Here is a 72,089-nt window from a genome sequence, read left to right on the forward strand (position 1 = left end):
ACTGTCGAATAGATCAGATAGACATTTTGGATGGTGGAGAATTTAATTATTAAGGTGCCAAAGTATATCAAGGCAATTGTTAAATATTTCATTTATAGATAAGCTAATAGGAGCGTGGCCCAATCACAAAACATTACCCATATGAGACAAGCTTAGTTTAGGAAGAAGGTGCTTGCCAGCTTCAAATAGAAAATAATCAATCCTTGTATACACTTTATGTGGATGAGAAAAAAGGGTAAAGTCCCGCTCAGTAGGATGCTGAACTCACCACTAGAGATGAGCGAACGTACTCGTCCGAGCTTGATACTCGTTCGAGTATTAGCGTGTTCGAGATGCTCGTTACTCGTGACGAGTACCACGCGATGTTCGAGTTACTTTCACTTTCATCTCTGAGACGTTAGCGCGCTTTTCTGGCCAATAGAAAGACAGGGAAAGCATTACAACTTCCCCCTGTGACGTTCAAGCCCTATACCACCCCCCTGCAGTGAGTGGCTGGGGAGATCAGGTGTCACCCGAGTATAAAAATCGGCCCCTCCCGCGGCTCGCCACAGATGCATTCTGACAGAGATCAGGGACAGTGCTGCTGGTGCCGGAGCTGCTATAGGGAGAGTGTTAGGAGTATTTTAGGCTTCAAGAACCCCAACTGTCCTTCTTAGGGCCACATCTAACCGTGTGCAGTAGTGTGGAGGCTGCTTTTTGCAGTGTTGCACATTTTTTTTTTTTGTATATCGGCCGTGCAGAGCATTGCGCCCTGCAGTAATTATACATACTCCAGGGCCAGTAGTGGTGGTGAGGCAGGGACAGAAGACATATTTATTGAATATAGGCAGTGGGCCTTTCCAAAAACATTTGGGAAAAAAAATCTATTTGGGCTGCCTGTGACTGTCCTCAGTGTACTGGGTCTGTGCTCGGTGTAGTTGTCCTCCTAATTCATACGCAGCCAGCTAAGTGTTACAGCAGGCTTGCGCAAAATTATTTCCTGGCTCTGTGTTGGCTGTTACATCACCGCTGTATTCCTGTCCACAGTGCAACAGTCTGCAGTTATTTTACATACTCCAGGGCCAGTAGCGGTGAGGCAGGGACAGAAGACATATTTATTGAATATAGGCAGTGGGCCTTTCCAAAAACATTTGGGAAAAAAAATCTATTTGGGCTGCCTGTGACTGTCCTCAGTGTACTGGGTCTGTGCTGGGTGTAGTTGTCCTCCTAATTCATATGCAGCCAGCTAAGTGTTACAGCAGGCTTGCGCAAAATTATTTCCTGGCTCTGTGTTGGCTGTTATATCACCGCTGTATTCCTGTCCACAGTGCAACAGTCTGCAGTTATTTTACATACTCCAGGGCCAGTAGCGGTGAGGCAGGGACAGAAGACATATATTTATTGAATATAGGCAGTGGGCCTTTCCAAAAACATTTGGGAAAAAAAAATCTATTTGGGCTGCCTGTGACTGTCCTCAGTGTACTGGGTCTGTGCTGGATGTAGTTGTCCTCCTAATAAATACGCAGCCAGCTAAGTGTTACAGCAGGCTTGCGAAAAATTATTTCCTGGCGTTCCGTAAGCGAAGTCAGCCTCCAACCACAGGCCAATAAGCGGCACATTTAATTACAGCGTTCTGTTTCTGCACTACTGGTAATACACCATGCTAAGGGGTAGGAGTAGGCCTACAGGACGTGGACGCGGGCGAGGACGCGGAGGCCCAAGTCAGGGTGTGGGCACAGGCCGAGCTCCTGATCCAGGTGTATCGCAGCCGACTGCTGCGGGATTAGGAGAGAGGCACGTTTCTGGCGTCCCCACATTCATCTCACAATTAATGGGTCCACGCGGTAGACCTTTATTAGAAAATGAGCAGTGTGAGCAGGTCCTGTCGTGGATGGCAGAAATTGCATCCAGCAATCTATCGAACACCCAGAGTTCTGCGCCGTCCACTGCTGCAACTCTGAATCCTCTGGCTGCTGCTCCTCCTTCCTCCCAGCCTCCTCACTCCATTACAATGACACATTCTGAGGAGCAGGCAGACTCCCAGGAACTGTTCCCGGGCCCCTGCCCAGAATGGCCAGCAATGGTTCCTCTCCCACCAGAGGAGTTTATCGTGACTGATGCCCAACCATTGCAAAGTTCCCGGGGTCCGGGGGATGAGGCTGGGGACTTCCGGCAACTGTCTCAAGACCTTTCAGTGGGTGAGGAGGCCGATGACGATGAGACACAGTTGTCTATCAGTGAGGTAGTAGTAAGGGCATTAAGTCCGAGGGAGGAGCGCACCGAGGATTCTGAGGAAGAGCAGCAGGACAATGAGGTGACTGACCCCACCTGGTTTGCTACGCCTACTGAGGACAGGTCTTTAGAGGGGGAGGCAAGGGCAGCAGCAGGGCAGGTTGCAAGAGGCAGTGTGGTGGCCAGGGGTAGAGGCAGGGCCAGACCGAATAATCCACCAACTGTTTCCCAAAGCGCCCCCTCACGCCATGCCACCCTGCAGAGGCCGAGGTGCTCAAAGGTCTGGCAGTTTTTCACTGAGAGTGCAGACGACCGACGAACAGTGGTGTGCAACCTTTGTCGCGCCAAGATCAGCCGGGGAGCCACCACCACCAGCCTCACCACCACCAGCATGCGCAGACATATGATGGCCAAGCACCCCACAAGGTGGGACGAAGGCCATTCACCGTCTCCGGTTTGCACCGCTGCCTCTCCCCCTGTGCCCCAACCTGCCACTGAGATTTAACCCCCCCCCCCCTCTCAGGACACAGGCACTACCGTCTCCTGGCCTGCACCCACACCCTCACCTCCGCTGTCCTCGGCCCCATCCACCAATGTCTGTCAGCGCACCGTCCAGCCGTTGCTAGCGCAAGTGTTGGAGTGCAAGCGCAAGTACGCCACCACGCACCCGCACGCTCAAGCGTTAAACGTGCACATAGCCAAATTTATCAGCCTGGAGATGCTGCCGTATAGGCTTGTGGAAACGGAGGCTTTCAAAAGTATGATTGCGTCGGCGGCCCCGCGCTACTCAGTTCTCAGTCGCCACTACTTTTCCCGATGTGCCGTCCCAGCCCTGCACGACCACGTCTCCCGCAACATTGTACGAGCCCTCACCAACGCGGTTACTGCCAAGGTCCACTTAACAACAGACACGTGGACAAGCACAGGCGGGCAGGGCCACTATATCTCCCTGACAGCACATTGGGTGAATTTAGTGGAGGCTGGGACAGAGTCAGAGCCTGGGACCGCTCACGTCCTACCCACCCCCAGAATTGCGGGCCCCAGCTCGGTGCTGGTATCTGCGGCGGTGTATGCTTCCACCACTAAACCACCCTCCTCCTCTGCAACCTCTGTCTCGCAATCAAGATGTGTCAGCAGCAGCATGTCGGCAGCAGTCGATGTCGCGCGGCGTGGCAGCACAGCGGTGGGCAAGCGTCAGCAGGCCGTGCTGAAACTGCTCAGCTTAGGAGATAAGAGGCACACGGCCCACGAACTGCTGCAGGGTCTGACAGAGCAGACCGACCGCTGGCTTGCGCCGCTGAGCCTCCAACCGGTCATGGTCATGTGTGACAATGGCCGTAACCTGGTGGCGGCTCGGCAGCCTCACGCACGTGCCATGCCTGGCCCACGTTTTTAATTTGGTGGTTCAGCGCTTTCTGAAAAGCTACCCACGCTTGTCAGACCTGCTCGGAAAGGTGCGCCGGCTCTGCGCACATTTCCGCAAGTCCCACACGGACGCTTCCACCCTGCGCACCCTGCAACATCGGTTTCATCTGCCAGTGCACCGACTGCTGTGCGACGTGCCCACACGGTGGAACTCTACGCTCCACATGTTGGCCAGGCTCTATGAGCAGCGTAGAGCTATAGTGGAATACCAACTCCAACATGGGCGGCGCAGTGGGAGTCAGTCTCCTCAATTCTTTACAGAAGAGTGGGCCTGGTTGGCAGACATCTGCCAGGTCCTTGGAAACTTTGAGGAGTCTACCCAGATGGTGAGCGGCGATGCTGCAATCATTAGCGTCACCATTCCTCTGCTATGCCTCTTGAGAAGTTCCCTGCAAAGCATAAAGGCAGACGCTTTGCGCTTGGAAACAGAGGCGGGGGAAGACAGTATGTCGCTGGATAGTCAGAGCACCCTCCTGTCTATATCTCAGCGCGTTGAGGAGGAGAAGAAGGAGCATGAGGAGGATGAGGAGGAGGGGGAAGAGACAGCTTGGCCCACTGCTGAGGGTACCCATGCTGCTTGCCTGTCATCCTTTCAGCGTATATGGCCTGAGGAGGAGGAGGAGGAGGATCCTGAAAGTGATCTTCCTAGTGAGGACAGCCATGTGTTGCGTACAGGTACCCTGGCACACATGGCTGACCTTGTTAGGATGCCTTTCTCGTGACCCTCGCGTTACACGCATTCTGGCCACTACGGATTACTGGGTGTACGCACTGCTCGACCCACGGTATAAGGAGAACCTTTCCACTCTCATACCCGAAGAGGAAAGGGGTTCGAGAGTGATGCTATACCACAGGACCCTGGCGGACAAACTGATGGTAAAATTCCCATCTGACAGCGCTAGTGGCCGAAGGCGCAGTTCCGAGGGCCAGGTAGCAGGGGAGGCGCAGAGATCAGGCAGCATGTACAGCACAGGCAGGGGAACACTCTCTAAGGCCTTTAACAGCTTTCTGGCTCCCCAGCAAGACTGTGTCACGGCTCCCCAGTCAAGGCTGAGTCGGCGGGAGCACTGTAAAAGGATGGTGAGGGAGTACGTAGCCGGTCACACAACCGTCCTCCGTGACGCCTTTGCCCCCTACAACTACTGGGTGTCGAAGCTGGACACGTGGCCTGAACTCGCGCTGTATGCCCTGGAGGTGTTTGCTTGTCCTGCGGCTAGCGTCTTGTCAGAGAGGGTGTTTAGTGCGGCTGGGGGAATCATCACAGATAAGCGTATCCGCCTGTCAACCGACAGTGCCGACAGGCTTACACTCATCAAGATGAACAAAGCCTGGATTTCCCCAGACTTCTCTTCTCCACCAGCGGACAGCAGCGATACCTAAACAATACGTAGGCTGCACCCGTGGATGGAAGCATTGTTCTCTATCACCATCAAAAACGTGGACCTTTTAGCTTCATCAATCTGTGTATAATATTCCTCCTCCTCCTCCTCCTGAAACCTGACGTAATCACGCCGAACTGGCAATTTTTCTTAGGCCCACAAGGCTCAGTCATATAATTTTTGTAAACAATTTTTATACGTTTCAATGCTCATTAAAGCGTTGAAACTTTCACCTGAACCAATTTTTATTTTAACTGGGCTGCCTCCAGGCCTAGTTACAAATTAAGCCACATTAACCAAAGCGATTAATGGGTTTCACCTGCCCTCTTGGTTGGGCATGGGCAATTTTTCTGACGTACATTAGTACTGTTGGTACACCAATTTTTTGGGGCCCTCGCCTACAGTGTAATCCAATTAATTTTTTGCCCACCTGCATAAAAGCTGACGTTACATCAGCTGTGTTGGGCACTGCAATGGGATATATTTATGTACCGCCGGTGGGTTCCAGGGAGCCACCCATGCCATGGGTCCACACGGAATTCCCATTGCGAAGTTGTACCTGCCTGTGACTATTTATAAAAAACGCGGTCTGACTGGGGCATGCAGACACCTTGACAGAATGAATAGTGTGTGGCACATAGGTTCCTCATTGCTATGCCCACGTGTGCAGCTCCTGATGGCGGTGGCACAGGATTATATTTCTCATTGCTTCTGTACAGCATTGTGGGCTATCGCCCCGCCCCTTTTAAAGAGGGTCGCTGCCTAGCCGTGCCAACCCTCTGCAGTGTGTGCCTGCGGTTCCTCCTCATGGCAGATGCACTTATAAATAGACATGAGTGTGGCGTGGCATGAGGGCAGCTGAAGGCTTGGCAGGGACAATTTGGTGTGCGCTGTGGACACTGGGTCGTGGGGGGGGGGGGTTGTGCAGCATGTAACCCAGGAGAAGTGGCAGCGGAGTGTCATGCAGGCAGTGATTGTGCTTTGTTGGAGGTAGTGTGGTGCTTAGCTAAGGTATCCATTGCTAATGAGGGCTTTTCAGAAGTAAAAGTTGTTGGGGGGGGCCCACTCTTGCCGCTATTGTGGCTTAATAGTGGGACCTGTGAACTTGAGATGCAGCCCAACATGTAGCCCCTCGCCTGCCCTATCCGTTGCTGTGTCGTTCCCATCACTTTCTTGAATTGCCCCGATTTTCACAAATGGAAACCTTAGCGAGCATCGGCGATATACAAAAATGCTCGGGTCGCCCATTGACTTCAATGGGGTTCGTTACTCGAAACGAACCCTCGAGCATCGCGATAATTTCGTCCCGAGTAACGAGCACCCGAGCATTTTGGTGCTCACTCATCTCTACTCACCACACATCATACAGTCCGTGCTTGTGCAAAATCAAAAAAGAAGTATCTTCTTTAAAAGTTGGAGAAGCTAAGTCTGCAGAATGCCATAACGCTGGATTGAAGTTGAACACTGTTATAAGCAAGTCGGATTTAACTTGATTAAACACTGATAATAGATTCCTGAGGAATTTAAGTTGCTTAGTGTTAGGGTGATATAAAGAAACTAATGCATAAGGCAAATGGTTAACCAAGCACACCATACAGTCCTTTGTCATTGATTATCTCCTTATTCAAGCAGAAAGCACTAGTAGACATAATCGCACTTGATACTCTACTTTTTTTTTAGCAAGTGAGGAGAATATATGGGATACAATTTTGCAATGTAGCCTGCAGAGATCCCCTATATTAAAGTGTATCTCTTGGGCACATATTATATCTCCTTATTGCAGAACTTCGGAGAGATTGGGAGAAGAAAGGTAATGCCCCTTTTTATTCAGATTTACTCATCAGACTGGATGTTTCAGTATATACACATAAAGATGAGGTAGATTCTCCTCAGTATATACACATAGAGGTTAGGTAGATTCTGCTCAGTATATACACATAGAGGTTAGGTAGATTCTCAGTATATACACACAGAGGTTAGTTATTATTTACTCAGTATATACACACAGAGGTTAGTTATATTCTCCTCAGTATATACACAAAGAGGAGAGGTAGATTCTCCTCAGTGTATGCACATAGAGGTGAGGTAGATTATCCTCAGTATGTACACATAGATGTGAGGTAGATTCTCCTCAGTATATACACATAGAGGTGAGGTAGATTTTCCTCAGTATATATACATAGAGGAGTGTTAGATTCTCCTCAGTATATACACACAAAGGTTAGTTATTATTTACTCAGTATATACACATAGAGGTGAGGTAGATTCTCCTCAGTATATACACATAGAGGTGAGGTAGATTCTCCTCTGTATATACACACAGAGGTCAGTTAGATTCTCCTCGGTATGTACACACAGAGATCAGTTATATTTTTTTCAGTATGTACATATAGAGGTCAATTCGATTTTACTCAGTATATGCACATAGAGGTGAGGTAGATTCTCCTCAGTATATACACATAGAGGTTAGGTTGATTCTCCCCAGTATATACACATAGAGGTGAGGTAGATTCTCCTCAGTATATACACACAGAGGGGAGGTAGATTCTCCTCAGTATATACACATAGAGGTGAGGTAGATTCTCCTCAGTATATGCACATAGAGGTGAGGTAGATTCTCCTCAGTATATACACATAGAGGTGAGGTAGATTCTCCTCAGTATATACACATAGAGGTGAGGTAGATTCTCCTCAGTATATACACATAGAGGTGAGGTAGATTCTCCTCAGTATATACACATAGAGGACTGTTAGATTCTCCTCAGTATATACACATGGAGGTGAGGTAGATTCTTCTCAGTATATACACATAGAGGTGAGGTAAATTCTCCTCAGTATATACACATGAAGGTTAGTTATATTCTCCTCAGTATATACACACAGAGGAGAGGTAGATTCTTCTCAGTATACACACATAGAGGTCAGTTAGATTCTCCTTAGTATATATACATAGAGGTCAGTTAGATTTTCCTCAGTATATACACATAGAGGATCAGTAGATTCTCCTCAGTATATACACACAGAGGTGAGGTAGATTCTCCTCAGTATATACACACAGAGGAGAGGTAGATTCTTCTCAGTATACACACATAGAGGTCAGTTAGATTCTCCTTAGTATATATACATAGAGGTCAGTTAGATTTTCCTCAGTATATACACATAGAGGATCAGTAGATTCTCCTCAGTATATACACACAGAGGTGAGGTAGATTCTCCTCAGTATAAACACATATAAGTGAGGTAGATTCTCCTCAGTATATACACACAGAGGTGAGGTAGATTCTCCTCAGTATAAACACATATAAGTGAGGTAGATTCTCCTCAGTATGTACACATAGAGGTGAGGTAGATTCTCCTCAGTATATACACACAGAGGTGAGGTAGATTCTCCTCAGTATGTACACACAGAGGTGAGGTAGATTCTCCTCAGTATATACACACAGAGGTGAGGTAGATTCTCCTCAGTATATACACACAGAGGTGAGGTAGATTCTCCTCAGTATATACACATAGAGGTGAGGTAGATTCTCCTCAATATATACACATAGAGGTGAGGTAGATTCTCCTCAGTTTATACACATAGAGGTGAGGTAGAATCTCCTCAGTATATACACACAGAGGTGAGGTAGATTCCCCTCAGTATATACACATAGAGGAGTGTTAGATTCTCCTCAGTATATATACACAGAGGTCAGGTAGATTCTCCCTAGTATATACACACAGAGGTGAGGTAGATTCTCCTCAGTATACACATAGAGGTGAGGTAGATTCTCCTCAGTATATACACACAGAGGTGAGGTAGATTCTCCTCAGTATATACACACACAGAGGTGAGGTAGATTCTCCCCAGTATATACACACACAGAGGTGAGGTAGATTCTCCCCAGTATATACACATAGAGGTGAGGTAGATTCTCCTCAGTATATACACATAGAGGTGAGGTAGATTCTCCTCAGTATATACACACAGAGGTGAGGTAGATTCTCCTCAGTATATACACACACAGAGGTGAGGTAGATTCTCCCCAGTATATACACATAGAGGTGAGGTAGATTCTCCTCAGTATATACACACAGAGGTGAGGTAGATTCTCCTCAGTATATACACATAGAGGAGTGTTAGATTCTCCTCAGTATATATACACAGAGGTCAGGTAGATTCTCCCTAGTATATACACACAGAGGTGAGGTAGATTCTCCTCAGTATACACATAGAGGTGAGGTAGATTCTCCTCAGTATATACACACAGAGGTGAGGTAGATTCTCCTCAGTATATACACACACAGAGGTGAGGTAGATTCTCCCCAGTATATACACATAGAGGTGAGGTAGATTCTCCTCAGTATATACACATAGAGGTGAGGTAGATTCTCTTCAGTATACAAATCATTTTCCTAGGCTTTATGCTTTCTGAGAAAAGAACTATTTCATGTATCGTGGATTTTCGTACAGTTCTTCACACTTAGAATTGAATATTGAAGTGGAACACCTTTACTTTTCTTATGAAGAACATAAATAATGGTCATGGCAAATTTCACATTTGTGCAATACAGATGTGTGTTATTATTTACATTACATAGGGGTTCACTTATTTTGGCGCTTAGAATTGAATAATCAAGTTGTAACCCCTTTACCTTTTTGTATTCACAACCTAAATAATGGTTGTGTCAAATTTCAAGTTTGTGCAGTACAGATCTGTGTTATTAGTTACATGACATAGGGGGTCACTTAATTTCATGCTAAGTATTGAATAATCAAGTTGCGACCCCTTTACTTTTCCTATTTAGGACCTAAAGAATAGTCGTGCCAAATGCCACATTTGTACAACCCTGGGAAGTTAGAGAATTAGATTAGATACGTAACATAGGGGGCCATTTACTTTTGTACTTAGAATTGAATAATTAAGTTGCAACTTGCCCTGAGCTAGTAACAGAGAGAGGGAAAACCCTGCCTGTAAGCAGAGCTGGCGTCCCGATAAGGGCGACCCTGTGGTTTTCCTCTAGGTGCTGACTGACCCTGACAGGAAAGAACACCTATGCAACCAAGAACAAACCTATACAGGGAGAAGTACAAAAACAGAAGGAGGAACAGGCTGACAAGGGCAAAACAGTGGAGCAGGTACACAGGAGCTACAGACAGCAGGATACAAGGATGGAAGAATAATAAAGCACAACACATGGAATGATCACAAGATAACTGCAGAATCAGGGGCTAAGCAAAAAGTTAGAGAGCTGATCTCACAACAATACTTCAGCACTGAAAGCAAATCCCAGGTCAGCTATATAGAGCGGTGATTAGAAAAACTCCTGCACCTACGCTGAAAGCCTTAAACCATTAACCCTAGAAGTTCCAGAAAAAGATAAGGGTGAGCTCAGGTTACAAAGAGAGCAGGACAACACCCACATCTGCCAGACACAGGGTAAGAGGAGTTAGTCTGAACAGTGGACCTAACAGAGGTCACTATTTCAGCCCCACTTACAGTAACAATAAGCTTAACTGGAAACTGACATTCATATTGAATACTATTTTCCCTTCAGAAGCTGAGTACTACCTGAGAATTTTCTTCTGTGTGCTAATGTAGCTGTTAATAAATCTGCAAATATGGAAATGTTTTTGAAACCCCCAGGTAAATCTTGAAATTTATTAATAGTCTCCATCTGTCTTTCCTTTACATGAACAAATGCACTCGGGCCTGAAGAGGGGAGTGATTTAGGTTTTGATAGGCGATGTGCAAAATCCATAATAAGCTCTTCCTGTAAAGTATCAGGACTAAGGATCCATTTAGACTTGCTGATTTCTCATTTGAACAAGCAAATGATATCAGAGTTTGCTCGTTCACTCGGACAGCTTGTTTAAACCGGCAGATACATCTTTGGCTTGTTCAAACAAGAAATCATTCAGTCATTCACATTCACTGTATAAGTGAATGAGAACAACTGAATGATCAGTATTTAAATGATCAGTGACCCAGCCAACGATGATTTTCATGCCTGCATAAAATGAGCCATGAATGAAAAGCAAACGATTTATTGTTCGTTGTTCAGTAATTGGATGCGTTCACACTCAACAATTATCGTTCATTTTCCCTCGTTTGAACGACTTTTTGAACGATAGACGTTCTGTGTAAAATGACCTTAAGGCACACAAATAAATCTACAAGAAATATGTTTAAAGTTTTGCTTTTGATAGATTTAAGGATTCCTGAAAAACATGTATTATTTCTATGGGATTTGTCCTCCATATCAGCAATCTTTAATTTTAAGCATGCAAGTTCTTCCTCCATAGCTGCAGTTATCTCTCCCTTTTTGCTCTCGACATAGGATGTTCTCTCCCCATGGGTTTCATTTCAGAGTGTATTTCCTGAAGTATCTGTTGCCGATCTTTTTGATGCCTTTAAGTATACTAACATCACTTTCATAGAAGCCTCTGATACAGGATAGGAGGCACTGCAGAGAGGATCTGCCGGAAAGCCTATGGCGTTAGTTCAGAGGCGTAACTTAAAGTTCCTGGGCCCCAATGCAAAATGTGTAGCAGAGCCTCTAATTATAATGTTTTATTAATAGTACCGGGCTCCCTATATGGAGTATAGAGGCCTTATGGGCCCCCTAAGGCTCCAGGGCCTGGGTGCAACCGCATCCCCTGCACCCACTATAGTTACGCCCCTCAGTTAGTCTCTTTAGAATGTAAATCAATAAAGGAGCTCTCAATAGTGGACATTATTTGAAAAGAAGAAAGTGAAGTACTCTGATAGAAGTTTCCCCATCTGCTTGTTGATGCACCAAGGAAGTTCTCCTGAAGGTGGCTGTCTTAGTTGGGTGAAAAGTCATTTAAAGCTGGGCTGCTTGCTGATGAAGGGAAAGAAGGGAGCAGTAAATTGCTTCCTGTCTCTGCTGCATTGCTGTTAGAAGAAGCTGTTCTTTTTACAGATTGCTCGGTGCCATTTTGCAAGACCTCTGTTATGAGGAAGAATATCATTAGTTTGAGTGGACTGGCCTTCTTCCCTCGCGCCATGTCAGCATCAAGTGCTGCTGTTGCTGAGACAGGTAAGACCATTCCAAAAGAGGGTTTCTTTGCCACTGGAGGTTCCTTTGCCAATCTCTGCCATGATCTCTGAAAGCCTTGATCCCTAATTCTGATACAATTATATTTTTGTCACAGGGCTTCTTAATGAACCGCTAATTGAGATTTTTTCTTGCAGTACATTTCAGCACAACACGGATTCCTTGTTTATTTTCTATATACCGCCACCAGGGGGTATATATGTCCCCGCTTTTATTTTGCACATATTGTTATTTTTCCTGAGGATTAAAGAAGATGACCTCTGACCTTATCACTTTTTCTAACTCCATCTCTCCCGCTCCACGCTGTTTTGTTTGCACCTCTAGGAAGATATTCATTTGGAGACCCCAAGTGTTCATCAAAGACATCTACTGCTGCCTTCACCTTCCTGTCTTAGGGTACGTTCACATGTCGCGGATTTACTACAGATTTTGCAGCATGTGTTGGTGTAGATCTACAGCAGATTCCACGTCAAGTGAATTCAACCTTAAATGGTAAAATCTGCTAAGGTTCTGCACCAAAATCTGCATCATATAAGTGGCGTGTGAATGTACCCTTAAATTTGTCAGTTTCCTTTGCCTGAAGGGAGCAAGGCATAGTATTAGAGCTATGTCAACCTACCAAAAAGGTTGAGCAGTAACCTTCAACTTGGAACAATAGTGAGTTGACACTCTGTCCTAAGCTTCTGCTTGCAGCATTTGCAGGAGATATTCATGGCAGCTCTCAGTCCTTGCTATGTATCTTATACTATGTAGTGTGCTGTATTCTAACACCAATAACAGTACATGTATAATGGGGTACTCAAAAGAAAGATGAATCTTATTTGGTGGGAGGCGCATTATTAGTATAGGCTTCTGTTGCTAGCTTAATGTCAGCGGAACCTTTCTGGGGTGTTGGGGAAGTTTGTGTTTGGTTCCAGTGATTTTTTTTTCAACGATCTGTTCAGTGTTTTTTGCCTATTTTGTGAGGGCGGTTTTATACGAACAATTGCAGCTGTGAAATTTTGTTTACTCTTCTACTGCTTCAAGCACTAGAAAAAAAGGCACATGGAGCAAGATCAGCTAAATGCATACGGTGAGGGAAGGGTGTCATGATGGTTTTTGTCAAAAATTGCTTAACATTCAGTGATAATTAAACTGCCCCCCAAGCAGGCAGAAATGGTATAGCCTCTAGCAAATGCTGTGCTGATGCATCATAGGTAGAATTTGAAAGTGAAAGTAAAAATGTTAAGATCGTGCCTCATAGGCATTAGATAGGAGCTGCTCTGCATGGAAGTGATTGCAATATACACAGGAGACCTCCAGAGTGTACCAAGTAATTAGGTGAGAGGGTTGGGAATGGAAAAATGTTTTTTTGCCAGGTTGGCCCTTTATTGTCAAAGTTATGAAAAAAAAACCCCATGGCTATGGGTAAACAGATGGCACCTGGTGGAAACTAACAGTTTGTTTATAAACACACTAACAGATTTGTTAGTCTGGGTTCCCAAACAGCGGAATCCCGGTGGAAATCTTGCGGTTTGGCCGCAGCGAAAAACCGCAAGATTTCCGTCGGGATAAGGGCTGCTTCAAACCCATAGAGGAGAGCACGGCCACAGTGGAGGAAGGAAAAGAATGAGCATGCTGCGGCCGGCTAATCCGCGCCGCAGTGCCGGCTTCTGCCGGCTTTGCCGCGGTGGATTTGCCGTCCCGTGTGGACGATATTTCTAAGAACTCTCATCCACATGGCTGGCTAAACCTGGAATTAGCGGCCGCAAGCAGATTTGCCACGGCGAAATTCCGGACGGAATTTCCGCGGCAAATCCGCTCCATGTGAACCCAGCCTTATGCTTTTTAAAAGTAAAAAACGTAAAAAAAACCTTTTTGTGGCAGATGCCTGTTAGTGTTTGTGCATACACGGTGGTAATGGAAGCAGTCAAAAAATTATCATGTTTTGCTCTGATAAAGTAAAAATGAAGCTGCAGCTTTTTACAAACTCCAAAAATGAAACCGTTTTGGGGAGTAGAAACACGATTGGCATCCTAAAAAGTGATGACGAAATGGCTTCTTAGACCTCTAATTCTGGCTGAAATGGCTGCATAGCCTTTTATTGTGGCTCTGACCTCACCCCTATATAGCCTCCTGAATGGCTGAGAGAGTTGTTTGCAAGGCATTGTGCACTATCCGGAAATTATGTGAACCTTTCTCCTTCTCCTTTCTACTATGTGGCAGAACCTTTTTTTATTGGTGAACTGCCCGAGGTTTAGATTTACGGCAATCCGAACTTTTAGCAAAGTTTGACCCAAAACAGGATTTGACTGCTTCGGTTGACTCAACAACTAATTTTGAAAAGCCAATTTTTTAGTACATCGGGTGCATATACAGCTGCTTAGCTCTAGCATACCTCTAAATAATCCAGTCATCATATAACAGTCAGATACAAGTCCTATAGAGTAATAGTGATTACAGTGATGTTACCTCTAATGGCAGTGATTACAGTGTAGTTACCAACAGTGATCACAGGTAATGTCTGTTTTGATTGGAGCTGTGCACTTCTTTCATGAAGACTTACTCCAGCTACAATTCAACTGTTTACTTTCCCCATTCTGCTGCTATCTGTAAAGCAATAAACAAAACTAACGTAGCTCACCTGTTGACGTAGCTTTTTTATCTCCCAGTGCAAGGATCCCATCCGACTTGATGTCATGCCATAAGAAAAAAGCAAAGCTTCTCACAGCGCTCAGGATAAAAAGCCATCCAATGTTTACTAGTCCAAAAATTAAAAACCGCTGACATCCAGAAAAATAGCAGTGCCAACACAATTCCGTTGAGCACAATCGTGCCTTGACTAAGGATGTGGGAGAATCTGAAACACACAAGTGTTATCATCTTTCTAGATGCTCGGTTGCTTGTAATTTTTGTACTAATAGGCATCGTCATTTATCCTCAGTGCTGGATCACATTCTGATTTTTCATGAAACCCCCAATTCCCCAACACAATAATATGGCACTACTTGTTTTGTGCCCAATACAGTACTAGTGCCTCACTAAGTAATAGTGCACTTACACAATAATGCCCCCATTGTGCCCATTACAAAATAGTGCTTCCGTTGTACTCCTTCACTGTAATAGTGCTTCCATTTGTGATTCCACAGTTATATTGCTTTCTTTTGTGCCCCCATAGTAATAGTGCCCCCTCTGTGCCCCATACATTAATAAATATGCATTACCTGCTCATGAGGACAATTTCATATTGTATCATGAAGAAAACCTGCAGAAAACTTTCCCAGCAGCAGAGAATATAGTCTGACTCTTCCCACACATGTGACTGATGACATGCTCATGAAATCATTAGAGATCCTTTAGTCCCTTTAGATGCTGCTGTGACGCTACTATACGTGTGTCTGGTCACATGCCCATGATACTTAAGAATCATCAGCCCACAAGGTAATACTGTCTTCCCCTGCCATCTCTTCAGTGTATTAAGTCAACTATTATGGTAGCCACAGGTCACATGGAATGTCTCTGTCAGCTGTTTTATTTAACTGTTAAAGTCTATGTGTGCCAAGGAGTTGCTACAGTAATCAGCTTATTGCCTCTTATGACTGTGCCCAGGGCTGGCCTTTGGGGTGCATGACCTCTGCGACAGCATATGGCACATCACTCCACCTAGATGAAGGCGGCATCACCAGGCGATCATACGGGGACTCAGACTGCAGCCAATGAGTGGGTGGGTTAAGGAATTTATCTCTTTCCAGCCGTTGGAGTTTTAGGATGATTGGCAGGCGGCTCTAAACATGCATGGGAGCACCCAGGATGTTCTGTTACTAAGTGGGACTATAGAGGGGTCATTATTACTATTTGGGGCTACAGAAGGGTGCCATTACTAAATGGAGGCACCCATGGGGATACTATTATTAAGTGGGCTATAGAGCGGGGCACAGAATGGCTCTTATTACTAAGAGGGGATACCAAGGTGGCTAATATTATTATTTGGGGCCACATAAGGGGTCCTAGTACTAAGTGGGGTTACCGAGGGGGTCTCTTTTTACTAAGGTCGACCACAGTGGGCACAATATTATTATGGAGCAAAATAACCAACACTAAACCTTCATGTATTTCAATGGGGCCTCTCACATTAGCATTTGACATCACACGCAGCATATCCTATTTTCGTTGTTTTAGCACATATTTCATGCACAAATCACCAATTGAAATCAATAGGGTGCACAAAAAAACACAGTAAATATGCAATTGCACATGTAATACTGTATTTCGCTGCAGTTTATACACAGGATGCTATGCCACCATGAGGTGGAAAAAAGTTGCGACATATTCAGCGTGATTGTCTGCATTTATAATGTGCAAAAATGTGCAGTAAAAGCTCAGGCACGCTGTACGCTGTAAAACTGCATGAAAAACGCTGCGCTTTTACATACGGTGGTGTGAGAGTGGTATAAGGGTTTATTCACATGTAATGGATTTGCTGTGGATTATCTACAGCAGAAAAATCTGCAGCGAATTTGTGTCAAAATCCACACCAGAATGCTAATCAAAGACTACACAAAATTTGTTCAAATTTCGGGTCAGATTTGTAGTGGATATTTTCCACTGCAGAAAATCCACAGCAAATCCACCACATGTGAACATACTCCAAGGGTGGGCCGCTACTCATGGGCCAGTAATTTGTGCTTGCCCCATGCTAAAATTTGACAGACATCCCATGTGCGGCATTGTGCTCGACTGGTAGAGCCGCAGCTCACCTGTTACGTCTGTGCGGTGCACTAAAGCCCAGCGCCTCAGCACGGATGCAAGATGGTGTCCTAGTAAATCCACAAACACACTTACAGTAATTGGAAGAACAAATTACATCACTCCAGGCAAAGATAGAAGATAACCTGTCCCTCACTAACCTGGGCAAGTGGGGGCACCCCTGCCTGAAAGCAGGGTAGGCGCACTACTAAGGACGGCCCCACCATCTTTATCTCAGACCTGGCTATCCCTGATTAGGAACCTGAAGAGATGCACTAAACACAGGACACCTAACTGTTCACAGAACAAGACGGTTCATACACCACATGTCTGGCCACCTGCATAGACCCAACAGAATATGTTGCTGTTCACACCAACACACCAGAGAATGCATACCACACAGAAGAGGACTCTTCATAGACCACATGTCTGGCCTCCTGCACAGACCCAATGCACACATCACTGTTGATACTAACACACCAGGTAATGCAAACCACACAGAACAGGAACTCCACTTAAAACTCACATGCATCCAGCTAGTAAACAGCAGCTAGTCCAAATGTCCTTCCACCAAGGGGAAAGAGAATCAGACATCAAGTTTATGTGTTTATATAGGTGCTTAAGAGGTCTGGGGGTGACAGCTAGGTGCAGTTGCATTTCTGAGTGCATCCTCCCTCCCTGGGCCCCATCTTTTTAACAGCACTTCAAGAAACTCCAACATCATAGTGAACTATAACTCCCAGAATGCCCTGTCAGCTGCAGACCTTCAGATTCAGGGTGTTACAGTTTTTTTCCCACAGATTGCATACTACAAGGAAAACCACACTGGCATGCAGTTTTACTGCAAATCAGAACAGCTTCCAAATGGACTATTCATAGACACATGGTTTTGTGGGTAAAACTGCTGTTCACCTTGAAAACGATTGAGCCATTAAAAATCAATTTAAAAACTGTTCCATTTTGCAATAAAATTGCGAGTTCATGCACGTTTTCACCATTTCAGGGCTGTTGTATGTGATATCTCCCTTTACAGAATATGCCATAAATGCCACTTCTGGGATTTACACCTATTGGGTAAACAGGAGTCCACCAATTTCCATCCAACATACTTTAATAGAGACAGGGTTGTGGATCAGATAATATTTGCATGTACTGTACCTGTACAGTGGCCCTCAGAAGGAATTTTACTGATGGGCCCTAGACACTGTATAAGAATATAAAAAAAGCTGCTACATCACAACAAACACCAAAGAAAGCCAAATGATTTATCGAAAAGGGAAAGTCAAATAACATATAAGGGATGGAAATCTTGCAGCAGATTAATGGTTTTTAGTAGTGCTCTTGCCAAGGGAAAATAGAAAAGGAATTTGATATTTACATGACAAATGTATCTGAAATGTTTCTTATAGAAAACGTTAGTCTTTTGTAAAAGATCTGGAATTAAGACAAGCTAGTCATATAACAACGTGTGTGCAGAATAAATATGAAATGTCAAAATTCCAATATTTGTGATGGTAAAATGAAGTTCATTTTAGATTTACTGTGAAGATTTATTTTAGATGATGATACGCGAGCCAGAATTATTGTGCTATAATTATCGTGGTGATATGGCATATTTCCTGCAGTACAAGCTTGCTGGAATTTAAAGTTATAGAGCACAAATATACTATTCTGTTAATTTTTGGAAAAAGGTGAATGGCACTGACAACTTACAGTAATTACGATATATTCTGTTAAAGGGGTTGTCCGGCCAGAAACATTGCATGTCATTACTTCTGTTTGCCCATTTCCATGCACTTTGTAATATACATTGTGCATGGAAAATGATGCAAACAGAAGTTATTGACTTACCTATAGGGGTGCCCCCCCTGTGTTGCTCCTCCATCACTCCTGGTTACGACAAGAAATCTGGTTTTCTTGTCGGGCCCGCAGCAGCTCTCATCGGCGCGGGAACGAGCCTCATCCCCTCCGCGCATGCGCAGTAGTTCATTCTTTCGCCGGGACTGTGCTCTTTCTGGAATCATTGCAGGGGACGCGCGCTGCCGGTCGGCGCATGCACAGTACACTCACTTCCTGGTTTCATATACCAGCGGAGTGAGTGTCTGCCTGCCGCTGCGGTGGGAGGAAGAGGCAAGGACACAGCACCGGGGCTTGAAAAGTATGTGAAGGGGAGTAGGGAAACGCCAAATGTCTTCATACACCCTGGGAGCGTGCCCCCCTTCCCTCCGCCCCTCATCCCTCCGCCCCAAACAGCATCCAGCATTGTAGCCAACCCGGTTTTATGTGCCCTAACCCCCTAAGAGCGCGCCACAATAGTCTCCTTTTGAGAGCTTGACACCCTTTTGGGAGCACCAACAATAGTCTGGCGAGTGCTCCTTATTGGAAACAATGTGCACGGAGTGGGAGAGTGCGAGAAGGAACAGTATACTGCCTGCTCCTCCTCCACTGACTTTGATGACGGAGGATATCGCCGGAGCTGACAGCTTCTGAAGAGGGAGAGTGCGGGCAGGAGAAGTATACTGCCTGCTCTTCCTCCACTCACTGTGATAAGGGAGGATACAGCTTCGGAACTGTTGCCGCCTACCATGATGACGTCAGTCACTAGATCATGTGACCGACGTCATCGGGAGCGCGCACGTCGGAGCATATACTGTGGTGCACCATGGGAGAAGTCCCGCGGCGCCATCTTTGAACAGAATTTTTACTAAGAAGAGAAAAAGCTTGTTCAGGTAAGCGGAAAGTGCTATTGAAATGGGGGTTTAGTGTGTCTTTTAATCGCTTTGATTTGCAGGTGGCATCTGCAGAAAAAAAAATTACTTAATCTGCAGGACAACCCCTTTAACATGCATTGTATCAAATACATTTAACCCATTCTAGCATAATTTTACTATTTTAATTGTTCAATTTCTGTTTGTTTTGTATATGATTTTTTTTTTTTTTTTAAAACAATAATGATCACATTTTAAAATTATGAGTATGCAGGATATCTGCTGCTGACCGATCTGGCTCAGCCAATTCATAAATCCCGCCTCCATGAAGCAATGACCTATGCAGGTCCAAAAGCTGGTATTAACATCATGTATTTTTGTTAGCCATTAATAGCTATCATATCTACAAGATTACTTGGTTTCTCTTGCTGGGAAAAATCACATTTTACTCTACTGGCTAACACGGCACCAAACTGTTTTCATTGAATGGACTAAGCAATGCCTACTCGAAGCGATGGCTGTGATTGGTTCATCGAGTGCTGCTCAGCCAATCAATGCAGGACTTGAAGAGCCAATCACAGTCATCGAGGAGATAGGATTTATGAATCTTGCAACCAGGGAGTGATTCTGTGTGGTAATATTTCAAGCCTCCCTGAAAAATCAGGCTAGGTCTTATTTTTCAGGGAAACATGGTGTATATATGTAAATACATAAATAAATATATAATAAGTTAATAAATAATATAATAATAACAATATAAATTATATATGTAAATGTATACCTCCCATATTTGGTCAGGCTTAGTGTCTGTAAGTCTGATGGTAGGGAATAGTATGGTATTAGGCTCAATTCTGTTCACGTCTCCTCTCCTTCAGGACTTAGCAACCATTGCTAGTTACATTTTAGTAAGGGTTGCTCACAGGCCTGATACACTGCAGTCATTTTTTCATTTCCTGAAGAACCTCTAAGAATAGAACAAGGTATAATAGTAATGTTTTTCCAATAATGTCTTCTAATATAGCTAGTGGTGATCATATCTAAAGATAATTTTGATCTGGTTGAGCTAACAGAGATATGGTTCCAGGATTATAATGATTGGGAATAGCCATACAAGGATACATGTTGTGCACGAAAGACGGAATGATGCAGCAGCATTTCTGTTAAGAATAGTCTTAAATTAGCAGTAATTCAAATACCCAGAAATCGCTAGAAATTCTCAGAATTTTCTTATAGTCTAGAGATGGAGCTATGATTAGAATTGCTTTTGTCTATACTGTAGGCTCTCGGGGCAAATTCAGGATTATGATAATCTGTCACTTGCTGAAATTACTAAAATAAAGGCTAAAAGTGACTTTAACAGTTTTGTTGTGAATGGCACTTGTTCTGAACAGAGACTAGTTACAAGTGATGACCACGAGGATCTGTTCTAGGTTGTATTCTTTTTAATATGTTTGTTGGTGACAAAAAGAAGGTTAACAAGTAAGACTTCTCTGTTTGCTGATGACACAGAGATGTGTAATAGGGTAGATATTCCAGATGGTGTCTGCAGCATGGAAAATTATTTAACCTCAGTGAATAAATGTAATACTAATAAAGAAGACCAAGATTGCCTGTAAGTATTATCCACTTGCATAAAATAGCTGTTGCAGTGGTTCTGGTGTCACTGCCGTGCTGATAGTCTGGTCAGGTTTTGTAGGTGTTTTTCCATCTTCTGACTCTGGTGAGAGTGGTATTAGGTGAGATGCTCTTAGTTTCACCTGTGGGTATTTGTCAGGGCTATTTAGCCTGACCTGATACTGGGCTGAACTGCTGTTTAATCTTCAGTCTTCCTCTGACTGTGAGTGCAGTCAGAGCTTGGTTCTGGATCTCCCACTTACCGGTTGCATCTCAAAGCTAAGTACTTTTCTGGTTTTAATTTTTATATTATTTCCTGTAATATTTCCCTGTCCCACATAGAGTTGACTAATGGTTAAGGTACGGGGCCAGGTTCATCCTTGTCAGGATGGGTTGCTGGCATTTAGGCAGGCCCCTTCCCTGTGTTAGTTTATATTGGGACAGTGTTCCCCGTATTTTGGTTATCTATATTGTTTTGACACTGTATTTGTGCAAAATCTGCTAGTGACAGATCCAGTGCATCCTGGTAGGATGGGACTTTACCGTAATATACTCCAATAAGAGAATAATGTTGGATAAAATTAAGCAAGTTATACAATTTTTATGAATGAATGAATAAAACCATAGGCAAAAAGGCAGATCAAACACATAAAAGTGTGGATGAAGCTCTCAAACACACATTTACACTACATAGTTCTGATGTGTTAGTTAAATTGTAGAAGTATTGGTGGATAAACAAGAGCATCCACTCATGATTGTAGGCGATTTAAGTGCTATGACAGATTCAACAATTGAACAACTGACAAAGTCAAGTAAGGAGAAAAGATATAATTCTGAGTTACAGCATTTTTTATTTCTAATGTGCTGAAAGACTGTGGATGGATACAGATGTGGCCTCTGTTACCTTCTTCCTTAACCTGATATATTCTTTTTTTTTTAACCTGATATATTCTGACATGTGGGGCACAATGTAAAAAAAAGCATACATCCGACGGATGCCTCCAATACATGCCATCCATTGGCCATCCATCATCCATAGGCTCTAATTTTAATAAAAAGTATATGTTTAGTGTGTGTAATTGTAACAAAGATACCATACTTGGAGCTATAAAAAAGTTGAAAGACAATAGATAATAAATAGAGATGAGCGAACGCGTTCGTCCGAGCTTGATATTCGTGCGAATATTAGGGTGTTCGGGATGTTCGTTATTCGTAACGAACACCATGCGGTGTTCGGGTTACTTTCACTTCCTTCCCTGAGACGTTAGCGCGCTTTTCTGGCCAATTGAAAGACAGGGAAGGCATTACAACTTCCCCCTGCAACGTTTAAGCCCTATACCACCCCCCTGCTGTGAGTGGCTGGCGAGATCAGGTGTTCGCCTAATATAAAAGTCGGCCCCTCCCACGGCTCGCCTCAGATGCCTGGTGAGTTAGATGAGGGACAGTGCTGTTTATACCGGAGCTGCTGTAGGGAAAGAATTGGTAGTTAGTGTAGGCTTCAAGACCCCCCAAAGGTCCTTATTAGGGCCACTGATAGCTGTGTGTTGGCTGCTGTTAGCAGTGGAATTTTTTTTTCTTCTCAAAATCGGCTCTGCAGAGCGTTGCACCTGGCATTAGGGACAGAAGTGCTGCATAGGCAGGGAGAGTGTTAGGAGTGCGTGTAGCCTTCAAGAACCTCAACGGTCCTTTCTAGGGCCATATTTATCCGTGTGCAGTACTGTCCAGGCTGCTGTTAGCTGTGCTGCATTTTTTTTGGGCTTCTCAAAATCGCCTCTGCAGAGCATTCCACCCTCCATTGATACTGCAGGGAAAGAATTGTATAGGCAGGGCCACAACACAGTTATTATTCATAGAATATACGCAGTGCTGCCTTTTGGTGGAAAAACAAGTGGAAACAAATCTATTTGTCCAGCCTCTGTCCGTCCTTACGGGCGGTGGACACGTGTGAGCTGCGTGAAAAACATTGCTAAATCATACGCACCCAGCTACGCTTTACTGCTGGCTTCGCCATTTGCTTTCCTTAATTGGGAAAAAAAATACCTGCTCTGCCAGAGTTATAATAACTCTGCTACCCTCACGTTCTGTGACACATAAGCAGGGACACAGCACAGTTATTACACTTCTCATGTTCATTGAATATACGCAGTGCTGCCTTTTGGTGGGAAAAAACTGAAAACAAATCTATTTGTCCAGCCTCTGTCCGTCCTAACGCCTGTGGACACGTGTGAGCTGCGTGAAAAACATTGCTAAATCATACGCAGCCAGCTACGCTTTACTGCTGGCTTCGCCATTTGCTTTCCTTAATTGGGAAAAAAAATACCTGCTCTGCCAGAGTTATAATAACTCTGCTACCCTCACGTTCTGTGACACATAAGCAGGGACACAGCACAGTTATTACACTTCTAATGTTCATTGAATATACGCAGTGCTGCCTTTTGGTGGGAAAAAACTGAAAACAAATCTATTTGTCCAGCCTCTGTCCGTCGTTACGCCTGTGGACACGTGTGAGCTGCGTGAAAAACATTGCTAAATCATACGCAGCCAGCTACGCTTTACTGCTGGCTTCGCCATTTGCTTTCCTTAATTGGGAAAAAAAATACCTGCTCTGCCAGAGTTATAATAACTCTGCTACCCTCACGTTCTGTGACACATAAGCAGGGACACAGCACAGTTATTAAACTTCTCATGTTCATTGAATATACGCAGTGCTGCCTTTTGGTGGGAAAAAACTGAAAACAAATCTATTTGTCCAGCCTCTGTCCGTCCTAACGCCTGTGGACACGTGTGAGCTGCGTGAAAAACATTGCTAAATCATACGCAGCCAGCTACGCTTTACTGCTGGCTTCGCCATTTGCTTTCCTTAATTGGGAAAAAAAATACCTGCTCTGCCAGAGTTATAATAACTCTGCTACCCTCACGTTCTGTGACACATAAGCAGGGACACAGCACAGTTATTAAACTTAGATTATTCATTCACTAGAGGCAGTGGGGCCTTTCGTTTTCCCAAAAGGGCAAAAATTATATTTGGCCTGCAGTCTTGCGCCAATTTATTTCCTGCCTGTGAAATCAAATCACTGGTAATACAGCATGCTGAGGGGTAGGGGTAGGCCTAGAGGACGTGGACGCGGCCGAGGACGCAGAGGGCCAAGTCAGGGTGTGGGCACAGGCCAAGCTCCTGATCCAGGTGTGTCGCAGCCGACTGCTGCGCGATTAGGAGAGAGGCACGTTTCTGGCGTCCCCACATTCATCGCCCAATTAATGGGTCCACGCGGGAGACGGTTATTAGAAAATGAGCAGTGTGAGCAGGTCCTGTCCTGGATGGCAGAAAGTGCTTCGAGCAACCTATCGTCAACACGCAGTTCTGCGCCGTCCACTGCTGCAAATCCGAATCCTCTGTCTGCTGCTCCTCCTTCCTCCCAGCCTCCTCACTCCACTACAATGACACCTGCTCAGGAGCGGGAACACTCCCAGGAACTGTTCTCGGGCCCCTGCTCAGATTGGGCAGCAGCGGTTCCTCTCCCACCAGAGGAGTTTATAGTCACTGATGCCCAACCATTCGAAAGTTCCCGGGGTCCGGGGGATGAGGCTGGGGACTTCCGCCGGGTGAGGAGGACGATGACGATCATACACAGTTGTCTTGCAGTGAGGTAGTAGTAAGGGCAGTAAGTCCGAGGGAGCAGCGCACAGAGGATTCGGAGGAAGAGCAGCAGGACGATGAGGTGACTGACCCCACCTGGTGTGCAACGCTTACTCAGGAGGACAGGTCTTCAGAGGGGGAGTCAAGGGCATCAGCAGGGCAGGTTGCAAGAGGCAGTGCGGTGGCCAGGGCCAGGGGTAGAGGCAGGGCCAGACCGAATAATCCACCAAGTGTTTCCCAAAGCGCCCCCTCGCGCCATGCCACCCTGCAGAGGCCGAGGTGCTCTAAGGTCTGGCAGTTTTTCACAGAGACGCCTGACGACCGACGAACAGTGGTGTGCAACCTTTGTTGCGCAAAGCTCAGCCGGGGAGCCAACACCAACAGCCTCACCACCACCACCATGCGCAGGCATATGATGGCCAAGCACCCCACAAGGTGGGACGAAGGCCGTTCACCGCCTCCGGTTTGCACCCCTGCCTCTCCCCCTGTGCCCCAACCTGCCACTGAGATGCAACCCCCCTCTCAGGACACAGGCACGACCGTCTCCTGGCCTGCACCCACACCCTCACCTCCGCTGTCCTCGGCCCCATCCACCAATGTCTCGCACCGCACAGTCCAGCCGTCGCTAGCGCAACTGTTGGAGCGCAAGCGCAAGTATGCCGCCACGCACCCGCACGCTCAAACGTTAACCGTCCGCATCGCAAAATTCATCAGCCTTGAGATGCTGCCGTATAGGGTTGTGGAAACGGAGTCCTTCAAAAGTATCATGGAGGCGGCGGCCCCGCGCTACTCAGTTCCCAGTCGCCACTACTTTTCCCGATGTGCCGTCCCAGCCCTGCACGACCACGTCTCCCGCAACATTGTACGCGCCCTCACCAACGCGGTTACTGCCACGGTCCACTTAACTACGGACACGTGGACAAGCACAGGCGGGCAGGGCCACTACATCTCCCTGACGGCACATTGGGTGAATTTAGTGGAGGCTGGGACAGAGTCAGAGCCTGGGACCGCTCACGTCCTACCCACCCCCAGAATTGCGGGCCCCAGCTCGGTGGTGGTATCTGCGGAGGTGTATGCTTCCTCCACTAAAGCACCCTCCTCCTCCTCCTCCTCCTCCTCTGTCTCGCAATCAAGATGTGTTAGCAGCAGCATGTCGCCAGCAGTCGGTGTCGCGCGGTGTGGCAGCACAGCGGTGGGCAAGCGTCAGCAGGCCGTGCTGAAACTACTCAGCTTAGGCGATAAGAGGCACACGGCCCACGAACTGCTGCAGGGTCTGACACAGCAGACCGACCGCTGGCTTGCGCCGCTGAGCCTCCAACCGGGCATGGTCGTGTGTGACAACGGCCGTAACCTGGTGGCGGCTCTGCAGCTTGGCAGCCTCACGCACGTGCCATGCCTGGCCCACGTCTTTAATTTGGTGGTTCAGCGGTTTCTGAAAAGCTACCCACGCTTGTCAGACCTGTTCGTAAAGGCGCGCCGGCTCTGCGCACATTTCCGCAAGTCCCACACGGACGCTGCCACCCTGCGCACCCTGCAACATCACTTTAAGCTGCCAGTGCACCGACTGCTGTGCGACGTGCCCACACGGTGGAACTCTACGCTCCACATGTTGGCCAGGCTCTATGAACAACGTAGAGCTATAGTCGAATACCAACTCCAACATGGGCGGCGCAGTGGGAGTCAGCCTCCTCAATTCCTTTCAGAAGAGTGGGCCTGGTTGGCAGACATCTGCCATGTCCTTGGTAATTTTGAGGAGTCTACCCAGGTGGTGAGCGGCGATGCTACAATCATTAGCGTCACCATTCCTCTGCTATGCATCTTGAGACATTCCCTGCAAACCATAAAGGCAGCTGCTTTGCGCTCGGAAACGGGGGCGGGGGAAGACAGTATGCCGCTGGATAGTCAGGGCACCCTCCTGTCTATTTCTCAGCGCGTACAGGAGGAGGAGGAGGAGCATGAGGAGGATGAGGAGGAGGGGGAAGAGACAGCTTGGCCCGCTGCTGACGGTGCCATCCTGCTGACGGCGTCATCCTTTCAGCGTGTATGGCCTGAGGAGGAGGAGGAGGAGGAGGATCCTGAAAGTGATCTTCCTAGTGAGGACAGCCATGTGTTGCGTACTGGTACCCTGGCACACATGGCTGACTTCATGTTAGGATGCCTTTCTCGTGACCCTCGCGTTGCACGCATTCTGGCCTCGACGGATTACTGGGTGTACACACTGCTCGATCCACGGTATAAGGAGAACCTGCCCACTCTGATTCCCGAAGAGGAAAGGGGTTCGAGAGTGTTGCTATACCACAGGACCCTTGCGGACAAGCTGATGGTAAAATTCCCAGCCGACAGCGCTAGTGGCAGAAGGCGCAGTTCCGAGGGCCATGTTGCAGGGGATGTGCGTAGATCGAGCAGCATGTACATCCCAGGCAGTGCAACAGTCTTTAAGGGCCTGGCCAGCGTTATGGCTCCCCACCAAGACTGTGTCACCGCTCCCCAGTCACGGCTGAGTCGGCGGGAGCACTGCAAAAGGATGGTGAGGGAGTACGTAGCGGATCGCACGACCATCCTTGGTGACGCCTCTGCCCCCTACAACTACTGGGTGTCGAAGCTGGACACGTGGCCTGAACTAGCCCTGTATGCCCTTGAGGTGCTTGCATGTCCTGCGGCTAGCGTCTTGTCGGAAAGGGTGTTTAGTGCGGCTGGGGGAATCATCACAGATAAGCGTAGCCGCTTGTCAACCGACAGTGCCGACAGGCTAACACTCATCAAGATGAACAAAGGCTGGATTTCCCCAGACTTCTGTTCTCCACCAGCGGACAGCAGCGATACCTAAGCAATACGTAGGCTGCACCCGCGGATGGAAGCTACGTTCTCTCTCACCATCCAAAACGGGGACATTTCTGCTTCATCAATCTGTGTCTAATATTCCTCCTCCTCCTCCTCCTGCTCCTCCTCCTGAAACCTCACGTAATCACGCTGAACGGGCAATTTTTCTTAGGGCCACAAGGCTCACTCAAATAATTTTTCAGAACAATTTTTATAAGTTTCAATTAGCTTAAAAGCGTTGGAACTTTAACTTGAACCAATTTTTCGTTACACTGGGCTGCCTCCAGGCCTAGTTACCACTTAAGCCACATTAACCAAAGCGATTCACCTGCCATCTTGGTTGGGCATGGCCAATTTTTACTGAGGTACATTAGTACTGTTGGTACACCAATTTTTTGGGGCCCTCACCTACAGTGTAATCATAGTAATTTCTATGTTCTTCGCCTGCACTCATGGTACAGAAAGGTGTGTGGGGTTGGCCTACACTTTAGCTACATAAATGTCACTTGTGCCTTGGCTATACTAAGGCTACTGAAATGGAACTAAGACTGCGCTCCCGCTATACTGCTGCTTCAGAATTGTTACTGGGGCCTGTCTTGAGTGCTACTATTGCTTACATGGAACGAAGACTGCGCTCCCGCTATACTGCTGCTTCAGAATTGTTACTGGGGCCTGTCTTGAGTGCTACTATTGCTTACATGGAACGAAGACTGCGCTCCCGCTATACTGCTGCTTCAGAATTGTTACTGGGGCCTGTCTTGAGTGCTACTATTGCTTACATGGAACGAAGACTGCGCTCCCGCTATACTGCTGCTTCAGAATTGTTACTGGGGCCTGTCTTGAGTGCTACTATTGCTTACATGGAACGAACACTGCGCTCCCGCTATACTGCTGCTTCAGAATTGTTACTGGGGCCTGTCTTGAGTGCTACTATTGCTTACATGGAACGAAGACTGCGCTCCCGCTATACTGCTGCTTCAGAATTGTTACTGGGGCCTGTCTTGAGTGCTACTATTGCTTACATGGAACGGACACGTGGAGAGGACACGTAGTGCCTCAAAAACATCCCCCTCCTCCTCCAACAGGGAAAACATTGTTGGCAAATGCCTTTGCATTGGTTCGTCTGGTGGCAGTCCAAGAATTTCACCTTTACCGACACTACAAGAGAGCCCCCCCACCATCCCCCCGCCACGGCCCACTTAATCCTGGCCACATTCCGAAAACCAACAAAATACAACCGTGGTACTAGGTCCGCAGTCACCACCACATTACCACCAACGCGGTTACTGTTAAGGTGCATATAACCAGTCTGACTGGGGCATGCAGACACCTTGACAGAATGAATAGTGTGTGGCACATAGGTTCCCCATTGCTATGCCCACGTGTGCAGCTCCTGATGGCGGTGGCACAGGATTGTATTTCTCATTGCTTCTGTACAGCATTGTGGGCTATCGCCCCGCCCCTATTAAAGAGGGTCGCTACCTAGCCGTGCCAACCCTGTGCAGTGTGTGCCTGCGGTCCCTCGTCGTGGCAGACGCACTTCTAAATAGACATGAGGGTGGTGTGGCATGAGGGCAGCTGAAGGCTGCGCAGGGACAGTTTGGTGTGCGCTGTGGGGGGGAGGGGGTGCGGTTGGGCAGCATGTAACTCAGGAGAAGTGGCAGTGGAGTGTCATGCAGGCGGTGATTGTGCTTTGTTGGAGGTAGTGTGGTGCTTAGCAAAGGTATGCCATGCTAATGAGGGCTTTTCAGAAGTAAAAGTTGTTGGGGGGGGGGGGGGGCCCACTCTTGCCGCTATTGTGGCTTAATAGTGGGACCTGGGAACTTGAGATGCAGCCCAACATGTAGCCCCTCGCCTGCCCTATCCGTCACTGTGTCATTCCCATCACTTTCCTGAATTGCCCAGATTTTCACACATGAAAACCTTAGCGAGCATCGGCGAAATACAAAAATGTTCTGGTCGCCCATTGACTTCAATGGGGTTCGTTGTTCGAAACGAACCCTCGAGCATCACGGGAAGTTCGTTCCGAATAACGAACACCCGAACATTTTGGTGTTCGCTCATCTCTAATAATAAACAATTACAGTTTGTTGATACATTTATAACATGATTGCTATTTCAAGTGACTTTTCAGAGTAAACTGTCATGTGTGTACATGAAGAATAACATTATTTGTGGATGTTATATAACTTATACACAACTTTAACCTTTTTCCACCCTTGGGAGGATTCATCTTTAATTTTATGTTATCCCTGAGTTAATGGGTGTAGATTAGCTGCTATGATGTCTTCTCTGCACATAAAAGATCAAAGTATTTTCTTTAATATCTCTCTGTAGCACACGCTTATAGTAAAAGGCATTATGGAAGACATTATACAGCAGTATTTAGCAGTGTAGATGTGATTTCAGTCATTGCCATACAGTAAACACCAGCTAGCTGCCTCTCTCCCTTCTCCATAGATGTCTATGGGCAGCATGAGGCAAGATTTCCCTCCACTTTCTGTTATCCATCTTGTTATTTATGTTACTTGAGATGGACTTCATTTGACAACAGGCAGTGGGAAGCAAACTAAAAGGAGAGGAAATTCCTAGTCAATAACACTTTAGCAGGATTATCCAGCACATAACGTCATTTTAGGTAAACAAAGTGATTTGCAATTTTGCTAGTTATCTTATTGGATCACATAAGAACAAATTGTTTGAAAAGTCAGTGAGCATTTAAGTTGTTTTATCAGGAATTGTATGAATATAGAATTGTACATAAATTGCAAGATTAAAAGCTTATTTAGAAAACACCCCCTTAAAAAGTTAACAAAAGAGGATTAACAGAGTTTAGAGAAACCAATTGATATGGCCGTGTTTGCACTAGCTTTTAAGTCCTTTAAAGACTAGAAGATGGCAGGTGGGCATGGAACCAGTTTTAATATATATATATATATATATATATATATATATATATATATGAAACATTAAAACAAGTACTACTCCCCACCTCAGTTGAAGTTTTTAATAAAGTGTATGAATCAGATACTATACTTACATACTGTCGATAAAGCAGAACCTTTGTTCCATTACTTGGAGTTCCTCTGCAATTGCTGATAAAATTAGACAAGATGTTAAAGATATAATATATACAATATAATACCTAGTGTTTTCTGACTCATTTTAAGTAGTAAGCAAACTAACGTTATGGTTAAATATGAGAGAAGTGAACTAATAATATGGGGATAATTCTAGAAGAACTTTGCGAGGAGGTAATTGGGGGTGGGGGAAGCTGATAATATTTTTAAAAGCCTCACACAAAGTTTTATATTTTTTTCTCATATACAGTTATATCATCCTCCAAGCTTTCTTTGTAGCATAGGAGTACAGGAAACAGCAATGCACCCATTTTATGGAGTGGATAATTCTGGACTGTTTAATCTGATCTGACATTTTCCTAAATTGTTTAGATATTGGACTAAAATGTGGAATTGGTAAATAAAGCCCACTGCCCCACAGTGAAAAAATGCAATAAACAGAGAATTAGGTTTTGAATAATCCATTTTCATTTCAAACAACATGCCTCTTGTGGCCCAATAAAATGGAGAACAGTAAGTAATGCACAGTAAGTAGTAGGGCTACCATGCTGGGCAATACAGCTGTTAACATGACGTGGCATCAATGCAATGCATGTGGATATATTGTCCTGGGGTAGTGTTGACCATGTATTATTAACCATCTATATATATAAAATTGAATGTATGCGTGTCTGTCTGTCTGTCTGCGTGTCTGTCTGTCTGTGTGCGTGTCTGTTTGTCCTTTATGCGCTACTACACCATTCATCCGATCGCCATGAAACTTTGGGAAGTTGTTGAGTACACTCCTGGGAGGATTATAGGCATAGTACAACTATCCTACGATAAATGGCGCGTGCGCGAGCGTCGTCGACAGTTACGACCCCCCCACGTAGATCGTTCGATTTCCATCATTGCCACTAATTCTCTCACTTCCCGATGTTGTAGAAACATGAAATTTGGCACGAGCATTGATTATGTCATAAATAGGAAAAGGTAATGGGTCCCAACTCGATTATTCAATTGTAAGCGCCAAAGAATTAGCGTCCAAATTTTACGTACGGAATGTAATTTTCTCACATGGAAACTTGAAATTTGGCACGGGCATTGAATATGTCATAAATAGAAAACGCTAATGGGTCCCAACTCGATTATTCAATTCTATGCGCCAAAGAATTAGCGTCCAAATTTTACGTACGGAATCTAATTTTCTCTCATAGAAACTTGAAATTTGGCACGGGCATTGAATATGTCATAAATAGGAAAAGCTAATGGGTCCCAACTCGATTATTCAATTCTATGCGCCAAAGAATTAGCGTCCAAATTTTACGTATGGAATGTAATTTTCTCACATACAAACTTGAAATTTGGCACGGGCATTGATTATGCCATAAATAGGAAAAGTTAATGGGTCCCAAGTCGATTATTCAATTCTAAGCACAAAACAATTAGCGTCCAAATTTTACGTACGGAATCTAATTCTCTCACTTCCTGATATATATAAATGAATGTCTGTCCTTTATGCATTGCTACACCATTCATCCAATTGCCATGAGACTTTGGGAAGTTGTTGAGTACACACCTGGGAAGATTACTGGCATAGTACATCTATCCTACGATAGGTGGCGCGCGTGCGAGCATCGTCGACAGTTATGCCCCCCAGACAAAGATCGTTTGATTTCCATCTCAAGCACAAAAGCAAAAGGCATTACGAGTAACGGGATGAGTGTTCAACCAGAAAATGATGCATCCGCCGGACGATTCGCAAGACAATTCCTGGATATTGAGAATGCTGAGGTAAAATGAAAGCTGTGCTGTGATTGGTTGCTATTTCTTATACTGCTGAGGTAACATGAAAGCTGTGCTGTGATGGGTGGCTACTTCTTATACTACTGAGGTTGCATGAAAGCTGTGCTGCGATTCGTTGTTATATATTATACCACTGAGGTAACATGAAAGCTGCCCTGTGATTGGTTGCTATATATAATACCGCAGAGGTAACATGAAAGCTGCGCTGTGATTGGTTCCTATTTTTTATATTGCTGAGGCAGAATAAAAGTTGCGCTGTGATTGGTTGTTATTTCTCTTACTGCTGAGGTAACATGAAAGCTGCGCTGTGATTGGTTGTTATTAGAGATGAGCGAGCATACTTGTCCGAGCTTGATACTCGATCGAGTATTAGGGTGTTCGAGATGCTCGTTACTCGTAACGAGCACCACGCGGTGTTCGGGTTACTTTCATTTTCTTCCCTGAAAAATTTGCGCGCTTTTCTGGCCAATAGAAAGACAGGGAAGGCATTACAACTTCCCCCTGCAACGTTCAAGCCCTATACCACCCCCCTGCAGTGAGTGGCTGGCGAGATTAGGTGTCACCCGAGTATTAAAATCTGCCCGCCCGCGGCTCGCCACAGATGCATTCTGACATAGTTCAGGGAAAGTGTTGTTGATGCCGGAGCTGCTATAGGGAGAGCATTAGGAGTGATTTTAGGCTTCAAGAACCCCAACGGTCCTTCTTAGGCCATAGAAATCGCAGATCGTACCTATGTGCGATCTGCGATTTCTGTTCTCTTCTCTATATGCGCTCAATGGGGCCGGCGGCAGCAGCGTCGACCCCATTGAGAACATATAGAAGACAAATCATTCTTCTCTGCCATAGCTGTAACAGCTGTGGCAGAGAAGAACGATGTTTGCCCATTGAATTCAAAGGAGCCGGCAATACAGCAGGTTCCACTGAAAGCAATGGGCTGCCGGCGATCGCGGGATGAATTGTCGGGAAGGGCTTAAATATATAAGCCCTTCCCTACAATTCATCCAGAAATGTGTTACAATAAAAATATACACCGGCGTATAAGGCGATGGGGCGTATAAGACGACCCCCCAACTGTCACCTTATACGCCGGGAATACAGTGGAGCAAAGAATAAAAATCATTACTCACTTCACCGGTGCTTCTGCGGTGCTCCTGCAGGCTGTCGCTCCCTCCTGGTCCCCGGCAGAGCATTGCTTTCTGGACGCAGTGGTTGAAATCCCCGCCTCCAGAAACACACGTGCCTTCAGCCAATCACAGCCATTCAATGACATCATTGTCATTGGCTGTGATTGGCTGAAGGCACGTGTGCTTCTGGAGCCGGGGATTTAAAGCCCTTCGTAGAGAAAGCAATGCTCTGCCGGGAACCAGGAGGGAGCGACAGCCTGCAGGAGCGCCGCAGAACACCAGGAGAAGTGAGTAATGATTTTTATTCTTTGCTCCGCTGTATTGCCGGCGTATAAGGTGACAGTTGGGGGGTCGTCTTATACGCCCCGTCGCCTTATCTGCCGGTATATATTTTTATTGTAACACATTTCTGGATTAATTGCAGGGAGGGGCTTATATATTTAAGCCTTTCCCGACAATTCATCCCGCGATCGCCGGCAGCCCATTGCTTTCAGTGGAACCTGCTGTATTGCCGGCTCCATTGAATTCAATGGGCAAACATCATTCTTCTCTGCCACAGCTGTTACAGCTATGGCAGAGGAGAACGATCTTTATGCTGACAGTGGGGGGGGGGGCCCACTCTTGCCGCTATTGTGGCTTAATAGTGGGACCTGGGAACTTGAGATGCAGCCCAACCTGTAGCCCGTCGCCTGCCCTATCCGTTGCTGTGTCGTTCCCATCACTTTCTTGAATTGCCCCGATTTTCACAAATGAAAACCTTAGCGAGCATCGGCGATATACAAAAATGCTCGGGTCGCCCATTGACTTCAATGGGGTTCGTTACTCGAAACGAACCCTCGAGCATCGCGAAAATTTTGTCCCGAGTAACGAGCACCCGAGCATTTTGGTGCTCGCTCATCTCTAGTTGTTATATTTTATACTGCTAAGGTAACATGAAAGCTGCGCTGTGATTGGTTGTTATATATTATACCACTGAGGTAACATGAAAGCTGCGCTGTGATTGGTTGTTATCTAGATATATAAAAACGAATGAATGTATGTCTGTCTGTCTTCGCAGCAACGCGCGACGGGTAAGCTAGTAGTTCATAAATCAGTGCTTGAATACTGTCCTGGGGTGGGTTTGACAATGTGGCATTAAACCATAGTCCATAGTTCATCTTACAAGGCTATGGAAGAACATTAACTTGACGACCAATTATGTTCCACATATTCTCAAATGAAGAGAGATCTGGGGATTGTGCTGGCCAATAAATCATCTGGACCTCTTGCAAAGCTTTCATGCTGATGTCCACTGTACGAGGCCATGCATTATCCATATAGAAAATAGTCTTGGTATGCCCATAAGTCATAGTAGTGTGATGAGCTGTAGCATGTCATCAACATAATTGTGCACTGTCAATGTGCCTCTCATGTGAACTTCAGACGATTGGCCGTTGATGCTGATGGCATCACAAACCATGACTCCACACTGACGAGCTGTGTGGTGCTCCAAAGTAGGGGAAGACTCAACCCTGTTGTGACATCACCTCCAGATTCTTTCTGAGTGATCGGCACTGATGGGACAGTCTTTGGATTTGTCACTGAACACCACGCTGTGCCATTCTTCATGCCAGGTAGCTCTAAATTGACACCACTGCAAGCATTCACAATGATGGTGGAGTGTGAGGGGCACTCTTCATGACAAACATCTTGACCACAAAGCACTCTGAAGAATGTTACTAACTGGGGTTTGTGCAGCGGCTACTGCATAATGCTGAATGCGTCAATCTGTGCCTTGTGACATTTATCTCAGTAATCCAATTACACTATTAAGATACATATTTCAGTCTGCTGACAAACATCTCCAAATTCGACTTGTTGTGGATGAAATATTGCTGCAATGCAATTCAATAACCAACTGGCTGTATGAAGCCCTACCATGAAACCTCCAGTAAACTCATGCATTTGATGAAATGGTCAACATTGGCATCTTAGAGGCATTTTCACACAAAAAAACACAAGAAAATATGCACAAAGCTGTCTCTATGATTGGGACGTCTCCAAAGTTAACTTCACAGACTGTTTTTTCCTTTTATAGTGCTTTTAGATCACATGATTAGCATGAAACTGTATCAATTTGCACAACTTTTTTTTTGTCTGAACACATTTGGAAAATTGCATAATGCTGCAACAAAACCTTTATAGTTTAGCATTTTCTCTCCATGGTGTGACATTTTCTCTATGAGGCAGTGCTTTTAATTCTCTGTAAGGGCGCCCACCCACTGGCGATTTTTTTTCTTTGCGTTTTGCGTTTTTTCTCAAGAGCAATTAGAATTAAATGTACTCCTGTCCACTGGCGTTTTTTTTTGCGTTGCGTTGCGTTTTTTAACATAGGAACTGTCAGTTGCATATGTGTCCTTATTTTTCTCCTAATGCACCCATGAAAGTCAATGGAAATTAATGGAAAAGCCGCGAAAACGCCGCAAAAACGCTGCGTTTTTCACTCACGAAAATCGCAAACGCCAGTGGGTGGGCGCCCTAACTATGGACCTTATAGCTTGTATTTTGGGTGGCATCAAATAAGTAAGACTACATAAGTGGAATAGTCTAACGTTAATCCAAACATTGTTCCAAGACCAGTTATTAATTGCAAAAAAAACACAAGTCAGTGTCCTGGGGGTGCCCATTCCCCCCACAGGCCTTACAGGCTCACATTGTCTTGATCCCCAAACCTGGGAAGGATCCCCTGTCTTGTGGCAGCTATCTCGCTGATCAATTGCGACATTAAAATCTTTTCTAAAATAATAGCCAATAGACTAAACCCGGCGATCCCGCATCTCATCCACAATGACCAAGTGGGATTTGTCCCCGGGAGGGAGGCAAGGGATAATTCCACTAAAACCATGTCCCTGATAGATCGGGCCAAGAAAAAGGGAGTCCCACTCTGTCTGCTTTCTGTGGACGCAGAAAAAGCGTTCGACAGAATCAGCTGGAGATTTCTGGAGGCGACGCTGGGGAGGGTGGGGATGGGGACGAGGGCACTATCCTGGATACTGGCATTATACAACAGCCCATCGGCCCGGATCAGGGTGAATGGCAACCTGTCCACTCCCCTCGAGATCAAAAATGGTACGAGACAGGGGTGCCCCTTGTCGCCAACTCTGTACATATTGATAATGGAGACGCTCGCAAACGCCATCAGAAACAACCTCTCAATAAAAGGGATGCAGGTCGGGAAGGCAGAATATAAAATATCACTTTTCGCGGACGACCTCCTAATATATGTCACCAATCCCCGTGTAGGCCTCCCAAACATTATCCGGGAATTTAACGAGTTTGGAAAAATTAGCAATTACAAAGTTAACGCACAAAAGTCGGTGATTCTGAATATTTCAATACCTCAGACAATCGTAGCTGACCTGTCCTCAGAATTCCCTTTTATTTGGAAACAGGTCTCAATCAAATATCTAGGGATTCAAATCCCGACAGACCCGACCGCGACCTATGAACTAAACTACAAACCCCTCCTTAGAACCCTTGAGAAGGACCTGAAGAAATGGGAGGGTATCCCGCTATCATGGTTTGGCAGGATGAGTGCGATCAAAATGGATATCCTCCCAAGGGTCCTATACATATTTCAGACCGCACCATGTAACCCGCCAAAAGCCTTTTTCGATAAACTACTTAGCCAAATCCTTAAATTTGTATGGAAAGGAGGATCCAGGAGACTTAGCTACAAAAGCCTAACCAAGCGAAAAGAGAGGGGGGGGGGCGGGACTCCCAGACCTGCGTCTCTATCATAAGGCGACAATCGGCACTCTCATATTAGACCTCTTTCACCATAGATCTGACAAACAGTGGGTGCAAATAGAGAATGATGGTAACGACATCGAGACGCGAGGGGTGTTCTGGGTTCCCGGCCTGAGGACACATGAGAAATCGACGATCTCGTTCCTAATGAACTCACTCCTGGGGGCCTGGAGAGGGGGGTGCGACGTGTCGATACCAGGGCCTCTCACACCACTGGCTGGCAACCCACAACTCCCAGCAACACAGCACACACGCAACCTGAGGTTCATGCCACTCGGAGTGGAGGCAAGGATAGGGGAGGTGTTGGAGTCGGGAACGCTGCGAGACATGGCAGATATTAGAGGAACAGCGAGCTCTCCCCCGGGCTCATGGATGCAATTCCTCCAAATCCGTAGTTACCTGGAGAGAATAAAACCTGTGGGGGGCTGGAAAGCGAACCTCACCCCCTTCGAGAAGTTATGTTGCGCTTCGGAAACGCCCAGACACACAGTCTCATTGCTATATAACCAACTACTAGACGAAAAACTAGGCGACCATCGCCCCAGGTGGGTGGGGGCGTGGGAAGAGGCGCTAGGCCGGCCGGTCCCAGAGGAGCTCTGGTCCAGGGCTTTTCTGCTCACACATAAGATGTCCATCGCGAGCAGAATCCAGGAGCTAAACTTCTAAATTTTATCTAGATGGTACATGACTCCGGAAAGATTGCATACCATCTTCCCATCAACCTCGAGCACCTGCTGGCGCTGCAAAGCAGAGACCGGCTCGATGCTTCACATTTGGTGGGAATGCCCCATGGTCGCATCCATCTGGCACCAAGTGAAAAACCTGTATGAGAGTACGTGCAGGGAGACTCTGGACATGACACCGGAGCTGGCGCTTTTGTCGATTGCCCCCAACACCCTGTCCCTCAAAAAAGGCCTCTTAAAATTCTTCATTTTGGCAACCCGCCTGTCAATCCCCAGGTTCTAGAAACAGGACAAGGAGGTTCCCAGACACGCGTGGGTGGGGGCAATGGACGAAATAGCCCGGATGGAGAGACTGAGGCTAACCGATGACCCCCAGGGCTATGATAATTTCTATAAGACCTGGGCATTGTGGATAGATATACGGGAGACACCCTCATTCACCAGATGGCTACAAACAGGTTCTTGCTCATAAAACCAAACGACCAAGGCTGGCCTCTATACCATTGAACCCAATACCTGGACCCCCCCCCTCTTCCCGCTCATCCCTCCACCCCTAGTCCCAAACCCCCTGTCTTGTCATATGTTACTGTTTACGAGATGACAAATTACAAGCAAAACGCATCTTTGTTTGAATAGGAATTTATTGCAATAAGATTCATGGGGCCATGAGTGCTCTGTCCATGTTTAATATCATTTACGTGTCAATGTAACTGTTTTGCCTTAAGGTTAAAATCCAATAAAATTTATTGAACAAAAAAAAACAGAAGTCATTTGAGCCCCCTATTAAAAAGAATGGAAACAATCAGTGGAATATATCAGAAAGCTAGAAACGGGGCTGTTTAGAAATAAAGGTCATAGTGAATTGTCCAAAAAGATTTGGAAACATTGGGTGAGAATATTCTTTTTGAATGTTCTTCATTTAGTTTAGCTTTGCTCTCTTTCTCTCCTTTCTCTCTCTCATCCTAGGGTGGTTGGGCTGAAGACAGAATTATGTTTAAAGACTGTGCCATTTTAATTGTTCAACATAAAAAATAGAAAAACAATGACGGAAACAAAACCCTTCTAGTGGAGAAGGAGCAGCAGCACATTTATTTATTGTACTCTTTTTATACCACACACATATTCCTTAGGACTATGCATCACTTGCTATTGTCCCCATTAGGGCTCCCGATACATGTTTGCCTACTAGGATTTTTGGAGTATAAGAGGAAACCACACAAAGACCAGGAGAGCATACAAACTCCATGCAGATGTCATCCTCAGTCAGATTTAACCTTTTCCAATTCATTTATTTTTTCTCATCCATTCTCCCCAGCTCCAAATAAATCGGAGCTTGGGAGAATGGATGAGAAAAAATACATTTTTGCACCGTGGAGGGACCTGCTTAATTGTCCGACGTCTTCTGCATTCTCTCTTCTGCCTCGGCGATCATGTGACCGCTGGGGTCAGGTGTCACCCAGCGGTCACATGATCGCTGGGTCGGGAGGCAGAAGGGAGAATGCGGAAGACGTCGGACAATTAAGCAGGTCCCCCCACGGTGCAGGCTCCCGACTCCGCGTTCATTGGACAGCTGGGGGTCAGGTAACACCGGCGGTCACATGATCGCCGGGCGGAATCTCCTGCATTATATAGCGCTAATTGAGCGCTATGTAATGTGTAAAGGAGAAGGCAGAAAGGGTTAAAACCCTCCTCGAGGGTCCTTGTTGAGGATCAGTGCAGGAGTGCATCAGCACCTGATGTGTCTGACGATCGGGTGCAGATGCACTCCTGCACTGCAGTGTTGGGCTTGCCCCGACATCAGAGCTGTGGAGGGAAATTATGATGTCGGGGCAGGCCCAACATTGGATTGGAAAGGGTTAAGCTCACAAACATAGTGCTGCAAAGCAATAGTGCTAACAAGCGAGCCATTCTGCACTACATTTAGGAGTTTTTCAAGCTTACACTGACCAATTACATGGAAGTACAGCGTGTTCATTGTACGTACCATATTACATAAGTGCATTACATGGAAAAAAGGAAGGGAAATCTTTCTAACTTTGTGAACTTGTCTTATAACCGCTTGTATATGTAAAGCAGTCAGTGTATCTGTTCTGTTTACAGTATTCATTAAACCCATAACAGTCACATTAAAATAGGAAAAACCCTTCTGGAAATGTCATTTTTTATTGTCAATTTTGAATTTATGTCTCATGCAAATATATTTCGGGCACAACTGTATTGCCGTAAGACCGTTTATAACCCCTTAGTGACAGAGCGAATTACAGCCTTACAAACCAGTAAATTGTTTCCTCTTTTGTGTTCCAATGGTCCTATTTTTTGTCAATGTGACTGTATGGCATCTTGTGCTGTATTTGGCTGGAAGAATTCTAATTTTTATAGGCACCAACATAATATAATGTATTGAATAACCTTTATTAAATTTTTATGTGTGTGTTTGGGAGAAGCGATGACATAAAAGCTATTTCATTATTATTATTTGGGATTCAGTTTTGTAGCTCACCATATGATATAGATATTATGCTAAATTGGTTTTACACGTTATTTTTATTATAAAAGTACTAAACTTACAGATGTGTCCATACTTGGGTTTTCTCCTATTTGCTTAATTACTGTAATTCCACAAGAAACTAATTCATCACATATTGTAGCATGCTAAATAAATCCTTGAATTCTGCAATTCACACCACAATAACTGGGTAGCCACAATAGACACATACAGGGAAGAGATTGGTGACCATGTTGTTTCGACAATCTGGTTATCTTGTGACTCACATAGCTGAATACAAGCAAATTGGAGAGAAGGTAAGGATGGACACATCTGTTTATAAGTTTTTATTATGTTTTATTACTTTTGCACAACGTAAAAAAATTTTTTAGGGCTCAGTCAGACGAGCAAATTTTTCATGCATTATTGGCATTGGGTAAAAAATTGCACATTGCATGTAGAAAAAAATCATGTGACCTGGTGCATGTGCACTCACATGCCCTATCTTTTGCATATGCAAATATTTCCGCTTCTGAAAAACGGACATGTGACCACTTTTTTATTGGAAAGCATTGGTTCCGTTTTGAAAACGCGCCTATACATGCATGAAAAATTCAGTCCTTCCACATTTTTTTTTCTATCATCACATTTCAAGATTGTAGCGTAAGGGTTTGTTTTTTGTGTTATGACTTTTCTTTTTTTTAAATGGAATTTACCATGCTGGATAAATAATGTAATATTTTAAAGTATGGGTTATTACTAGAGATGAGCGAACACGTTCGGCTCCGCCCCTTTTTAAAGTTTAATAACTTATTACAGATGGGGTGATACCTATTACGTATAGGGTTTATTGTTCTTTTTAATTTTTTCAATATATAAAGGATTGTGTAAAAAGAAAAAAAACTTTAAAAAATAAAGTTTTTCTGTAAAACCACTTAAATGGCACAGTCAGCATTGACTGTGGCACCTGTTGGGTTAAATGCCATAGGGAAAAAAAGACCCCGTGTGTGACAATCAGAGAGCAAATGTTCTCTGATTGATGTTGGGGCTTATAACATGAACTAAAGTCCATGGGACAGGTGGACAGACAATAGAATCACAGATTGTTCTTTGCTTCCTGCTCATTCCCCTACTACCCCCTCTACTTTGCACAAAGACTGACATGACAGCTGTAAATTCAGTATTCCTGCTCCAACTTCACCTGCTGTAGTCCCAGGTCTATTGATGTTATGGGCAAGTATGTCTGTAGTATCAATAGAACCAGAGCTACAGCTGAGGTAGAATGAGATATATTCCTTCAAAACTGCATTGCCCTTTTGCTTTTGAATGAACAGAACTCAAGATTCTCAGTAGCGCGTATAAACTAATTGGTTGTTTCTATGCACTTTTGATAGATACTTAGTGCATGGGCTTTTCAAAAGTCTCCTTGCAGACATTTTATGTATATTTAAGACTTCACATTATTCATTTTCTAATTCTTCTATATAACATCACCTATATCTAAAGTGGAATGATGGCTCATTTAAATATATGCAAACAATAAAATTATTAATACTGCATTTACTGCCACATCATTCTGCTTAATATAACAAATCCAAAACCTAAATTTACACCATTGCATTCACTACCCTAGACCATGTGTTAATTCAAACACTATAGGACCCGGATTATTTTTTTCCATAATCCTGTTTTATTAGAGGCTACCTGTCAGGTGAGCCTTGAATAAACCAGTTTACAAGCAAAGGCTATAAAAAGGGTGCACACATATAAAACAATGGTAACCATGGAAACTGTTCCTCTGGTCTATTAATGGCTAACGATCTGGTGTATCTTTTTTTGATGGAGTGATAACATGCTAATCACAAAAGGTGCAGAACTCAGATTTATTTGTGGTTATCTATTTATTTGTACAATACCATAATTCCCCGGGGCGGTATACAAATGAGGATAGAGCTGACTAATACGTAAGATATCAATGTGCACATGCAACAGTCAAATGAGAAAATTAGACAAATGCAAAAAAATATACAGAATAACAGACTTATCTAGACAGAGAAAGGGCTTTGTCTGAAGGAACATGCAATCAACAGGGAAGCGGGGAGGAGACCAACGGTTGGAAGATAGACAATTTTAACAATTGCATATGGTGGAGAGCTAAATAGTACCTAATGAGATAGGTTTTTGTGTTCTTTTTGAGAGCTTAGAGATTTAGGCCTCAAGCCACAACTTTTTTTGTGCATGAATAGGCGTGTGAAAAGAGTGCCTTTAAAAGAACCAATGGGTTCCCATAGAAGCATTCACATAAACGATTTTTAGACGCACAAAATACTCATACCTGCCAAAGATAGGACACGCGAGTGCAAATCGCATCTAAGGTCCGTGGTGCATGCAAAGATAGGACCTGTCTTATATTTGCAGCATGCTTTCCGTAGACTCCTATGGGAGCTGAAAAACATGCACCACACACCTCCGATCGTGTGAACAGGCTCCCTCAAATAGCTGAAATTCACCCGTTCACGTGATCTTTTCCACATGTGAGGGGCAACCTTTTTGTGCGCCTATTTATGCACGGAAAAAACACCCCTTCCGACCAAGGCCTAAGAGATTGTTTGATCTTTAATTTTATTGATATACCAGAAAAGGGGAAATTTGTGAGAGAAGGTATTGGGGAGAAACTGCAAGAGACAAGTGTAAAGAAATAAGGTTTTATGAAGAGCGGAGGTTGCATGTTAATTTGGATAAGGGTCAGGAATGCTATATTTTCTCCTTAGGGAGAGCACTTAGAAGGTGAGTGAGTGAGGAGACCTATAAGGCCATTTATTCTCCTTTGGGTAATATGTGCTCTCCCTAAGCAGAAAAGATGTTCCTGACCCACATGCTATGCCTCTTGCTAGCCTAGCCAGAAACCTACTGCACACTGCTAAAGGGCAAACACCCCGAAACAGCTGTCTCTGTATGGGTTCTGGCTTGGCTTTCAATTCCCAGTCATTGCTACAAGGCTTGTATAAAGAGTCTAACATTGACTTGCAGGAATGATTCTATCTAATAGGTGGCACTGCAGAGATATTGTTCCATCTCTCTTATTTGCATATTTGGATAAGAGCACAAATGTGTTTAGAGCCTAGTTTATTAAGTGCTTGCTATAGGATTCAGAGAATTTTAAACAGTATTTACTGCATTTGATAACCAGTAGAGATGAGCGAGCGTACTCGGCCACGCCCCTTTTTCGCCCGAGCGCCGCGATTTTCGAGTACTTCCGTACTCGGCCGAAAAGATTCGGGGGGCGCCGTGGGTGAGTGGGGGGTTGCAGCGGGGAGTGGGGGGTAGAGGGAGAGAGAGAGGGCTCCCCCTGTTCCCTGCTACTACCCCCCGCTCCGCCACGCCTCCCCCTGCCCCCTGGCACCCCCGAATCTTTTCACCCGAGTACGGAAGTACTCGAAAATCGCGGTGCCCGATCGAGTAATTACTCGAAATGAGTACGTTCGCTCATCTCTAATAACCAGTGATGGGACTGGCAGAGGGGTAGAGGACCAAGAAGAGAGGTATATTAGTCCGGCAGAGAATTTAAGGATAGATTGGAGGGGTGCAAGTTGGTCTGAGGGTAAGCCACACTGGAGAGAGTTTGTGGTATTCAAGCAAGATATATTAAAGTTTATATATGAAATTATTTTAGATAATCTTGTTTGTTTTATAGTGAAAATTTCAAAATCTTTAGAGTAAGTGATAGAAGACTTCCCTTTAATGCATAGATTTGTAAATATTTGTAAACTGTAAAAATAAAAACCTTCAAACTAATTTGAAATACATACTTTTAAAGCTTTTTAGTATCTTTTGCCATTTTTATTATATTTTTATGGTATTGTATATGCAGAAATATGTATGTTAAAATATTACACTTGGAATGTTCATGCCCAAATTGGATTCTATAAATCATTGTTTAAAGCCAAGTTACATAGAAGAACATTTTCCATATATCCTGTTTGGTGAGAAACATTTCTGACCCAGAAATGACATTACCACAGGTGATGAAGGCTTTCAAGCAAGAACAGCTAGTGCCCATAATCTGAGGTTTGCTGTAGCATAAGACATCTTTTATGTGCTTGTACCAGCCAGAGATATAATTGGGTCTACTTATAGTAAAAGCAAGTTCAGCATTTTAGACAGCTCTACTAAGTTTATCTTCACTGTGTTGAGGCAGATGAAATGACACAAAATGTGCAAGATCTGACTAAACACGCTTATAGGAAGGAAAGAAGATTTGTACAAAGAAGTGCAAACTTAGAAGGAAAAAATCAATTACAAGCTTAGTAGAATACTCGGATGCTCATTTCACAAAACTCTCTGGAACTGAGTTAAGAGTAAATTAAGGTGACATTTTAGAAGAGTAAAGTACAGAGAGAATTAAAAAAATAATAATTGTTTTTTTCTAAAACAGCTTTGCTCTATTTGGTTTCTGGAAAGATGAGAATTTTTAATGAGTATTTTTAGCCAAGCAGAAGTATTTTATTTGCCGTTAAGCAATATAATGATAGATAGGCTGAAAAATTTTTAGGCCGTGTTCTGTATGTGTAGATATAAGTATAAACTTTCTGCAGTTAACGCTTCAACAGATGACAGTGTTACTTCAGCATTTGTACTACTGTAGACTAATATACACATTGTCAAAAAAATCAAGCACCTCGTAGGTGTTTTAATTTTGCTGTAAAACATGCATTTACATCTTAGGAAGATATGCAAATGATTAGAATTGTGGCGTGATTAGATGAATGGTCTTGCCATCTGAGGCCCTGTAGTGGTTCCACTTTTGGCCTATAAAAAGGCTTTCAGAGGCTGCTTGTGAGAAGTGGACCTCTTTTTCCGCTTTTGTAGATCTTGTTGACCACGTAACAGAGTTTACGAGGGGGGAACATTACTGGAATGCGAGAAGCTGGATGGTTGTATTGACGAATTGCCCGCCACCTGGCCTATAGCGATCAAACTGTAATGAGGTGTTGGGGTTATTGGATGCATGAGGGTACGCACACAAGGCAACCAGGTTCAGGCAACCCTCAACAGACCACCAGTGGAGAGGATTGTCTGATCGTTTGAAAAGCATAAGTAGCTTCAACTGTTTTGTTGTCCGCCCTCCAGAGACAAATAGCATCATCATTACAGGCCAATGTGTCTAATGGAACCATTTCCAGGAGATGGGCTGAAGGACATTTGGTCTCATGATGCCCATTACATGCTTTTTACACCCTGTCACTTACATTTGAAGAGGTGTCATGAATGATGACTCTGGACTAATATGGAGTGGAACTGGGTTGTCTTCAGTGATAAATCCAGTTTTTAGTTTGTGGGTGATCATGTTCTTGTCTGGAGACCTAGGATGACCGCCTCAATCCTGCCTTTGCTGTGGAGCACACACAGCAGCCAATGCTGATGCGATGGTCTGGGGGGGCCATAAGATGCAACAATTGGTAACCCCTTGTAGTAGTATGAAGGACAATGACAGCTCAGCAATATGTTCAGGACATCATGCAGTCACACTTCTGCGGCCTGCCCGGTCACCAGATTTATCGCCAATAGAACATGTGTGGGACCACATGGGATGCCAACTTCAACCCCCTACAAGTTTGCACATTCTAGAGGCTTGGTTGCAGCAAATGTGGCCTGATAAGCTGTAGGATACTATATGAAGGTTGTGTGCCTCAATGTTCGCCCGTATCACATCTTGCATTCAAGTTAGAGGTGGCCCAACAGGATATTAGAGCCTCTTTTCAAGTGTTCACTATTAAATTATCTTTTTGCTTTGATATTGTAATTACTTACTTATATCAATGTTACAATCACACATTTAAAGTTTCATTCAATTCTGACAACTCCCTCTAGGTGCTTGATTTTTTTTGACAATGAGTGTATATGCAGGGTGTCCCAGTTAATGTTGTGACAGAGCAAACAATGAAAAAGGCTCCATTATTCTGCTGATGCTGTCAAGCTGTCAAATTCAAAGTAGTTTAAAGCACTATTTTCTCTGTTGGTTAATGTTCTTTTTCTACGGTGCTGGAAACCTCCCAATATGGTGATGGCAAAGATGTAACTATGCAATTGCAGAGGAGACAGTTTTGACTTTCTTTGAGCAAAGTCCATCATTTGAGCAGCAGGATGACAAACCAGTTTATTCTACAATATGTCAGTGCATTTATTGAAGAATTACCCCTCTCACTGTTTCGTAGGACATACTTTTAACATGGTAGTGCCCAAGTGCATTGGCCATTACCCATTTGAAACTGGCTAATTGACACTTTTATGGGCTGTGTCTTCTACAAAATGGGCAAAATGGCATGGCCTTCTTGTTCACTAGATCACTTGTCACTTGATTTTTACATTTGGGGGAAACTGAAGAAATGATACACCTGTAAATGACATAATCTCCCTGCATTAAAGAATAAAGGAGGCAGGTGGAGAATTGATGCAGGACAAATTAATTGCCGCTGAGCACCAATGCATCAAGCACAGATGTACACTGCAGAGGTAAGAGGACATGTTGAGAATTTGTTGGTGTAAACCGTTTGCTCTTCCTGGACTGTAACTATGCAATTACAAATAAATTACAAATATTTTACCCTTAAATTACTTTTCACCCTGATTTCCATAAGTAGTTTCCTAGCATTAAACATAAACAATACGGGCGGAGCCTGCCATGGAGCAAGATGGCCTCTTGAGACCAGAGCTCCCTCAGCACGACGCCTACGGAGGTCTCACAGCACCGCTCACAGCCGCCGAAAATGAGAAGAATAGCGAAAGACAAGGTCGGAGAACAACCCTGCACCCCCAAACCTACTAAAAATCAAGCTGGCATGCAGCGCTACCTGAAGGAGCGCGGCTCCTGCTCCCCGCACCCGTCCTCCAAGATGGCGCCGGCACATGAAGCTGCTGCTACATACAGTAAGGAAGGGGAGGGGGAGCCATCTTCAGATAAGAAAGACTCGGAGAATGTCTCACGGGGGTTCATGAAAGAGCTGATTATGAACGCTCTTAACCCTATCATATCGGACCTCACTGAAATAAAAGAGAACATTAAACATATGGGGCGCAGGGTCGAGGACCTGGAGTCTGCCTCGGCCTCTGTCACCTCAAATGCCTTAGCCATTGCAAAAATCTTAAAGGAGCAGCATGACAATCTAAATCGAGCCCTCATTCTACAGGAGGACCTTGAAAACTGCAACAGGTGGTGCAACCTAAGGTTCAAAGGTCTCCCTGAGTCCTGGGCTATAGAGTCCCTCAATAAGGTAGCCATGGAAATATTTGAGCAGCTGCTGGGAGCAGAAAGAGCTGTCACAATAACTATTGAACAAATCCATAGAGCTCTCAGACCGACACCCCCACCTACAGAGCCCCCCAGAGACGTTGTCTGCAAATTGCTATCCTTCCAGGACACTTCTGCTATCCTAAAAACAGCAAGAATCTGTAAGGAACTTAAATACGGAGACTCTCCCATCCAGATCTATCAAGATCTCTCCCTCGCCACCTTGGCAAAGCATCGCATATTTTGCCCTCTCCTGGAAGCGTTGAGAGCAAGGGACATTCGCTACACCTGGCTATTTCCCTTTGGCATCAGCGTATCCCATAAAGGTCGTAGGCTGATGGTCCGCTCCCCTGAGGACCTCTGCGGCTGCTGGGAACACCTAGAGATGGACCCCATCGAGTTGCCCTGCTGGCTCACACTTTCTGAATTTTCCAAGCTCCCTAAGCTATCACCACCTGAGACATGGCAGCTAGCTAGCAACCCCAAGTCTCCGAAAGCGAAAAAGAAGAAGGCCAAAGACCCTATGGCCAATATGGACCCTTGATTACAGAGCTCTTTTTGCGCTTCCCTGCGGAATTCACAGGACTGATTCCAATGGCTTGTCCCTCGAAACGTGGGGAGAAACCCCGCAGGGACATAATCCCCTTTGTTTTCGGCCAACTCCCCCCCCCCCCCCATCCCGAGGACTCTTTTCTACACCTAATGGCCCTGGGGTAGCCATTGCGATCCAGTATTTTCACACGTTGCTGCGTTAAAATGTTTCCATGCTATGTTCCCTCCTTGCAAGGACTTCTTCTCCATACGGCTCTGTTATGCGCTGATATATGCTATATGTTTATTGTTTAATGACCCGGTGGGCGCCTGACTGACCAGGCTGATTTCATAGTTGTCTACCCGTCAGTTTCTGAGGACTAGACAACTCGCCCCCTCTAAAGTCCGAGCCCGTGACTCCCGGACTCGCTGACACAAAAGCTGTACTTATAACACTTTTGCGGTTTTTGTTTGATTGATATTTGCATTTAACCACCCCTTCTGTCTCAACCTCCCTTTTCTTCCCCTCTCATTCTTTTCCTCCCCCACCTACCTATCTCTAACCTCCCCCCCAGTCTCAGCTTGCTTCTGGCTCTAAAGAGAAGTGGACTAGATTACGTCGCTAAAGCCTAACTCTACCTGTAACACTTCTCCCTCTCTTCCCTGAACAGAGAAAGAGACCAGCTCGCCTATCCCGCACTGGCAACAAGGACGAGCTACTGTGAGTCACCACTCTCAACATAAATGGCCTGAACTCCCCTGCGAAGAGACATCACATCACTTTACTATTAAAGAGGTATGGATCTAGGGTTGTATTCCTGCAGGAGACCCACTACAGGGGAGATAGATGCATATCCCTACCGGGCAGACAGTTTCCACTCGCATTTCATAGCTCTCACCCCTCGTCTGCCTCGAAGGGGGTGTCCATTCTGCTCCACAAATCTCTTACTTTCTCCTGCGAGGGGCGCTACTCAGACGAGGAAGGCAGGGCTCTATTCCTGAAAGGCGTACTAAACAACACCAAAATTACCCTTGCAAATCTTTATGCTCCCAATACTGATCAGATACCATGGCTGATTAAGCTAATAGAAGCTCTTAGGCATTTTGCCACTGGCCAGATAGTTCTGGGAGGAGATTTTAACCTCACTCTCTGTCCGCTACTAGACTCTTCTGTTGGGAAATCCCAGATATCCCAGAGGAAACTCAACAAACTCACGCGCTCCCTATCGGAAGCCCATGTAGTCGATGGCAGCATATAGTAAAAGCGTCAATAAATCCTATTATAATCACTGATCACGCCCCGGTCCATCTAAACCTCCATCTACCCAACCTCTCACCCTGAGAGAGTGGCGGTGGAGACTCAACCCCTCCCTTCTAGACCCAGAAGAGAAGAGAGCACAGTTAAAGGATTTGATAGAAGAATATTTTCAGCTAAACAAATCTGAAGACCTCTTGGTCCCACTAACCTGGAAGGCCCATAAGGCTTTTGTAAGAGGTCTCCTAATTGCAGCAGGATCCAGAGCTAAAAAGAAACAGCAAAGAGAAATCGATAATAAACTCCTTCAAATTGCAAAGCTCGAACGCATTTCAAAACTTTCTATAAGCAAGACCTCCCTAGAGGAATTAACCTCTCTAAGAAAGGAACTCAAACTCCTGCTGGAATCCAAATACAACAAAAAGCATTTATATCTGAAACACATTACTTATGCTCAAGGAAATAAGGGGAGTAAATATATGTCTGCCCTCATTAAAAAAGCCAGAACTAGAAATCACATAAAATCTATTAAGACCCCCAACGGCCAACGAGTCTCCTCCACACCTGAGATCGCCACCGAATTTCAAAGCTTCTACTCTCACCTCTATAATCTCCGGGACCCCCTAACCCCAGAAACCACCATCAACGCCAAAAAACAGATTGACCTTTTCCTCAAAGAATTAAATCTCCCCAAATTAGTGGATGAAGAAACCGACACCTTCATGACCCCTATTACCGATCAAGAAGTTGAAGACCTCATAAACACCTCCCCTCCCGGCAAAAGCCCAGGCCCTGACGGCCTTCCCCTTATTTACTATAAAACATTCAAAACTATTCTTACCCCCCCCCCCCCTTAACTGAACTCTTTAATTCATTATTACAGGGGACCCCCCCTCCCTAGACAGGCACAAGAAGCCCACATCACCCTAGTCTATAAAGAGAACAAAGACCCTGAGTCCTGTGGCAGCTATCGCCCCATCTCCCTGATAAACTTTGACATGAAGCTGTGGGCTAAAATCTTGACAAAACGATTAGAAAAACATATCACAAAATTGATCAACTTCGAACAATCTGGCTTTATCAGAGGAAGAGAGGGCAGAGATAAATACCTAAGGCTGCTCCACGCCGCAAGATTCTCCCAATTGCACAATATCCCCCTTGCCTTAGTGGGCACGGACACTGAAAAAGCGTTTGACCGCGTCAACTGGGTCTACATGGAACAGGTCCTCCTGCACTTCAATATCCCCCCTAAATTTGTCTCAGCAATCATCTCCCTTTACGCGATGCCCCATGCGAGACTTAAAATTAACAACTCCCTCTCTCCACCGTTCAACATAAATAATGGCACAAGACAGGGCTGTCCCCCTCTCTTTTTATCCTTGCTCTCGAACCTTCCCTGCAAAAAATAAGATTAGATCCCCTGATACAGGGATTGAGAGCAGGAGGAGAGACTCTCTCAGCTGCAGCTTACGCTGACGACATAATATTCCTCATAATGAACCCGGAGATAGGCCTCCCCCACCTTGTCTCTCTCCTCGAAAGCTTCGGAACTCTCTCCAACTTTAAAATTAACCTGTCCAAATCGATAGCTTTAAATATATCCATCCCACATAATCGATTTAAGATGATTAAAAATAACTCCCCCTTCACCTGGTCCGACTTTTTTAGGCATCAAAATTACCAAAAAAGCCGAAGACCTGTTCACGACTAATTTCCTCCCCTTACTATCTAAGGTTAAAAACTTATTACGATCCTATGATCTACCCTTTATATCCTGGCTGGGAAGGAAAAATATATTGAAAATCTTACATTATCCCCATCATCCTATACAAAATTAGTCTCCTACCGATATTTATCCCATCCAGATTCTTTAAGACATTACGCTCTATCTTCCTAAGATATCTGTGGATGGGGAGGAGACCAAGGCTTGGTAGAAGCAACAGGAAATAGGGTAATAACCCCCTCACAAGAGGGGCAATCGAAACCTGGGCTGCGTTGGGAGCGACCCTGGTGCCGGGCCCCTCCCCCTGTACTCCCCTGTCCGCCTTATATAGATTTATGGAACTCACGTTAGACCCCTGCTCAGCTAGAATCTGGAGGACCTTGGCGAACAAAAACTTTCAAGATGCCCTAGCCCTCGCACATAAGTATCCCCTCACCTCATTAGAGGATCTGCTACCCAACCACCCTCTTCCACTTCTCACCTCTGCTCATTTACTAAAAGTCTTAAATGACTTACTAAAAACTCACAAAACCATTAGACCATTGACTCCATTCGAAGCAACAATTGAAGGATGCAGCTCTCTCTCTAGAAAAATATCCCATATACGTAAACACATTATATATCCCCACCAGCAACCACGAGCCCTGCCTTCCTTGTCTCATGGGAGAGGGAGCTCTGTGTCTCACTATCCCCCAGCGAGACCAAACTTATTCTGAAGACTGCCTTCGGACTCTCCCAATGTGTCACCTCTCAGGAGTCACATTACAAGCTCCTGGCAAGATGGTACAGGACCCCGCAATGGCTGTATGATCATAAACTAGCAGCACAAGACACTTGCTGGAGATGCGAGGGGGCAACTGGCTCATACCTGCATATATGGTGGGAATGCCCTCTCTTGACCCTCTTCTGGAAAAAGGTGGGGGAGGTACTGAAGAAGCTCTCTCCCGAACTAAACCTCTCCCCTGAGCTGGTCCTCCTCTGGAAGCCGACCCCTGCCTTCCATCCCTTACGGCACAAATTGATCGCCTTAATGATAGATACCACTAAAGCTCTCATCCCTCTGATGTGGAAGCAGAGGGACCCCCCACAGTAACATTATGGAAAGATCGCGTGGACACCCTAGCAAACTTAGAAGAGCTCTCAGCCTGGTCTAATGGGACCCATGATAAATTTGTAGAAACATGGGCCCCTTGGCGAGCCATTACGTGGCATCAAAGTCCAGACTGAATGCATAGCAACTGAGACAGAATAAACAATGGTATGGTCCCACTACAAGTAATGGCAGCGCCATAATACTCGGCTGACAGAGGCTACCCTTGCGCCTGAGTTGGCTCCTAGAGCTCTATCCCAGATGGCCTGAGCCTGACTCTCGCGCGCGGATATCACCCGAAGCTAACTGAGACCCCCCCCCCTCCTCCCCACCATCTCTTCATACCCCCCTCCTCCCTTGCCTCCCTCCCCCCTCCCTTCTCTTCATATTTCTGATTAGTCTGTCTTACTGAATGCCTATAAGGAATCAGCACTCCCTAAATAGCCTTCCTGTGTAATGAAGCGGTCTCTTCATTGTTTTTTTGTTTAACGTTTTCTGTCATAGTTTACAACTGCTCCAAACAGGAACACAAAAAGAACAGGATCTGATTCCCTGTCCCCAAAGGTGAAACCAAAAGTTCCATTAAGCTTTATATGTACAGACCTTAATCTTACCATGTACCCTGTATGTCTATGATGTTTATATTGTAAAAACTCAATAAACTCTGATTTACAAAAAAAAAAACCATAAATAATACAGTAAAGTATTGAACTGGGACCTCCTGTGTAGTGTCTGATCTAAACACTGTATTCACTTCACAGTGTAGTAGAAATGCTACCGTTAACCTGTGATCTGCCATATGATTAACAACGGAAGAGTTATACAATATATAATGATATACAGAAAGTGAGCAATCCGTTCTTAAAGTTAATGTGTTGAAAAATAAATGGACAAATGTAAACATCAGACCGACTTTACTGGTGTCAAATAGTAATCACTAGATGATTGGGTCAGAGCATTTCCAAATTGACAGGTCTTGTGAGCGGTTGCAAATCTGCAGTGGATAGTGCCTACTAAAAGTGGTCAAAGTGTAACTGAAGACCCAAGGTACCAGACCTGCAAAAACTCAAGATGGTGCACGAAGGTAAAGGAGGCAGTGGCAACTAGTGCGGTGCAAACAAAATCCAACTTTACTTTCTCTCAGGCAAACTGACTTGGTTACCCTATATCCAATTGAAATAAAACTTGATGGTTATCAGTAGAGATGAGCGAGCACCAAAATGCTCGGGTGCTCGTTACTCGGGACGAAATTTTTGCGATGCTCGAGGGTTCGTTTCGAATAACGAACCCCATTGAAGTCAATGGGCGACTCGAGCATTTTCGTATATCGCCGATGCTCACTAAGGTTTCCATTTGTGAAAATCTGGGCAATTCAAGAAAGTGATGGGAACGACACAGAAACGGATAGGGCAGGCGAGGGGCTACATGTTGGGCTGCATCTCAAGTTCCCAGGTCCCACTATTAAGCCACAATAGCGGCAAGAGTGCCCCCCTCCCAACAACTTTTACTTCTGAAAAGCCCTCATTAGCAATGCATACCTTAGCTAAGCACCACACTACCTCCAACAAAGCACAATCACTGCCTGCATGGCACTCCTCTGCCACTTCTCCTGGGTTACATGCTGCCCAACCCCCCCCCCCCCTGCACGACCCAGTGTCCACAACGCACACCAAATTGTCCCTGCGCAGCCTTCAGCTGCCCTCATGCCACACCACCCTCATGTCTATTTGTAAGTGCGTCTGCCATGAGGAGGAACCGCAGGCACACACTGCAGAGGGTTGGCACGGCTAGGCAGCGACCCTCTTTAAAAGGGGCGGGGCGATAGCCCACAATGCTGTACAGAAGCAATGAGAAATCCAATCCTGTGCCACCGCCATCAGGAGCTGCACATGTGGGCATAGCAATGGGGAACCTAGTGCCACACACTATTCATTCTGTCAAGGTGTCTGCATGCCCCAGTCAGACCGCGTTTTTTTATAAATAGTCACAGGCAGGTACAACTCCGCAATGGGAATTCCGTGTGCACCCACAGCATGGGTGGCTCCCTGGAACCCACCGGCTGTACATAAATGTATCCCATTGCAATGCCCTGGACAGCAGAGCTAACGTCAGATTAAATGCAGGTGGGCTTCGGCCCTAACTGCATGCCCCAACCTGACCGGGGTTTTTAATTCATAGACACAGGCAGGTACAACTCCCTATTGTGAAGTCCCTGTGGACCCACAGCATGGGTGGCTCCCTGGAACCCACTGGCGGTACATAAATATATCCCATTGCATTGCCCATCACAGCTGAGGTAATGTCATGTTAAAAGCAGGTGGGCTTCGGCCCACACTGCATGCCCCAGTCAGACTGGGGTTCTTTAGAAGTGGACACATGCAGTTACAACTCCGTGTGGACCCACAGCATGGGGAACCTATGTGCCACACACTATTCATTCTGTCAAGGTGTCTGCATGCCCCAGTCAGACCGCGTTTTTTTTATAAATAGTCACAGGCAGGTACAACTCCGCAATGGGAATTCCGTGTGCACCCACAGCATAGGTGGGTGCCAGGAAGCCACCGGTGGTACATAAATATATCCCATTGCAGTGCCCAACACAGCTGATGTAACGTCAGCTTTAATGCAGGTAGGCAAAAAATTAATTGGATTACGCTGTAGGCGAGGGCCCCAAAAAATTGGTGTACCAACAGTACTAATGTACGTCAGAAAAATTGCCCATGCCCAACCAAGAGGGCAGGTGAAACCCATTAATCGCTTTGGTTAATGTGGCTTAATTTGTAACTAGGCCTGGAGGCAGCCCAGTTAAAATAAAAATTGGTTCAGGTGCAAGTTTCAACGCTTTAATGAGCATTGAAACGTATAAAAATTGTTTACAAAAATTATATGACTGAGCCTTGTGGGCCTAAGAAAAATTGCCCGTTCGGCGTGATTACGTCAGGTTTCAGGAGGAGGAGCAGGAGGAAGAGGATGAATATAATACACAGATTGATGAAGCTAAAAGGTCCCCGTTTTTTATGGTGAAAGAGAGAGATGCTTCCATCCGCGGGTGCAGGCTACATATTGTTTAGGTATCGCTGCTGTCCTCTGGTGGACAAGAAAAGTCTGGGGAAATCCAGGCTTTGTTCATCTTTATGACTGTAAGCCTGTCGGCAGTGTCGGTTGACAGGCAGGTACGCTTATCCGTGATGATTCCCCCAGCCGCACTAAACACCCTCTCTGACAAGACGCTAGCCGCAGGGCATACAGCGCGAGTTCAAGCCACGTCTCCAGTTTCGACACCCAGTAGTTGTAGGGGGCAGAGGCGTCACGGAGGACGGTCGTGCGATCGGCTACGTACTCCCTCACCATCCTTTTACAGTGCTCCCGCCGACTCAGCCTTGACTGGGGAGCGGTGACACAGTCTTGCTGGGGAGCCAGGAAGCTGTCAAAGGCCTTAGAGAGTGTTCCCCTGCCTGTGCTGTACATGCTGCCTGATCTCCGTGCCTCCCCTGCTACCTGGCCCTCGGAACTGCGCCTTCTGCCACTAGCGCTGTCGGATGGGAATTTTACCATCAGCTTGTCCGCCAGGGTCCTGTGCTATAGCATCACTCTCGAACCCCTTTCCTCTTCGGGTATGAGAGTGCAAAGGTTCTCCTTATACCGTGGGTCGAGCAGTGTGTACACCCAGTAATCCGTAGTGGTCAGAATGCGTGTAACGCGAGGGTCACGAGAAAGGCTTCCTAACATAAAGTCAGCCATGTGTGCCAGGGTACCTGTACGCAACACATGGCTATCCTCACTAGGAAGATCACTTTCAGGATCCTCCTCCTCCTCCGCCTCCTCCTCCGGCCATACACGCTGAAAGGATGACAGGCAAGCAGCATGAGTACCCTCAGCAGTGGGCCAAGCTGTCTCTTCCCCCTCCTCCTCATGCTCCTCCACCTCCTCCTCCTCAACGCGCTGAGATATAGACATGAGGGTGCTCTGACTATCCAGCGACATACTGTCTTCCCCCGCCTCCGTTTCCGAGCGCAAAGCGTCTGCCTTTATGCTTTGCAGGGAACTTCTCAAGAGGCATAGCAGAGGAATGGTGACGCTAATGATTGCAGCATCGCCGCTCACCATCTGGGTAGACTTCTCAAAGTTTCCAAGGACCTGGCAGATGTCTGCCAACCAGGCCCACTCTTCTGTAAAGAATTGAGGAGGCTGACTCCCACTGCGCCGCCCATGTTGGAGTTGGTATTCCACTATAGCTCTACGCTGCTCATAGAGCCTGGCCAACATGTGGAGCGTAGAGTTCCACCGCGTGGGCACGTCGCACAGCAGTCGGTGCACTGGCAGATTAAACCGATGTTGCAGGGTGCGCAGGGTGGCAGCGTCCGTGTGGGACTTGCGGAAATGTGCACAGAGCCGGCGCACCTTTCCGAGCAGGTCTGACAAGAGTGGGTAGCTTTTCAGAAACGCTGAACCACCAAATTAAAGACGTGGGCCAGACATGGCACGTGCGTGAGGCTGCCGAGCTGCAGATCCGCCACCAGGTTACGGCCGTTGTCACACACGACCATGCCCGGTTGGAGGCTAAGTCGCGCAAACAAGCGGTCGGTCTGCTCTGTCAGACCCTGCAGCAGTTCGTGGGCCGTGTGCCTCTTCTCTCCTAAGCTGAGTAGTTTCAGCACGGCCTGCTGACGCTTGCCCACCACTGTGCTGCCACGCCGCACGACACTGACTGCTGGCGACGTGCTGCTGCTGACACATCTTGATTACGAGACAGAGGTTGCGTAGGAGGAGGAGGAGGAGGGTGGTTTACTGGAGGAAGCATACACCGCCGCAGATACCACCGCCGAGCTGGGGCCCACAATTCTGGGGGTGGGTAGAACGTGAGCGGTCCCAGGCTCTGAGATATAGTGGCCCAGCCCACCTGTGCTTGTCCACGTGTCCGTTGTTAAGTGGACCTTGGCAGTAACCGCGTTGGTGAGGGCGCGTACAATGTTGCGGGAGACGTGGTCGTGCAGGGCTGGGACGGCACATCGGGAAAAGTAGTGGCGACTGGGAACCAAGTAGCGCGGGGCCGCCGCCGCCATCATGCTTTTGAAAGCCTCCGTTTCCACAAGCCTATACGACAGCATCTCCAGGTTGATTAATTTAGCTATGTGCACGTTTCACGCTTGAGCGTGTGAGTGCGTGGCGGCGTACTTGCGCTCCAACACTTGCGCTAGCGACGGCTGGACGGTGCGCTGAGAGACATTGGTGGATGGGGCCGAGGACAGCGGAGGTGAGGGTGTGGGTGCAGGCCAGGAGGTTGGATCTCAGTGGCAGGTTGGGGCACAGGGGGAGAGGCAGTGGTGCAAACCGGAGGCGGTGAACGACCTTCGTCCCACCTTGTGGGGTGCTTGGCCATCATATATCTGCGCATGCTGGTGGTGGTGAGGCTGGTGGTGGTGGCTCCCCGGCTGATCTTGGCGCGACAAAGGTTGCACACCACTGTTCGTCGGTCGTCTGCACTCTCAGTGAAAAACTGCCAGACCTTTGAGCAACTCGGCCTCTGCAGGGTGGCATGGCGCGAGGGGGCGCATTGGGAAACAGTTGGTGGATTATTCGGTCTGGCCCTGCCTCTACCCCTGGCCACCGCACTGGCTCTTCCAACCTACCCTGCTGCTGCACTTGCCTCCCCCTCTGAAGACCTGTCCTCAGTAGGCTTTGCAAACCAGGTGGGGTCAGTCACCTCATCGTCCTGCTGCTCTTCCTCCGAATCCTCTGTGCGCTCCTCCCTAGGACTTACTTCAATTACTACTTCCTGAGTGATAGACAACTGTGTCTCATCGTCATCGTCCTCCTCACCCACTGAAAGCTCTTGAGACAGTTGCCGGAAGTCCCCAGCCTCATCCCCCGGACCCAGGGAACTTTCCAAAGGTTGGGCATCAGTCTCGACAAACTCCTCCGGTGGGAGAGGAACCATTGCTGCCCATTCTGGGCAGGGGCCCGAGAACAGTTCCAGGGAGTCTGCCTGCTCCTCAGAATGTGTCATTGTAATGGAATGAGGAGGCTGGGAGGAAGGAGGAGCAGCAGCCAGAGGATTCAGAGTTGCAGCAGTAGACGGCGCAGAACTCTGGGTGGTCGATAGATTGCTGGATGCACTTTCTGCCATCCACGACAGGACCTGCTCACACTGCTCATTTTCTAATAAAGGTCTACCGCGTGGACCCATTAATTGTGAGATGAATGTGGGGATGCCAGAAACGTGCCTTTCTCCTAATCCTGCAGCAGTCGGCTGCGATACACCTGGATCAGGAGCTCGGCCTGTGCCCACACCCTGACTTGGGCCTCCGCGTCCTCGCCTGCGTCCACGTCCTCTAGGCATACACCTACCCCTCAGCATGGTGTATTACCAGTAGTGCAGAAACAGAACGCTGTAATTAAATGTGCCGCTTATTGGCCTGTTGTTGGAGGCTGACTTCGTTTACGGAACGCACAGCAGAGCCAGGAAAGAATTTTGCACAAGCCTGCTGTAACACTTAGCTGGCTGCGTATTAATTAGGACTACTACCCCCAGCAGAGACACAGTACACTTAGGACGGTCACAGGCAGCCCAAATAGATTTTTTTGTCCCAAATTTTTTTGGAAAAGCCCACTGCCTATATAGACAGTATATGTCTTTCACCTTTTTCACTGTCCCTGCCTCAGCACTAATGGCCCTATACTATGTAAAATTACTGCAGACTGTTTCCCTCTGAACAGGATGACAGCGGTGATGTAACGGGCAACGCAGAGCCAGGAAAGAATTTTGCGCAAGCCTGCTGTAACACTTAGCTGGCTGCGTATTAATTAGGACTACTACCCCCAGCAGAGACACAGTACACTTAGGACGGTCACAGGCAGCCCAAATAGATTTTTTTGTCCCAAATTTTTTTGGAAAAGCCCACTGCCTATATAGACAGGATATATCTTTCACCTTTTTCACTGTCCCGGCCTCAGCACTACTGGCCCTATACTATGTAAAATTACTGCAGACTGAGGACGCAATGCTCTGCACGGCAGATATACAAAAAAAAACAAAAAACAGTGCAACACTGCAAAAAGCAGCCTCAACAGTACTGCACACGGTCAGATGTGGCCCTAAGAAGGACCGTTGGGGTTCTTGAAGCCTAAAATAACTCCTAACGGTCTCCCTATAGAAGCAGCACCAGCAGCAGCACTTTCCCTGAGCTATGTCAGAATGCATCTGTGGCGAGCCGCGGGAGGGGCCAATTTATATACTCGGGTGACACCTGATCTCGCCAGCCACTCACTGCAGGGGGGTGGTATAGGGCTTGAACGTTGCAGGGGGAAGTTGTAATGCCTTCCCTGTCTTTCTATTGGCCAGAAAAGCGCGCTAACGTCTCAGAGATGAAAGTGAAAGTAACTCGAACATCGCGTGGTGCTCGCCTCTAGTAACGAGCATCTCGAACACGCTAATACTCCAACGAGTATCAAGCTCGGACAAGTACGTTCGCTCATCCCTAGTTATCAGCAATCTCACAGAATGATGGCAAAAACTTAATGCACTCAGAAGGGTGACAACTTCTCACAGGCGCGTTATGCACACTCTCACTTTAGGTAGCTTGGTCTTCCCTGTGTACAGTCTCTTCTCTTCCCCATGTGCTCCATGTCTGCTGCCTGCTCCTCAGAATTACTTTAGCTTTCATGTCCTACCCGTTTACTGGAATTTATAGATGGAGCTCCACTTTGGACACACAGGGGATCATTCACATGACATGGTGTATGCTCCATCTGGCAGGATGGCAACTAACCGTAGCAGCTCTCTTCCAGGTCAGCCTCCACAGCAAAAGGAGCAAAACTGAACTTTTTTATTATATTGGCAGCTTAGTGTTCTTGCAATAAAATCCTTTCAGACATTATGTCACATCTAGTGTCATGGGTGAACACTACAACATATGAAGTAAACAGTACATATCATTTCCATATATCTACATAGTTTCCAGCCTGGATAATACCTGAATTTACTGCAACCGACACCAACCGTAGCACAAGTAAAAAATGATACATACTAGAAATATGTTCACAACAAATATATAAAAACGGTAGAATACTCTTATGTGTTAGGCATATTAAATGAAACCAATAGTACTTTCCAGTACATAAGCAATGCTAAACATCACATTGGTTTCCTCCACTTGCATATATATGCACAATATCCATCTTTTTTGTTTTCTCCTATTCATCACCCTGAAAAACCACAGGCAGGAAATAGGAAGATAAACATTTACCTCGTAAAAAACAAACTAAACTGACTTCCTCTGTTATATGTCTGCAGGACACATCCTGAACTATTTCACATCTATCCAGTAGAATACCTATCTGAAAAGGGTAGAAGGTAGCTCCCACATCTTGTACACGGAAGGGCAACCAGCGAACTGGCCAGATGGTCTTTGGTGGTGTTGAGCAATTAATGAGATATTCGGCTCGGAGTATCTGAACCAATTATTTTCCAGCATAATTTGCAAATAAATTTGTTAAAAATCAGACAATGTGATTTTCTGGATGTGTTTTCTCATGTTGTCTCTCATAGTTGAGGTCTACCTATGATGTCAATTACAGCCCTCTCTCATCTTTTTAAGTGGGAGAACTTGTAAAATTGGTATCTGACTAAATACTTTTCCCCCCACTGTATATATATATATATATATATATATATATATATATATATATACAGAGATGACACCCCTCTTGATCTAAATACAAATGCTCACACACAGACATTTGAGACTGATTTGCACTTAAAGCCTAAAACAATGCCAAACAAGCTGAGCAGAAGGGTAAATACTTAATCAGTCCACTGAGCTAAGGAATGTGACAGTTTTATGATGTATGTTATCTCTCCTTCAGACCTGCACATAAAAGAGATGGAAAAATACATCTGCAGCACCACCTATTGGATGGCAGCTATCTTCAGTCAATTTCTGAATTTTTATGAAGTTTAAAAAAGAAAAACAATAATTGAGAAGCAGACATCCTTCTTGACCTCCGTCAGACCTTTCATATTCTCCACTTATGCAAGAATCCCGCTCCGAGGTTCATTCCATTCTTGAGGGTATCAAACATGGCCATAAATTTATACTCCCAAATTCTTCTGTGATGCAGTGAATTGAAGTTGCCCTTCAGTATGATAACTCTCATCTGCTCTTTGCTTTGTCTGTGACCACAAAAATGTTTTGCCACAGGTAATTCCGTCTTTTCTTCTATAATTGAGTTGTGATGAGATCTCATCCTTGCTTTCTGTCTTTGCCCTGTGTCCCCGATATAAAGCCCCCCACCAGAACATTTACTGCAGCAGATCTAATAGTCCTGCTGTGTGTTGGGGATTTGTATCCTGTTTGTTGTCAGTACATGTGAGCAGGTCTTACAGCTCCTTACATTGCAGGAATAAGTTCCTTTTTGTGTGTCAGAGGGTAAATTATAAGATTATAAATTTCCTCAGACTTGGAGTATGGCTGTATCGCAGAAGGGGAAGGTGCAGGAATATGATGTTCAGATGGTCATCCTTGTGTAAGCAATTATTTTTTTATTGCATTGCACTTTTATTGACATGTGATTTTCATGCAAGCGTGATGCGTTTTGTATCAGCTATTGGAAGACGATGCAATTTTTTCACATACGTTAAAATCATGCGTCAAAATTGCTTGTACGGCTTGCATCAGTCTTACGAGTACAATATTTGTCCAATTTTCTTAGGCCAATATTGCACTCGCTTATGCAAATGTAGGCTTATTTGTATTTAAGATCTCTGGGGACCAATGGTTTGAAGTGGAGGAGAAAGTAATAGCTCCATACATGCCATGTGGCTTGCATCCCTAGTCCAACACTCAGCCCTGATGACTTATGAAAGCTTGAACTCGTAGGCAAGCACCCTGTGAATCTGCAGGAAGCCTCCAATCTACTGCATCAGATAAGCAAGTTAGATTTCTCTAAGCAAGTTAGATTCCTCTCATTGAATGCAGCAGGTACCATTGTGGAATGGATGTCCATCTCTGCCAAAGTCTTATTTATCATTACCTAGGATGAAACTAAAGCTAGAATGCACTAGTGGCTGCATTCAGAGATCCCCAATGGAAGAGATGGCTCTTCCCCATGTAATGCTACAGTTAGGTCTCTGGATATATGAATAGTATATGAACACTCGCTGCGAAACACTGCAACATTTAATGTAATTTATAAGACATTATATCCCACTCACCTTTTGCTGCATTTACAAAAATCTTCCTTATTAGGGCTCAGACAGACGGGCGTTTTTTGCTGCGCATGTTATTTGCGTTTGCGATCCGTATCTATTAGAACCAATGCTTTTCAATGGCAGCAGTCACATGTCCGTTTTTTACCTGCGCACAAAAATGCACAGTGGTAAATATAGGGCAGATGATTTTAAAAACGCAAATAACTGCGGCATTCAGGATTGTTAGGATATGCACCTTGTGGTCACCAATGCTGTCACAGTGTTCAGTGATGAGGGGACTCCCCGCGGAGATGAAGAAATCCTCTCACAGCTGTGGCAGAGGATCGCAATCTTCTCTGCATGTCAATGGGGCTGCCACTGCTGCTGCCAGCCCCACTAAGCACAAGGTGAAACCCCTTGACGTAACAGCATCCAGAGGTTGCACATCCAAGGAATCCCCTGCTGCAGCTGTCACAGCCACAGCAGGGGATAGCAGGCAGTGTACTTTACGTGCGCATAAACGCAGCCAAGTGCATTTTTATCAGCCTGATGCCCACTTCGGTCACGCGAATTTTTGTGCGTTTGTGTTTGGTACAAAAAAAAAATGTGCAGCAAACAAATACCCATCTGACTGAGCCCTAACAGAGTTAAGCCAGTTCCTCACTAATATACCATCTTAAAGAGCCACTGACTCAACTTTTTTTTTTGGTTGGACTGCCACATTTGAGGGTTCCTCTCTGTGTATACCAACAGCGTCACTTACTGATGTATCTAGAAGGAATGCAGGGGATGTGGTTGCACCCAGGCCCAGGAGCCTTAGGGGGCCCATAAGGTCTCTCTTCTTCATATAGGGAGCCGAGTAATATAAAAAAACCATTATAGTTGGGGGCCCTGTTGCAGGTTTTGCATTAGGGTCCAGGAGCTTCAAGTTACGCCTACACGTTAAGGGGTTAAGCGAGATTGGGGGGGCCCCAAAGATAAACTTTTGCACCCCAGCCTATGAGCCTTTATCTATGCCCCTGCCATCACTTTAACCATTCCAAGTCACCCCATAACTGTACATTGTTTTACAACACATACTTCGTAACAGGATGCATTTCTAATTTTTCAAGTACTTTAAATAAGAGCCTATCTCTCAAGTTGTACTGCTCCATACCAGGTGGTAGAGCCTGGATGTCAAATGTGATGGGGAAATGAGCCTGTAGCTGTTCATGTTTTGTACAGTTAACAGTTTTTTATTGTATACTTCAATTGAATTCCAAAGTGGAAAATAGCAGCTAAAAGTCTAAATAAGCTACTGCTGCTACCTCAAACCTCGGAATATCCAAGCAAACCTCAACAAATTTCTACAGAACATCTAGCAGTGTTACCTGCTAGATCTGGAAAATGTCGAAGGATCTGCTGACTACTGAAAAGATAGTGGGGATGAATCAGATTCAACGTCAATCTGAATAGTTCATAAAAGATTAACCTTACTAAAGCTTTACAATCAGTACTAAAGGAACTTTTTGGCATTAAGGCTAATGTGCATCCTATAGTCCACAGAACAGAGGATCTGCTCAAATAGAAACTATTGACAATGTTGGTAGGCTAAATAACATGATACAAAAACAAGTAACTCATCTTACTAAAACCTTGCTTCTGATTGAGGATCAGAAAAAGAACCAAAGAATGAAAGAGTTCGAAAGAGTTCCCAGAATCAATGGCAACTGAAGTGCTACCAAAAATAACCAAACAAACCTTTTTTTGTGAGAAGAAAGAGGCTTTGATATTATAATCAAAAGAATTCACAGAATATTAAAGCCAAATAGAATGGGGCCTATTCAGCTATGTTGACACAGTTGGACTCCTACATAAGAATGACTATGGAGACTTGCAGCATGAGGACTGTATGATCCACATTCATCAAAAAACAGCAGCTAAGAGATGCCTTGTAATGCCTTTGTTAGACAAGATATGGGAATGCAAATTACAGTGCAAGTGGCTCTTTCATTTTAAGATTAGCAGAACAAAAGACAACAAAACTGATTACCATCCACACTTATGACAATCTAAAATATGTGCGGAAACAACTTCACATTTATTACTCTACTGCAGAATCCTAGATAAACAGCCTGCCAGATTCATGCAAAATTAAAATCACCAAAAATGAGGAAGTGTAGTGCCATGGATTAGTGTCACTACAGCACTTAGTTGGTCACTCCATGGTCAAATGTGTTTATTGCTGTAAGAGTTTAATAAGTGTTAAAAGTTGTATTTTTCCCATTCATATTGGAATTCACCACTTTTCTAGTGACTGACAACTCTTCTATACTCATTGGGTTTTTATCGCCTAGCAACAGTCTGAGGAGGGGTTAGTCAGGTGCTAGGAAGAAAGAGGATTGGGATAGCAGTCCTCCTCACGGTTTGGATGAGAGGAGACAGATAAAAGGTGAAAGTGGGTGGAGCTTAAGGAGTCTAGAGAGGGGTAGAGTGGAGTATAGTTGGAGACAAGGCTAGAAGGAAAAGGAACATTGAGAGAAAGCCAGTGCAGTGGGAAGGAGGAGAGAAAAGTATGAGCACCAAAGTTGTTCATGTCGGAAATACAAAGAGACAAGAGAGAGTTGTTGGTTAAAGAAGAAGATAGAAAAAAGATGTCAACAGTTAGGAGGATAAAGTGAGTGGTAAAGAGAGAGAGAGTAAAGAGAAACTTTATACATAACCCCATAGAGAGAAAAGCTGGAATAGAATGCAAAGTGGATCAAGGAGCGTTTCTATCATTCACTTGTAATTATCTACCCTAAGTAACTGTAATGCAACTGAAGTAACTGTCCCTAAGTGAAGACCTCTCTCTGCTAATAAAGCTGTCCATTGTTTTACTGTTTAACCTGCTTCCTTGGAGTCCCTTCTCACCACCGACAACATCTGCACTGAGGTACCGCACTACACTCCAGGGAAAGCGGACAATTTTCCTTTTTATTTTGTTTTTACATTTTTACTTATTATTTTGTCTGGAGTGGGTCTCGGCCTACATATGGACTGGCGTCGCAAATTTGACAAACCACCATCTTGCCCTGCCCGACTTTGCAGGTAGCACCCAACTCCAAACACAGAACACAGTTCACACTGCGGAGATTCCCCGCAGGTCACGTTTTTGTAGCGTTTGTGAGAGGGGGGCATAGCGGAGCCACGGCCGTCGCTTTGTGCTGTCACCTGCACCCCCTTTGTGGCCTGTGGGGACCACAGAAGCACAAATCCACTTTAAATCCAGACGTGGAAGCTGCATTTAATTACCATTTAGTCTGGTAGATAAGGTGCTAGAAAGTATTCACTTTTTTAATTGAATAGTACTTAACAACACTGTTGTTATTTTTTTCTGCAGTTAGTTCTACATGTCTTTTTATATGTATGTTGTTCGTGAATAGTTTTGCTATATTATGTCTTTCCACAAAATAAGTTTCTCTCTGTGATCCACTAGAGCATAAACCTAAGCATATTTCCCTTGCTTTCTTGCCTTTCCTGGGAACACTCATTGCACGTGTCTCATAAGTTGCGTTCTCATTGTCTCTCCCTCTGAGGCTTATAGGTCCCGGGTTCTCAGTGCATAATTCCACCTACTCAAATACCCAGAGGGTAAAGCACAGTTTTATTTCATAATATATGTGTTAATAGGAAGAAAGCATGCCATCTGCCCCATCTTCTCTTTGCTGTACTGAAATAGATTTCATTTGACAGGGTCACTGAAAATTCCTATATATGCAAACTTTTAGCTATTTGCAAAAATAATCAAACAGGAACAATTTAAGTAGCTCAACACGATTATTATAACAAGTGGTTTCTCCAAACTCAACACAAAAGGCAACTTTTAATGACTACTGCAGTCTCAGAATTATTCAATTCCCCGAATAGAACCCTTCATAAAAGAACTTATCTGTAAATCAGGTGCTGTCTCAATCAGACGTGATGCAACTAATCAAGGGCTTTATTAGTTGCATCAGGTGTGCTTGAGATAGAACACATCAAATATCTAAACTTGCTAGGACTTTGCTGACTATGACATTTGACTGCATGTTAGAAATATGACTTAGTTAAAACAGTGGTCCAAAAAGTTAGGAGACAAGATTATTGTCTTGTACTAACATGGAAAATGATGCAGAAAGAAAGGAAAGACACTTAAAGTTCCTGTAGATACAGTTAGAAGCATAGGTCACAAGTTCAGATAAAAAGAAACACTGGCTACACTATCTGGAGATGGCAGAAAAAAGAAGCTTTTTTCTAGATGCCACTAGATTTCCTGAGGAGGCAGGTGGTCAGAAATATTTGAGTAACTGCAAACATCTGCAGTAAGATTTGATGGCAGCAGACACTGAGGTTTCTGTTTGCACACACAGTAATTCCCATACTAAATGCTGAAAGTCTTCATGTCTAAACTCCAAGACATACTCCACTACTGACCGAAAAACACAAGAAAATCTGTATGCAATATGCTCACAACCAAATCTGTAAGCCACAGATGTTTTGAGATCCTGTCCTATGGAACAATGAAACAAAACTGCCTAAAATGAAACATGATGGTGGCTTGGTGATTCTCTGGGGCTGTTTTGCTTCCCATGGCAATAGAAACTTGCTGTGTATAGAAGGCAAGATGAATTCAATCAAGTACCAGGAACTCATAGAAAAGTAGAGTTGGAAGGGACCTCTAGGTTCAACGGGTTCAACCCCCCCTGCTCAATGCAGTATTCACTAAATAATCTCAGACAGATGTCTGTTCAGCCTCTGTTTGAAGTCTTCTATTAAAGGAGAACTCAACACATCACATGGCAACCTGATCCACTCATTGATCACTATTAGAGATGAGCGAACGTGTTCGGCTCCGCCCCTTTTCTCCCGAACACCGAACTTTGCGAGCAATTCCGTGCTCGGGCGAAAAAAGTTCGGGGGTCGCCGTGGCAGCGCGGGGGGGTGCGGCAGGGAGTGAGGGGGAGAGGGAGAGAGAGAGGGCTCCCCCCTGTTCCCTGCTGCTGCCGCCCGCGCTGCCGCGCCTCTCCCCGCCCCCCGGCGCCCCCAAAGCTTTACGCGCGGACACTGAAGTCCTCGGCAAAGCCGGTGTCCGGGTGCGTAAGTGTTCGTTAAGAACACGTTCGCTCATCTCTAATCACTATCATTGTCAAAAAGTTTTTTTTCAGATATTTGTAGACAGCTATTAAGTCTCCTCTCAGCCTTTTTTTTTGCAAACTAAACATTCCCAGATCCTTTAACCGTTCCTCATAGGACATGATTTGCAGACCGCTCACCATCCTGGTAACTCTTCTCTGAATTTGCTCCAGTTTGTCTATGTCTTTTTAAATTAGGCTACCCAGAACTGGACACAGTATTCGAGATGAGGTCTGACTAAAAAAGAGTAGAGGGGTATAATTACTTTTTGTGATCTAGACTCTATGCTTCTCCTCTGTATATGCTTGTTTTTTATTTTTCTTACCGAGAAGTATGACCTTGCATTTCTCCTTGTTAAATACCATTCTGTTAGTCTCCGACCACTATTCAAACTTGTTTAGATCTTTTTGAATCTTCTGTCTGTCTTTTCTAGTGTTAGCTATCCCTCCTAGCTTTGTGTCATCGCAAATTTGATGAGTTGCTCCTCAATTCCCTACTCCAGATCATTTCTAAAAAAGTTGAACAACACTGTGCCTAGGATAGAGCCTTGTGTATGATCTCTCAGCCAGTTGTGAATCCACCTTAGAGTTGTCTTGTCAATCCCATATTTGGTCATTTTTTCAATAAGGATGGTATGAAATACTCTGTTAAATGCTTTACGAAAGTCAAGATATACTTTATCTACCGCATTTCCCTGATCAAGCCAGTCAGTGATTTTGTCATAGGGGGAAATTAGATTAGTCTGGAATGACTTGCTTGTTACAAACCCATGCTGACTCTGATTAATTACTCCATTCTCATCCAAGTACTTGCATATATGCTGTTTAATAATTTGTTCAAAGATCTTTACCCATATAGAAGTCAGGCTCATAGGCCTGTAGTTTCCTAGGTCCAACTTTTTCCCCTTTTTTTGAAGATAGTGACAACATTTGCCTTTTTTAATCTCCTGGGATTTCTCCTGTTCTCCATGAAATTTCAAAGATTACAGCGGGTGGTTCAGCATTTACCTCTGCTGCTTCCTTCAGTATCCTAGGATGTAATTCATCTAAACCTAACGGCTAGAATTCATTTAAGTTAGCTAAGTTTTCCCTCACAAGATCTCTACCTATAGATAACCTGCATTCTTTTATTCCTTCAAAAGCACAGAGAAGATCAGCTGATGTTACATCTACTTTCTGAGAGAATGAAAAGTTCAGCGTTCTCAACATAATTTTCAAACAATTAACCATTTTCATCCTGTAAAAATCCTATAGCATCTTTGATTCTTCTTTTGCTTTTCACATATCACCAAAATACTTTATTATTGTTTTTGACCTCTCTTGCAAGCCTCAATTCAGCCTTAGCTTTTCCGACACCGGACCTACAGTTTCTGCAGACCACATTATATTCTTCTTTAGATATTTCCCCCTATTTCCATTTAAGAAACACATTTTTCTTTCTTTTTAGCATGTGTTTAACTTCTGTGTTTATCCATCCTGGTCACTTTAAATGCTTCCCATGCTTCCATCCTTTAGGGATTGTTAACAAGTGTGCTTTGAGAATCTCATTTCACAATATTTCCCAATCTTCTTGGACATTTCTGTCCTTAAGAAGATCCTGCCATTGGATCCTTCCTACCCTCTTTCTGAATCCCTTAAAATTTGCCTTTCTGAAATCCACACTTGAGGTCTGAGTCTTCTCAGTTCTTACTCCACTTGTTATGCAAAATTCAAGGACAGCATGATCACTGCCTCCTTAAGTCATAGCCACCTGTACTTCCTCAACCATTTTCTCCCTTTTGGTAAGAATTAGGTCCAAGATAGCAGATACCCTTGTTTTATCATCCACCTTTTGGAATATAAAGTTGTCAGCAAGAGCAGATAAGACTTTGTTGGATCCATTACTTTTACCTGAGAGAGATTCCCAACAAATGTCTGGATAGTTAAAATCTCCCATGATCACTATCTCATGCTTTTCTGATAGCTTGGCCATCCGATGTATAAAAAGTTCATCCATATCTTCTGCTTGTCCAGGTGGCCTATAATAAATGCCTACAATGGTGTCCTTTCTGTTGTTCTCTCCTTGTAAACAGAAAAGACAAATCATTACTAGAGATAATCCTAGAGAAAACATCATGTCTTTATGAAAAAACAAAGGTTTGCTTGCCATTGGCACTTCCAACAGGACTATGTTGCAACCTTAAAGTCCACCAAGTAGTTATGGAAGATTCAGGTTACAGTGGTTACTATTCCAGAATCTTCCACAACTTCTTGGTGAACATTAAGCCCCTAAAAAACATGACCTCTTTTAGCCAAAACGACGCAATGATTTTTTGGGGATTTTCACTTCCACTTTTCAAAAGCCTTACCTTTTTAATTTTTCCATTGACATGGCCATATGATGGCTTGTTTTTTTGCGTAGTGAACTGTAGTTTTTATAGCTACCATTCTAAGGGTACATATAATGTATTGTATAACTTTTTATTTTAACAGTGTTACTCATACAGCAGAAATGATGATACATTTGTTTCTGAGGGTCGTTACTAGAGATGAGCGAACGTACTCGTCCGAACTTGATACTCGTTCGAGTATTAGCGTGTTCGAGATGCTCGTTACTCGTGACGAGTACCACGTGATGTTCGAGTTACTTTCACTTTCATCTCTGAGACGTTAGCGCGCTTTTCTGGCCAATAGAAAGACAGAGAAGGCATTACAACTTCCCCCTGCGACGTTCAAGCCCTATACCACCCCCCTGCAGTGAGTGGCTGGCGAGATCAGGTGTTACCCGAGTATAAAAATCGGCCCCTCCCGCGGCTCGCCACAGATTTGTTCTGACATAGAGGAGGAAAAGTGCTGTTGGTGCCGGAGCTGCTATAGGGAGAGTGTTAGGAGTATTTTTGGCTTCAAGAACCCCAACGGTCCTTCTTAGGGATACATCTAACCGTGTGCAGTACTGTGGAGGCTGCTTTTTGCAGTGTTGCACATTTTGTCCTCCTAATTCATACGCAGCCAGCTAAGTGTTACAGCAGGCTTGCTCAAAATTATTTCCTGGCGTTCCATAAGCGAAGTCAGCCTCCAACCACAGGCCAATAAGCGGCACATTTAATTACAGTGTTCTGTTTCTGCACTACTGGTAATACACCATGCTGAGGGGGAAGGGGTAAGCCTAGAGGACGTGGACGCGGGCGAGGACGCAGAGGCGCAAGTCAGGGTGTGGGCACAGGCCGAGCTCCTGATCCAGGTGTATCGCAGCCGACTGCTGCAGGATTAGGAGAGAGGCACGTTTCTGGCGTCCCCACATTCATCTCACAATTAATGGGTGCACGCGGTAGACCTTTATTAGAAAATGAGCAGTGTGAGCAGGCCCTTTCGTGGAAGGCAGAAAGTGCATCCAGCAATCTATCGAACACCCAGAGTTCTGCGCCGTCCACTGCTGCAACTCTGAATCCTCTGGCTGCTGCTCCTCCTTCCTCCCAGCCGCCTCACTCCATTACAATGACACATTCTGAGGAGCAGACAAACTCCCAGGAACTGTTCCTGGGCCCCTGCCCAGAATGGGCAGCAAGGGTTCCGAATCCTCTCCCACTGGAGGAGTTTGTCGTGACCGATGCCCAACCTTTTGAAAGTTCCCGGGGTCCGGGGGATGAGGCTGGGGACTTCCGGCAACTGTCTCAAGACCTTTCAGTGGGTGAGGAGGATGATGACGATGAGACACAGTTGTCTATCAGTGAGGTAGTAGTAAGGGCAGTAAGTCCGAGGGAGGAGCGCGCAGAGGATTCGGAGGAAGAGCAGCAGGACGATGAGGTGACTGAACCCACCTGGTTTGCTACGCCTACTGAGGACAGGTCTTCAGAGGGGGAGGCAAGGGCAGCAGCAGGGCAGGTTGCAAGAGGCAGTGCGGTGTCCAGGGGTAGAGGCAGGGCCAGACCGAATAATCCACCAACTGTTTCCCAAAGCGCTCCCTTGCGCCATGCCACCCTACAGAGGCCGAGGTGCTCAAAGGTCTGGCAGTTTTTCACTGAGAGTGCAGACGACCGACGAACAGTGGTGTGCAACCTGTGTCGCGCCAAGATCAGCCGGGGAGCCACCACCACCAGCCTCACCACCACCAGCATGCGCAGACATATGATGGCCAAGCACCCCACAAGGTGGGACGAAGGCTGTTCACCGCCTCCGGTTTGCACCGCTGCCTCTCCCCCTGTGCCCCAACCTGCCACTGAGATCCAACCCCCCTCTCAGGGCACAGGCACTACCGTCTCCTGGCCTGCACCCACACCCTCACCTCCGCTGTCCTCGGCCCCATCCACCAATGTCTGTCAGCGCACCGTCCAGCCGTCGCTAGCGCAAGTGTTGGAGCGCAAGCGCAAGTACGCCG

Source organism: Eleutherodactylus coqui, chromosome 9, assembly GCF_035609145.1.
Source record: "Eleutherodactylus coqui strain aEleCoq1 chromosome 9, aEleCoq1.hap1, whole genome shotgun sequence".
Classification (NCBI taxonomy): Eukaryota; Metazoa; Chordata; class Amphibia; order Anura; family Eleutherodactylidae; genus Eleutherodactylus; species Eleutherodactylus coqui.